Below are 71,851 nucleotides of genomic sequence, written 5' to 3'. Positions count from 1 at the left end.
CCATCAAGACAAGTCAAAGTCAACTCATTCAATTCAAAAACCAAGTCAAACACTCACATCCCTCATTATGGACGGGATTGCAATTATTTTGGTTGGCTTTCCATGTTCTTAACCTTTTCATTTGCTTGTCTTTTCATTTCTCGTAAGTTATGTCTTTTCATTTACAAGTCTTTTCATTTCTTGTAAGTTACAAGTCTTTTCATTTGCTTAAGACTTTTCATATGGCTTGCTAGGATGGCTATATATAGCCTTGAGATGTCTTGTTGTAACACAATTTGAAGTTGAATGAAAAGTGAGTTTTCTCATTAGCTTGGTTGAGAGATTTACCTCCCATTTCTTGTGCAATTTCTTGTGTCTTTAGAATTTCCATGTTAGGATCATTCAAGCGGTGTTGATCATACCTCTTGTGGAGTGATTCGAATCACGAGTTTAGAAACAAGTTTTCTCTACTCTTGATATTGATCATCAAGGTAATCCGTTCTAAAACTTTTCCTTGGGTTGATTCCATACTTGTTTTCGGGGTTTTTGGGATTGAGTTCTATGGGTCTTGTTCGTTAGCAAGGTTCTTAGATCCAACTCTCAAGGGTTTCTTAACATTTTGGTATCAGAGCATTAGGCTCTTTGATCGGATATATGTTTCCTTGCATTTATCTCTTTGAATTCTGTGTTCCTTGCTTATGTTTTATTATATCTAAGCATATGCATTCTGTCAAAAATTTACAAAAAAAAAAAGTATCAATTCCATTCATCTTTTCCAATTTTCGTCTACTGCATTATTATAGATCTGGATCTTATCTACAAATCTGTCTTGTTTGAAGTCTTCTGATTCGACTTTCTTAGTGGTGAAATTCGTGCACTTTGCTGATTGATTTATAAAAAAAAAAAAACTGAACGTGAAAGCATTTATTGTTAGCATTATTGTGCTTTTGCTGATCCATAACTGAAAAAAAAAAAAGAAAGAAAGAAAGAAGAAAAAAGCATAGAAGACCCCATTTGTCATTACTTCTTTGTGTAGCCTTGCATTGAAATCTCATGCTACTTCCTTGTTGCTTAATTCCCAACCATCTTTATCTTTAACTCTACTTTCGTTTCTTTCTAGCTTCCATTATAATTCTGTCCATTATTTTTTTTTCTTAACTTGTTTCTTTGTTGTTATTCGGGTTACTCCCAAAATCACACTCTTGTTTGAGTTCTTATGTGCTGTCTAAACCACTTGAAATGCACATAGCTTTTTAACTTTGCTAGACTCACTTACCGATTTGTTTGAAGTGCATAAGAGTGTACTAAGTTGTGAGGGAGAGATTGTAAGGGAGCGATACATTATTTTGAGTGTTGAGGGTTAAACACGAGTGAACTTCACTAACGAGTGAATTAGTGAGGGAGTGCTTGTGAGGTCCATTTCTTGTCACTTTATTTTGTTTTTACAGCATGGCTAATCTTGGAGATGAAGGCAATATTTCTGATGCCCGGAGGAGAGAGGCGCTAGAAGGAACTATTGAACGAATGATTCGTAGCATGGAGGCATTGACAGAACGGATAGGAAGGTTGGAGACTCAAAACCAAGCTCAAGGGAGAGTTCCACCACCTCCACCACCACGTGTTATGGATGAGGATGAGTATGAAGGTGATGGATCCGATCATTGGGAGGACGATCAGGCTACAGTTTTAGCAGCTCCAAGAGGGGGTGATAGACACGTTGGTCGTGGCTTAGATCGAGGGAGAGGCCGGGGAAGAGGCTATCATAATTTCCAAAGAGCCCCACGAGCGAATGCTCAAGTTGATCGAAACTTGGGAAACATCAAATTAAAACTTCCGAAGTTCTATGGTAAGACTGATCCAGTAGCGTACATTCAATGGGAGAAAGAAGTGGAGTTCGTGTTTGATTGCCATAATTTCAGTGAAGAAAAGAAGGTATGACTATGTCTTGCTCAATTCAAAGATTATGCAGTAACATGGTGGGACAAATTAATGTCATTTAGGAGACGAAATCTTGAGGCGCGAATCGATTCATGGTATGAGTTCAAGGAGTTGTTGAGGAGGCAATTTGTTCCTAGACATTTCCACAGGGACACAGCGCAAAAGCTTCAAGTGTTGAGACAAGGTAGTAAGTCTGTGGAGGACTATTACAAGGAGATGGATACATTGATGAATCGGCTGGATCTTAAAGAGGACATGGAGAATCTCATGGCACGGTTTCTTAATGGCTTAAACAAGGAGATTGCGGATAAGGTTGATCTACAACCTTACTTTAACATCGAAGAGATGTTGCACCTTGCAATCAAAATTGAGAAGCAGCTCCAAAGGCGATCTCAAAGGTATTCTACTAAGCCCTTTTCCCATTCATCTTCTACATGGAAAACGGATAGTAAGAGTGCTGATTCTAAACTTAGAAATCGAGAGGCATATGAGAAACCAAAAGAAAAGTTTGAGAAAGGAGAGAGTTCCAAGAAGGGGAAAGAGAAAGTTGATGAACCTAATGTGAGAAATCGGGATATTAAATGCTGGAAATGTCAAGGAGTAGAACATTACAGTCGAGACTGCCCTAATAGAAGAACTATGATAATTAGAGAAGGAGAGTTTGTAACAGAAGATGAGAAGGAAGATGAGGTAGAAGAGGACAACAATGGTGAATGTGAGAGTGAGGAGTATAGTGAAGAGGACCCTACACATATGTCCTTAGTCACTAGGAGAGCTCTCAGTACTCAAATTAAGGAGGATGGCCTAGACCAACGAGAGAACTTATTTCACACTAGGTGTCTTGTCCAAACTGTGCCTTGTAGTGTGATTATTGATAGTGGTAGTTGTACCAACGTTGTAAGTTCTATTCTGGTCAAGAGGCTTAACTTAGAGACAAAACCACATCCTAGACCATATAAACTTCAAAGGTTGAGTGATTGTGGGGAGGTAAAGGTGAGTAGACAAGCTCTTGTTTCTTTTGCTATTGGAAAATATGTTGATGATGTTTTGTGTGATGTTGTACCTATGCATGCCGGAGATATATTGTTGGGTAGACCTTGGCAATTTGACCGTCGGGTAATGTATGATGGGTATGCCAATCGCTATTCTTTTACTCATCATGGAAGAAAAACTACTCTTGTACCTTTGTCACCAAAAGATGTGCATGTTGATCAATGCAAACTTGAAAAGAAGAGGCAAGAGGCTGATGCAAAAGCAAAAAGTGAAAAAGAAACAAAAGAAAATGAGTTGAGAGAAAAAAAGAGTTTGAGTGAAAAGCAAGGGAGTAGCAATCAGCCTAGTGGGAAAAATGAGAGAAAAGCCAAAACGGTGAGCTTGTATGCTAGTTCAAGTGAGGTTAGGAATGTTTTAATGGCGAAACGGACTGTTCTTGTACTTTTGTACAAAGGGTCTTGTTTTCTTACTAACGAGCTTAACACCTCCTTGCCTAGTATTTTAGTTTCTCTTTTACAGGAATTTGAGGACTTGTTTCCCGAGGAGATGCCCAAGGAATTGCCACCACTTCGTGGCATCGAGCATAAGATTGACTTCATTCCAGGTGCTACCATACCTAATCGACCAGCTTATAGGACTAATCCTACTGAAGCCAAAGAAATTCAAAGGCAAGTGGATGAATTGTTAGCTCATGGGTATGTACGCGAAAGCCTTAGTCCTTGTAGTGTGCCTGTTATTTTAGTGCCTAAAAAAGATGGAACTTGGAGAATGTGTGTAGACTGTAGGGCCATTAATAAGATCACTGTTAAATATCGTCATCCTATTCCTAGGTTAGATGATATGTTAGATGAATTGCATGGCTGTAGTCTCTTTACTAAGATTGATTTGAAATCTGGGTATCATCAAATTCGTATGAATGTTGGAGATGAATGGAAAACTGCATTTAAGACCAAATATGGATTGTATGAGTGGCTTGTTATGCCTTTTGGTTTAACTAATGCTCCTAGTACTTTCATGAGGTTGATGAACCATGTATTGCGTGAATATTTGGGAAAATTTGTGGTTGTTTATTTTGATGATATACTTGTGTATTCGAAGTCTTTGGAAGATCATGTAATGCATGTGCGTGCTGTTTTGACTACACTTAGAAACGAGAAATTGTATGCTAACCTAAAGAAATGTAATTTTTGCATGGAAAGGGTTAATTTTCTTGGTTTCATTGTGTCTAGTCGAGGAATTGAGGTGGATAGTGAGAAAGTTAAGGCTATTAGCGAATGGCCAATTCCCACGAATGTTGGGGAGGTTCGAAGTTTTCATGGGCTAGCTAGCTTTTATCGGCGTTTTATTAAGGACTTTAGCACCCTAGCTTCACCTCTAAATGAATTGGTAAAGAAAAATGTTCCTTTTGTTTGGGGTACATCCCAAGAGCATGCTTTTAATGTTTTAAAGGATAAGTTGTGCAATGTGCAAGAAGTTAGAACTATGCACTTCAATTTGGTGCAAGTTATGCATTTTTAAGTGTTTTTATGGCAAGTTAAAGTCCACTTGGTCAAGGTCAAAGTCATCTCCATCAAAACAAGTCAAAGTCAACTCATTCAATTCAAAAACCAAGTCAAACACTCACATCCCTCATTATGGACGGGATTGCAATTATTTTGGTTGGCTTTCCATGTTCTTAACCTTTTCATTTGCTTGTCTTTTCATTTCTCGTAAGTTATGTCTTTTCATTTACAAGTCTTTTCATTTCTTGTAAGTTACAAGTCTTTTCATTTGCTTAAGACTTTTCATATGACTTGCTAGGATGGCTATATATAGCCTTGAGATGTCTTGTTGTAACACAATTTGAAGTTGAATGAAAAGTGAGTTTTCTCATTAGCTTGGTTGAGAGATTTACCTCCCATTTCTTGTGCAATTTCTTGTGTCTTTAGAATTTGCATGTTAGGATCATTCAAGCGGTGTTGATCATACCTCTTGTGGAGTGATTCGAATCACGAGTTTAGAAACAAGTTTTCTCTACTCTTGATATTGATCATCAAGGTAATCCGTTCTAAAACTTTTCCTTGGGTTGATTCCATATTTGTTTTCGGGGTTTTTGGGATTGAGTTCTATGGGTCTTGTTCGTTAGCAAGGTTCTTAGATCCAACTCTCAAGGGTTTCTTAACACATCTTCTAACCTTAGTCTTGGTTGGAATCATTTGGTAAGTTAGTCGTTTTTGTGAATGTTTGCAAGGATTCTAGAAGGACCTCTAGCTTTGTAAACCCGAGCAACCTTGGTGCCTATCAGATAGGACAGGGAGGGAGAGACTTAATTAAAATTAGTCTAACATACATATAATATATATTTTAAGGTTTTTAAGAGAATTTGAAAGATGTCCGTGGTGAAAAAATGATAAAAAAAAATAAAGAATATAAAAGTCTCGCATCGTAAGTTTGGGCTTTTAAAGAGGTTATATTAATGATTGATATTTTTAAAGAAATTTGAAATGAATTGGAAAGAAAAAGATAAAAGCTAACAAATTTGAATCCGTAGTCAAATAAGATGGAGAGAATTGAAGTTTATGAGCTCATTGCCCAATGACGTTTTTTAAATGTCACAAAACCCTTTTGTGATGTTTTTTACGATGTCACCTATACTCCCATCACGAAAGGTCACGAAACATACATGTTTTCATGACGATTTTTAAATGTCGCTAAAAAGGTTTTCGTGACGTTTTGTAGCCGTCATGAATTTCACTTTTCGTGACCTTCTTTTAATGTCACGAAAAAGAATTTATCATGACGAATAAATATTTTGTGACGTTTAAAAAATGTCACGAAAAGTGAAACACGTACCATAAAAATGTCACGAAAAATTGATTTCGTGATAGATAAAAAACGCCATGACATCTATTTTTCGTGACGATTTTTAAACGTCACAATCAATTATTCCGTGATGTTTCAAACGACGTCACAAAAAATCGATTTCGTGACATTTTAAAAACGTCATAAAACTAGATTTCGTGACGATAGGGAAATGTCACAGAAAATGGATTAGATGTTGCTAAAAGATGGCTTTGAGGAATTATTTCGTTGCTAAAAGATCGAGAAAAGCAACTTATTTCATTGTTCATCAACATAGCGAAGACACAAATTTTATATAACAAACTTGAACATTCATGTATATGAACAAATTATGATGCAATATTCTTTACACATTACGAAGTACAAATTACTACCAAGTACAAATACATAATGGAACATATGTCTCACACACTAACTCAACAAAGAAACTCATTCATCAATTTGTTACATTCCTAATTTTGACTTCTTTGAGTTCGTGAAAGACCTAATGAGGAAAACAATACTCATGTTAGATAAATTGTTAAGAAACCCTTGAGAGTTGGATCTAAGAACCTTGCTAACGAAGAAGACCCATAGAACTCAATCCCAAAAACCCCGAAAACAAGTATGGAATCAACCCAAGGAAAAGTTTAAAAACGGATTACCTTGATGATCAATATCAAGAGTAGAGAAAACTCGTTTCTAAACTCGTGATTCAAATCACTCCACAAGAGGTATGATTAACACCGCTTGAATGATCCTAACATGCAAATTCTAAAAACTCAAGAAATTGCACAAGAAATGGGAGATAAAGCTCTCAACCAAGCTAATGAGAAAACTCACTTTTCATTAAACTTAAAATTGTCTTACAACAAGACATCTCAAGGCTATATATAGCCATCCTAGCAAGCCATATGAAAAGTCTTAAGCAAATGAAAAGACTTGTAACTTACAAGAAATGAAAAGACTTGTAAATGAAAAGACATAACTTACGAGAAATGAAAAGACAAGCAAATGAAAAGGTTAAGAACATGGAAAGCCAACCAAAATAATTGCAATCCCGTCCATAATGAGGGATGTGAGTGTTTGACTTGGTTTTTGAATTGAATGAGTTGACTTTGACTTGTCTTGATGGAGTTGACTTTGACCTTGACCAAGTGGACTTTAACTTGCCATAAAAACACTTAAAAATGCATAACTTGCACCAAATTGAAGTGCATAGTTCTAACTTCTTGACATCTTCCTTTATTTCTCTTGTCGAGTTCAAGAACGCTTGGACACGAAGTAGCAAAGCTTGTTGAAGTTTCTTAGCTCTCGATCTTGTAATCGGTCCATGAGGCATAACAAAGGTAGCTCCTTGGTTCATATCATAAATGAATAACCAATAAATAGATAAAGGAATAAAATCATTTCTAAAATAATAAGTTCTATCTATTAAAGGATGCAAAGGGTTGATATGTAACTAGATATTCTACATTGTTAGAAACATCATATTATCCGTTGTTAGAGCAGTGTTTCTTCAAATTCAAATTTTATCAAATTGATAAGAAAAGAAATACCTCAACTTCAAATTTATCTATTGTTTGACAATGTTGCTTCACGAAACCATAACAAAAATGTACCAAATTGTACAAAATTCAAATTTCCTCTACAAAGCTCTCTCTAGATGCAACAACAATGGTCACCTAGCTTCTAAGCACTACGACAATAGCTACTTAGTAATACAAAATGAAAAACCTCACTCACCTTAAGAGAACGAGCTGCTGACAATGCTCTATAAGCTAACATTCTTCTTTTTCTTTTCTACTAAAGAACACCATTGCTGCCACACAAAATATTCCAAAAACCTTTTTTTCGACCTCTGCTTCTTCTTTCGGCACACCCCAAAAATTTTGAAACACTCACCTATATATCAGTGTGAGGCGGCTGGCTTAGGGGAAAGAAAAAACAAAAAATAGGTTTGCGCTTTTGATGTTTGCTTGGCCCAATGACCTTTCCTTTTTATTTTGTTTCAATTCCATATATCCCAGCACTAATAAATGTGGTAATTTAGCTATAGTTACAGCATATAATAATATCGATGTATATTGATTTAAGATTTCAATGCTATAGTATGAATGATGATCACAACAGTTAATAGCTTACCTTTGTTATATTGGAATTAAGATGGAAATGGCCACAACAAGCTCATTAGGATACGGCTTGGCAACATAAAGAAATGTCGCAACTTCTCGTTTCTAATGCCAATCTTGAAATTTTTATTATCGATCCCTGTCATATAATGCAATGATAGGGAAATTACAAAGAGTCATGTTCTTAATAGACTACAATTAGTTGAAAATTAGTAAATCAATAACTTCGTAAAGCTTTTTTATTCATTCAATGTGTACAACTTCATACATATGATGAGTGATATAAAAAAATTTTAGTAAAACGTTGATTAAACATCATGAAGAAAGTATTAAAGGATTCTAAAAAAATTTGACATAAACAATAATATTCAAACAAAATTTGACATAATGCAGTATACCTCATACGCGTTGAGTACGAACCCAATTAAGAACTTCTTCTCTAACAAGATAGATACTTCATAATTATGTGTCTCACCAACTAGTCCTACCAAAAAGTTTAAATATTCATATTAGTCAAATTTTTAGAATTACTACACATTCAAATGAATAACTAAGGAAATAGTTAAGAGGAACTCAGAACACAATTTTTCTGTTCATCATGTGTGAGTTTAAATAAGCATGATAGTATAAGGTAGGAAAAAGTCCAAAAGAAATGCCTAACAAAAGTTGGGCTACTAGTACATGAACCTTGAGCTCAAACGTTATGCAAGCAAAAAATATATTATATGCAAAATAAGTTCATGTTCAATTCAAAAAGATAATTCCTCATATTTTATGCAAAATTTAAGTAGGACCCAACAAACTCAACCCACTCCATTCTCAATATATTTATGTCGTTTTTCATGTATTCACGCGGTTCAAGTTTCATCTATACCCATATAATCGGTAATTAATGAAGTTCGAAAGATTTTGAAGATATACATATGTTTTGACTTTAATTTATCAAAACTTTTTACTTACTACATCTAGGATTGAAGTGCTCTTCTGGTTGACTATGGCCCGCATGAATCGCATCACATAATACCTGTTTATGCAAGGATATGCACAACAGTGTATTTCCGATTGCAGCTCGAACTCGGCCCCCGGACCGATCTGAATACCTGGGGCGGACTTGCACAAAAAGGTGAGCACTCCGACGATTAAGTCAGTACAGGTCGGATTCTTAGTTTATTTCGAGGTCAGAAATCATCGTACCTGATCGTGGAGTGAGGTCCTCTACTTATGGGTGGTAGTCCCGCTAATCTCGCGACGGTTACACCCGGTAATCTCGGGACCGTCGGTTACACCCGATAATCTCGGGACCGTTGGTTACACCCGATAATCACGCCGCTGACAGCAGCTCACATCGGCCCCTACCGAGCTTCCCGGTAGGTCGGACCTTGGCCAGGTTCACCTCGGCCCTCATACTTAGCATCCATCAACGCTAACGGTGGTGATCTCGGCAGTCTGAGCTGGGCATGGCTCATAAGTCATCTTGGAGAACCAATAGGGGTCCTCCACGTGTTCAGGGTATTCTTTCCCCAAACATTGGCCCCCTCTCTGTCTGGTCCGATCTCGACCTGGCAGAGAAGTTCATTCGACTTGCTTTGGACGCGTGGCGATTTCCTATTCGTGGGAAAATATAACCGTTGCGGTAGATTTATCGTCGGAATATTCAAATATTCTGACGCTTCGAATCTTAGGGAGGATCCTAGCCGCTCGTTTGATTACACGTGTACGGTGGGGAAATTTTTCCGACGAGCTATAAATACCCCCAATCCTTCAGGTCATACCTTACGTTCCCTGAATTCTTGGAGTTCGATCTGAAGGTAGCTCGAACCCTTGGTAGGTCGGTCTCTTCCCTCACTTTCTCTTTCGAACGTAGTTGCCATGTCGTCCTCTTTTAGCAACGACTTAGGGTCCGATGAGGATTTAGCTCGTAGGTTAGAGTCCGAGCTCGAGGAGATAGAAAACTTTAGGTTCTCCGATGACGGGGAGGATAGTGATGCCTCCACCTCGGGTCAGGGTTTGGAATACCCTTCTAGGCTACCTGAGCATTACCTCGGATCCCTTTGTAGGGGGTTCGCTATTCCTGAAGACGTCCTCCTTAGGATGCCGGAGGAGGGGGAGAGAGCTGACAATCCTCCGGAGGGATGGGTTACTCTCTACTTCAAAATGTTTGAGTACGGCCTCAGACTTCCCCTTCACCCTTTCGTTCAAGAGTTTCTTTTCCGAACAGGGCTGGCTCCGGCTCAAGTGGCCCCCAATGGGTGGGGTGTCATTTTCGCTTTGGCCATCCTTTTTTGGCTACGAGCCCGGGATAGTGAAGAGGCCGAGCGGTTGGACCTAGACCAGCTCCTCGCGTGCTTCGAAGCGAAAAGGATAGCTAAGAAACCTGGTCGGTTCTATATGTGCGCAAGGAAAGGCGCAGGCGGTATAGTTAAGGGGCCGACCTCCATCAAGGGATGGGTGAGGAAATGGTTTTACGCTTCTGGGGAATGGCTGGCAAAGGACGAGTCAGGTCGTTCCTTCTTTGACGTTCCCACTAGGTTTGGGAACCTAGGTACGGAGTAGTTCTTACTTTTGTGATAACTTCTTTCTTGTTATTCAGGTCTGACTCAAATTTTGTCTTTGTGCAGTTTCAATCCGACCAGTCCCCGAGCTTACGCAAGCCTCCTTCGACACGCTGAAACACTACAAGGAGCGTTTTCTGAGGGGTAGGAAGGTCGGAACCTTGGTGACCGACAAGCTGCTGCTTGAGTCCGGGCTGCTAGACTACAACCCCGCAGTTCGTCCCATTGAATCCTCAAGGCCGAACTCCGAACTTGGTATGCCGAGCTTGCTTCCCTCCTTTTTCCTCTGACCTTGTGCTGACCCCTGTCCTTTATTTTGCAGCCATGGTTTGCGGATTTGCAAGCAACGTGAAGCGCAAGTCCAAGGGCCGAGCCCATGCTCTTGAGGCCGCCTAGAGTTCGAAACCTGCCACTCCCGCTGTGGCAGGACCAGCCTCGGAAGATCCAACCCCAGTGATCCAGCTGGAGTCTTCTGGGGGTCCCTCGAGGGAGAAGCGCCCCAGGGATCAGACCGAGGCGGTGGACGCCTTGCCTTCGGGCGAGGAGGTGAGGGAGGAAGTCCCTCTGAAGCGATGGAAGAAGAAGAAGAAGACAACCTCCCCCTTGGAGGTCGGAGCTCATGGGGTCTTGCCCGGGAGCTACGCAGATCGGGTGGACGATCCCGAGGCCAGGATGGGCGGGACGTCCGACGTGACGGCACGGTTCAGAGTGGAGCCGTCAAGTTATGGGGTGAGGGACCAGGTGTCCCGCATCTCGACCGCAAGTTTGGACCGCTGCCTAAGGAGGGCGTCCAAATTTGTGAGCGACCCAGGGTCCGTTCTGCAGAGGACCATCGACTACGCTGCTGAGGTAAGACTAGTGTCTCCATTTTTGCTTAATTTACCTAACAGGTAGCTCGGTCTAATTCTCTTCTTTGTACCTTTTCTCAGGCGTTCGTTGCTTCCATTCAATCGGCTCTGGCTGTAAAGGCCGAGCTGGATGGGAGGGAAGTTCTGGCAGCGAGGGAGAAAAAAGAGTTCTCCGCTGCCTTGGAGGCTGCTTCCTCCACCATGAAGGATGAGCTACTGAAGGCTCACTCTGAGGTGGAAACTTTGAAGGCCGAGATGGAGACCAAGGCCGAGCTGCTGAAGAAGGAAGAGGACAGACGCAAGGCCCAGCTCCGAGCTGCTCATGCTATCACCAGGGGCTTGGAGAAGGAGAAGTTCCAACTCCTCAAGGAGAAGGACGAGATGCTCCAGGCGCTTGAAGCGAAGGAGGAGGAGCTGAAGCGTGCGACTGCCGAGTTAGAGACGGTGAATGAGCGTCTCAGCAATGGAGTCCTACTGGAGGAATCGTTTAGGCAACATCCTGACTTCGACGGATTTGCCAAAAACTTCTCTGACGCGGGCTTCAAGTTTCTCATGAAGGGCATTGCCTCCGACATGCCTGACCTTCAGATCGATCTCAGTGGTCTGAAGAAGAAGTATGCCGAGCAGTGGGCGTCTGGACTTGGCTGCACCCCTGGCCCCCAAGCGTTGGTGGATAAGTATGTCAGAGATCTGGACTCTGACTACTCCGATCTCGAAGAGGACCAGGTCGGCACCACTCATGAGGGCGCTCCTCAGGCAGGCTCTTAGGCGATCATCCCTCAAGAGGCTTTTCTCTGTCTTTCTTCTCTTCTCTTTTGTTTTTTGCAAGTGTTAGGGCAGAGCTGCAAGGTCTATAAGCCTTGGCTCTGATTTTCATTCAATAAAGAGGCTTCTCATTTGTTTTTACTTTGTTGCCTTCTTTCTTCGGTTTTTCTTCAAATCGAAGCCAATGTCACCTCGCGCCTCGTACCTTTGAGGTCGCGCCATTAACTTAAAATACTTGAAATTTTGAACTCGGATCGCTGTCTAGTATTCAATGCATTGCACCAACTCCTGACTTTTTAACATCACACCTTTAACTTAAAAACGTTAAAAGGCTAAAATCCTAAGTCCATAACTGTTCTTCATATCGCACCTCGTACCCTCAGGTTCAAAGGCTTGATCATTCTGAACTTTCACATCGCCCCCTTGCCTTGAAGGTTTGAATTTTAAGTTCACCAACGGTTTTGGCATCGCACCTCGTACCCTTAGGTTTTGGAGGATTGAATTTTAACCGATTGCTGGAATGTGATCGTGTGGGAGTCCGTGGCCCCCATTTAATTTCTGGTCGAGCTCGGAACCATGAAATTAAATCATCTCATTTATTCCAATCATAATTCTTGTGAAACAGTCTTTACAGATCCATTGAATACCCTTTTGGCATTTCAAGGATAGTAACGCTTCAGGTGCTCGGCGTTCCACGGGTGCGCGAGGACGTCTCCTTTCAGATCGGCCAATACGTACGTCCCAGGTCGGATTATGCCCCTGACCTCAAACGGGCCCTCCCAGGTCGGATCAAGGGCACCCACATGGGTTTGGACCCTCCTTAAGACCAGATGTCCGACCTGAAAGGTCCGAGGTCGAACGCAGGCGTTGTAATGTCTGGCCATTCTGCCCTGATATTCCGCCAGGCGTAGCTGGGCCATTGCTCTTCTTTCTTCCAACAAGTCGAGGTTGAGGAGCAGCTCTTCGCATTTGTCGTAGGCTCGTAATGCTCGACTCTGTCAGATGGCATGCCGATCTCAACCGGGACTACAGCTTCGGAGCCGAAGGCCAGGGAGAACGGGGTCTCACCCGTCGATTCCCTTTGGGTGGTCCGGTACAACCATAGAACCTCTGGTAGCTCCTCGGCCCACCTGCCTTTCTTGGAGTCCAGTCTAAGTTTGATACCTCGCTTGATGATCTTATTGACTGCCTCCACCTGCCCATTTGCTTGGGGATGTGCGGGGGACGAGCTAAGGTGACTTATGCCAAGCTTGCTGCAAAAGTCTTTGAACTTGGCGTTGTCAAACTGCCTCCCATTGTCCGTCACAATGGCCTGCGGTATACCAAAGCGACATATGATATTTGTCCATACCAAGGACGTGACTCTGGATTCCGTTATGTGGGAGAGCGCCTCGGCCTCGGCCCACTTTGTGAAGTAATCCACAGCAACCACAGCAAACTTGGTCTGGCCCTTGCCCAAAGGGAAAGGACCAATGATATCTACCTCCCACTGCGCGAATGGCCACGGGGCCGAGATGGGGGTGAGCAGCTCGGGAGGTTGGTGGATTATGGTTCCGTAGCATTGGCAATTGTCGCAAGTTCTAACGAATTTCTTGGCGTCCTGGCTGAGGGTCGGCCAATAGTATCCTTGTCGGATCACTTTGGCTGACAGCGACCGGGCGCCTGAGTGATTGCCGCACACTCCTTCGTGGATTTCTCTGAGGACGTACAGGCCCTCTTCAGGGGTTAGGCATCTCAATAAAGGCAGGGAAAAGCCGCGTCGGTACAACACTCCATCTCGGACCACGAATCGAGCTGCTCGCCTTGCCAACTTTCTGCGCTCCTTGGGGTCTTGTGGTGAGTTGCCCCTAATGAAGTCCGCAATCGGGTCCATCCATGAGGACTCTGGAGCGCCGATCTCTATCAGATCTGGCTCTGAGATCGAGGGATTATCTAAGATCTCGACGGGGACCGACCTGGCCAGGTCGGTCTCGTACGCCGATGCTAACTTGGCTAAGGCGTCAGCATTAGAATTTTCTGCTCGGGGAACCCGGCGTACTTCGTAAGTTCGAAACTGGGCGAGGTACGATCTGACCTTACCCAAATACCTCTCAATTCGAGAGCCTTTGGCTTGGTACTCTTCCTTGATCTGGCTCACAACCAGCTGGGAGTCGCTGAAGACCTTAACACAAGAGGCCCCCAATGCTCTAGCGATCCGCAGGCCGGCAATAAATGCTTCATACTCAGCCTCGTTGTTAGAAGTCCGGAAGCCGAACCGCAAGGCATACTCAAATCGCTCGCCTCCTGGTCCGAGCAAGAGGACCCCGGCCCCGCACCCCTTCTCATTGGAGGATCCGTCGACATAGACTGTCCACGGTAGGTCGGACTCGCTCAGCTCGGAAGCTAGTGTGAGCTCGGCTATAAAATCTGCCACTGCTTGTCCTTTCAACGCAGTTCTGGGTTCGAACTAGATGTCGTACTCACTTAGCTCCATTGCCCACTTCATCAGGCGTCCAAAAGCTTCTGGCTTATGGAAGATGTTTTTTAGTGGCAGGTTAGTGAGCACCACCACAATATGGGCTTGGAAGTATGGTCTAAGCCGTCGGGCCGAGGTGACTAGAGCAAGAGCCAACTTTTCCATTTGAGGGTATCTGGTCTCGGCTTCGGTCATAGCCTTGCTTGTGTAGTAGACCAGGTTTTGCCGCGCTTCCTCTTGCCTGATTAGGGCCAAGCTGACGGCGCTGTCAGACACTGCCAAGTACAACTGGAGCTTGTCCCCTGGCATGGGCTTGGCGAGCAAAGGTGCCGAACCGAGGTAGCTTTTCAACTGCTGAAATGCTTGCTCGCACTCCGCTGTCCATTCAAACGGCCCTTTCCTCCGTAGGACATTGAAGAAAGGAAGGCACTTATCTGTCGATCTGGAGACAAACCGGTTCAGGGCCGCAATCCTGCCATTGAGGCACTGAAGCTGTTTCAGTGTCTTAGGTGCCTCCATCTCGAGCACGGCTTTAATCTTTTCGGGGTTGGCCTCGATTCCCCGGTTGTTCACCATGAAGCCAAGGAATTTTCCCGAAGAGACTCCAAAGGCACATTTAGCTGGGTTGAGCTTCATTTGATATGTCCTCAGAACCTCGAAGGCTTCGGTCAGATCGGAGAGATGCGACTTAGACTGCTTGCTCTTGACAAGCATGTCGTCCACATACACTTCCATATTCCGGCCGATCTGCTTGGCGAACATTTTGTTCACCATTCTCTGGTAGGTCGCTCCTGCATTCTTTAAACTGAAGGGCATGACCTTGTAACAGTACAGACCTTGGTCTGTTATGAATGCGGTATGATCTTGATCTGGGACATGCATCTTGATTTGGTTGTACCCAGAGTAGGCATCCATGAAAGTGAGCAGTTCGTGCCCGGCTGTGGCATCCACGAGCTGATCGATCCTCGGCAGTGGGAAGCAATCTTTCGGGCATGCCTTATTTAAGTTCGTAAAATCTACGCACATTCTCCACTTTCCGTTAGATTTTTTAACTAATACAACATTGGAGAGCCACTCGGGATACAAAATTTCTCTTATGTATTTAGCTTTCAAAAGTTTGCTAACTTCCTCAACAATTACATCACTCCGCTCCTTGTTTATAGGTCTTCTTTACACACCTCGCGCCTGGCTGCATGAGCTAACTCCTTTCTTTTATGTCCGGACTGACCCCCGCTTGGCCCTCCGAAAATGGTATTGATGACCGCAGGTCGGTCAGTGCGCCGGGGCGGCGTCCTCGAGCGCTTCCGCTCTTCCTTTTTTTCTGCCGAGCTGGTCCTGGGTTTTCCCACAAATTTCTTGAAGTAGCCATCCTGAATTAGATCTTCAATTTGGCGCTTCAACTCCCAGCAGTCCGACGTGTTATGGCCGTGCTCCCGATGGAAGCGGCAATATTTGTCCTTGCTGCGTCTCTCCGGGGCTCCCCGAAGCTTCTCAGGACGTTTGAGTAGTTTTTCCATTCTAGACTCCTCGATGTTCGTTAGGATCTCGGAAATTGGAATCGTGGTCGGGGTGAAGCGTTCGTAAGGTCGGCTCCTGGTAGGTCCGTTCTCCGCCCTCCGATTCTCAGCTCGGCCGCTGGAAAAGGATCCCTTGTCCTTGGACTTGGGATCTGTCTTTTCTATATCTTTTCCACTTCTGCCTCGGCCGATTTTTCGTTCTGGTCGGCCAGTTTTGGTTCGAAGGAGCTCCTGTCCATCGATGACTTTCTTCGCTTTCTGAAGCACCTCGGCGAAGGTGGCCGGGGCCTCCTCTCCGAGTTTCACCTTGAGGGCCTCGTCGGCTAGACCGGTGAGGAAATAGCACATGGCCGAGTCGTCGGAGCAGTGTGCGACCTTCAACTGCTCCTCCTGGAATCTGGTGACATATTCTCGCAGCGTCTCACCCTCCTTCTGTCTGATGGTGGCGAGATGGGTCGCTGTCTTTTTGTCATAATGCCGAGAAGAGAACAGGGCGAGGAACTCCCTTCTCAGCTGAGAGTAGGTCGAGATCGACCTGGCTGGCAGTCTCCGATACCACAATCGCGCGCTGCCAGTAAGCGCGATCTGAAAGGCGCGACATTTGATTGCGTCTGATGCCGCTTGGAAGTCCATGAGGCCTTCAAAGACCTCAACATAATCCTTGGGGTCTTTCGACCCATCATAAGGTTTCACAGTAGGAGCTTTCAACTTCGGAGGGATCGGTGCTTCCAAAACGTCCGAGGTGAAGGACGATTCTCCCAAGTCGCCATCGTTCAGTGGACCTTCTTTCTGCTCACATTTAGCCTTTAAGGCCTCCACCTGAGCGTCGAGCTGGCCCCTCAGCTGGTCGAACTCCTCCCTGGTAATCATTCCTGCAGGAGTTACTGGGTTGCGAGAGGATTCAGCCTGCTGGTTGGAGCTCCGGTGTGAGCAGGATGGTGACTGTCCTTTTCGGAGGGATGAGTCTCTCTTTCTGTTGAGGTGCTCACGAAGGTCTCCTCTCTGGCGAGTGTGCCCCTCGCTCTCGTCGTCCTCGGGATGTTCCTCCTCGGCTGGATCGAGGTGGGAACCCCTTTGCTCCCGTATGTCAACGCGCGTCACTCGATTTTCAGATCGGGACCTTGCGCCTGCGGCTAGTATCATTTCGTTATACATTTCCTCCATGGACCGCATTTGTGTGCGCATTGCCTCCATTTCTCTCTGGAGTGCATCAAAGTCCTCACTTGCTGGAGCCGGGGCTGGACCCCGGGCGCCCTTCTTAGAGGTGCCACCTCGGCCACGGGTGGCCTTGGATGTCCTCGGGTGCGCAGGCGGTAGAACAGGCGCGGTGATTCGTGCCGACCTGCGGAGGGGTTCTGTTGCCGGGCCGCCGTGGCCTTGCCCCTCTACCACTGCCGCTCCGACCTCCCTCTGGTGGGCATCGCTGGCGGCTAGAGTCCTCCGATCCGCCGTATTGGTTGAGTTTGCTGGTTGAACCATTTTCGCTTGCGTATTGGTTTAAAAGGATTGGGATGACTTAGATTGTCGTCCCCACAGACGGCGCCAAATGTTTATACAAGGATATGCACAACAGTGTATTTCCGATTGCAGCTCGAACTCGGCCCCCGGACCGATCTGAATACCTGGGGCGGACCTGTACAAAAAGGTGAGCACTCCGACGATCAAGTCAGTACAGGTCGGATTCTTAGTTTAGTTCGAGGTCAGAAATCATCGTACCTGATCGTGGAGTGAGGTCCTCTACTTATGGGTGGTAGTCCCGCTAATCTCGCGACGGTTACACCCGGTAATCTCGGGACCGTCGGTTACACCCGATAATCTCGGGACCGTTGGTTACACCCGATAATCACGCCGCTGACAGTAGCTCACATCGGCCCCTACCGAGCTTCCCGGTAGGTCGGACCTTGGCCAGGTTCACCTCGGCCCTCATACTTAGCATCCATCAACGCTAACGGTGGTGATCTCGGCAGTCCGAGCTGGGCATGGCTCATAAGTCATCTTGGAGAACCAATAGGGGTCCTCCACGTGTTCAGAGTATTCTTTCCCCAAACAATACCCACATTCCGTTGATCTTGGTTGTCTTAGGCACTATGTATACAATAAGGCATGAGATTGTAAGTCGATAATAAATACAATGTAGTCGATAATAAATACAACATCAACTACAAATCATTTCATGAGTTCATAAAATCTTTTACCTTTACACATGTCCTTTCTACCTTTATTTTGTTGCATTTATTGAAAGCCCTGGAAGCCGATTGACAATAAATTTATAAACTTACTAATTTTAAGCTTATAATCATTAGGTGACCTTTACATACCGATTAACGACATCCATGATATCATTGTCGAGACGATTTCTCAAAGGATTTATCGATACACCATGCTCTTCGAATAATCAATAACGATCAATATCCAATGAGATATATGAATTAAAATTAAATGAGAAAATAAGTTAAAACAGCAACACTAAGTATAGTAGCTATACAAATGATGAGGACTTACCTACTATTGTATGGAGAAAGAAGCAATTGATCCGATTCCATTGACATAAGTCGTTTTGTCAAAGTTTTCGATCATGACTCTTTCGACAAATTAGACGTCAAGAGTGATCCATCATCTAGAAATTTATACAAATGTGATGCACCTTGCGTCACCAGGTTATTGTATAAGTATCTACAAAACAAAATAAAAGTCAAACATTAGCGATATGACAATTTTATCGTACTGTAGATCTCATTAAAAGTTACGACACTTACATAATCTACGCATCTATGCAAGAATCAGTTATCAGCTTCATATCATAAAAAGTTTGTACGACGTCCGTCCATATCTTACAAATGCGTTTACACCCGAAAACTTCTTCAAGCACTGTCAATTTTATTTCAGACCTACAAATCTTCATTTCACGAAGTAAGCATAGTAAAGCAATTAGAATCGTTCTATCAGATTCGATAAGGTACAGCTCAAGTATTTCTTCTCTAGTTACAACCTTATTAGAGTTGACTTTTTACTACAGAAACATGTGTCAGTAGTCCTGTTTGACCATGTTTTTTACCCCTTTCCCATCATTATTTGTCAAAAAAGACCACATATTCTTAAAGTAGAACATGCATAGATTATTTCTACATAAAAATCAAACTATGATACTTTAGGAAAAATATGAGAAAAATGCAATCAAAGTTAGAAGAAAATAACATAAATATGTTTTTACATAATTGCGCTTGGCTCATTTTTGGAGGACAAAACGGCAAAACGCACGTTTTGATTAATGAAGAGCAAGGAAGAGATTTCCCACATGTTCAAAACCGTGAGTTCAAGTCCAAGTGAGGTAGTTAGGTGAATCTCAACCCATTTGCACCTAAAATGGTGGGGAGTTTCGACCAACCTATGGTGCTATAAAAGGAAGGCATCCCTCCAACAGCAAACCATCCCTTCCAAGCTTCATTTCATCTTCTTTTAGTTGATCAATAGTTGTAGAACACATTTTTAGGGGTTTATGTTCATATTCTAGTTGTTCATTTCTTTGTTTTTCACGCTTTTACCTTTTGTATTGCTTTTAATTCAAGTTCTTACTTTCGTTCTTTGTTCATTCTGTTCTTTTAAAGTTCTTTAACGAGTTTCAACTCCCCTCACAGTTGAGACAGAAGAGGGTCGAGCTAGAACTCATTGTACGGCTTATTTATTCATTTAAATTCAATGAAAAATACTTTCTTTATGTTTTCGTGCATTTACTTTCCTTTAGTTATGTTATAAATTAGTTATCAAACTCTTTGTGGAATGCCTTAGTCAAAATGCTTTGATTTTCAACACGCTCGAGATTTTGGCTAGATTGCGCCTGGCACTTTTTTGGGTTGGTTTCTAAAAACTTCTCTTTACATCTTTTTTCCATTCGACTGGTGGAAACTTGATTTATACACCAAAGCCAAACCTTGGGAAAGGTGAGTTAGGTAAAATAATAGGAAACCAATATGGGATGTGACTTAGACATAAGCGCATAAAACATGGTCCTAGACATAGGTCCTCTAACCCATAGTGCAAGTGAGTTGGTAGATATTCTCTAGGATTGTAATAACACATAGGCATATGATTGTAGGTTACCCTAGCCTCTGCAGCAACCAAAAGCAGTAGTAAAAGAGTAGAACTCGAATCTCAAGAAAAGTCAGGAATTTTGTCTGGTGCAATTTCTCCAACATAGTGTGTTTCCATGATTTGCATCAAGACTAAGGTAGGTGGCAAAGAGGTTGAGTTTTATTAAATTCCTTACTAGTTAAAACCCCAAACGAGAACATTTCATCACATTTTTCTTCCTAAATCACAATTGCATCTTTGAACCATTTCACGACATTACTTGATTTTGAAAAGCAACAAGTCCCTAAGGATTTGACCTTGGATTACTTCCTAGTATTACTTGTGACTGTGTGCGCTTGCACGAGTCTCTAATCTTTTTAAAGGTATAGAAAGTCCCAACAAGTTTTTGGCATCGTTTCTGGGGACTTAACTTTTCAAATCATATTCTTTTTAAGTGAATTGTTTCATGTGTTATTGTTGCATACCTCTGTCATTGGACTTGACTATTATATTTAACCTTTAAGGGAGTTGTGTATGAGCACAGGGTCTGGTTGGTTGACCTTTGATCCAGAGATTGAAAGAATCCTTAAGAGGATAAGCCGTAACCAGAGGTTGAGAAAAGAAAGAGAAACTCAAAAAGAGAAAGAAGTTGAAGAAGAGACGATCGAGATGAATAGAAATCCACAAGATCCTCCACCTCCATAAAATCCACCTGTGAGCGGAGATATGGCAGGTGAAGGAATAGCAAACCGAGCAGGAGAAGTTCCTAATCCGATCCTTCTAGTAGATAACCGAGATGTAGCCATGCAGAACTACGTCACTCATGCGTTCCACAACCTAAATTCAGGGATAAATAATCCTTTACCCCAAGCCGCACAATTCGAGCTTAAGCCAGTCATGTTCCAAATGTTACAGACGATGCGCCAGTTCAGAGGACTGACTAACGAAGATCCTTACTCTCATCTCAAATCTTTTATTGAAATAGCTAATGCATTTCAACTTCCTGGTGTCTCTAAGGATGCACTAAGATTAAAAATGTTTCTTTTTTCTCTCAGGGACGGTGCAAGAACTTGGCTAAACGCGCTAGAACCAATAATTATCAACACGTGGGTAGAACTAACGGAGAAATTTTTGGCAAAGTACCTGTTAAGAAACCCTTGAGAGTTGGATCTAAGAACCTTGCTAACGAACAAGACCCATAGAACTCAATCCCAAAAACCCCGAAAACAAGTATGGAATCAACCCAAGGAAAAGTTTTAGAACGGATTACCTTGATGATCAATATCAAGAGTAGAGAAAACTTGTTTCTAAACTCGTGATTCGAATCACTCCACAAGAGGTATGATCAACACCGCTTGAATGATCCTAACATGCAAATTCTAAAGACACAAGAAATTGCACAAGAAATGGGAGATAAATCTCTCAACCAAGCTAATGAGAAAACTCACTTTTCATTACACTTCAAATTGTGTTACAACAAGACATCTCAAGGCTATATATAGCCATCCTAGCAAGCCATATGAAAAGTCTTAAGCATGAAAAGACTTGTAACTTACAAGAAATGACTTGTAAATGAAAAGACATAAGTTACGAGAAATGAAAAGACAAGCAAATGAAAAGGTTAAGAATATGGAAAGCCAACCAAAATAATTGCAATCCCGTCCATAATGAGGGATGTGAGTGTTTGACTTGGTTTTTGAATTGAATGAGTTGACTTTGACTTGTCCTGATGGAGTTCGCTTTGACCTAGTGCCAATGCATGCTGATAGTGTTTTATTTAGTAGGCAACTAGATTTCAAAGAATTGTTTGATTGTAATACTTCTGCTATTGTAACACCTACTTCTAAGGAAGCATATGATGTGTGTGAGTTAGGGAAAAAGGCGCATGAGGTCGAGACAAAAGCATGTGAATTGTTTGAAAAAGAATCTTGTGTGAGAGAAAAGCATGAGATTAGTCTATGGCCTAAAGAGAAAAATGAGAGAAAAACCAAGAATGAAAGCTTGTTTGAAAAAGTTTGTGATGTCAACTATGTTTTATTTTCAAAACAAAACATTCTTGATCTTTTGTACAAAGGCACTTGTTATCTAACGGGAGAGCTTAAACCATGTTGGTCTAGTGTTTCCCTTGAGTTTTTACAGGAGACTAGAACACTCATTGATTTGAATATGATTGAACCAAAGATTCCTTCCAAAGTATACCATGGCAGTCAACATGTGGTTTACAAGGCTGAAGCATCTTGTGAGAAGCAAAAGTCCAAATTTGCTTCTAAATTCATTCATGGCAAGAAGCATACAATGTTCAAACCGGCTAATTGGGTTTTGAGATCCTATTGGAAGGATAGATTTTCTGATAGAAAGAAGTGGAAGAGGAATCCATGTAGAGATATACATTTGACTTTTGATGATTTTAAGAGTGCTCTACACGGCAAGTTTGATGAAGATTACATATTCAATGCTGCTGATTTCCGTCCATTTGATGTAGGAGATCCTTTAGATTCGAGGACGAATCCTTTTGAAGAAGGGAAGGATGATATGAACCAAAGTATCTTAGTGCTCAAGGATTTAAAGGAAGATGTTGGAGAATCCTATGTCCAAGTTGACAACAAATCGGAGTTGCATTAAATGCACTCTAGTTTCATTTATGGCCAACTCAAGTTGCATTCATGGAAGTCAAAGTTGAACTCAAGATGCATTCATGGAAGTCAAAGTGAACTCAAGATGCATTCATGGAAGTCAAAGTTGAACTCAAGTTGCATTCAATGAACTTAAGTACATCTCAAGCTTCATTTATTGCAAGTCATATATCAATTAATGGAACTACACTTCAAACTACTTCAAGTGAAGCTTCACTTACAATTGGGAGGTTACAAAGACTTTGAAGGGTGACCAAGACTTCAATTCTCGGATTTAAACCTATTTTTATTATATTTTCAGTTTTAAACATTTCATTTATGTGTTTTAAGTTACATTTTAGCTAGTGGATGTTATGGCCATCATGTAATTGGGAGTTACAACCTTTCAAATGCCTTTAGGTTACTTTTAGGGTTGTTTTGGAGGCTATAAATAGCCTAGTTTGTTTCCTTTGAAATAGAGATTTTGATGATTGAATGAAGTTGCTATTTTGCTTCAAAAAGCCTAGAGCTTGTTTTTCTTTGCAATTCTTGAGTGTTAGATTTGCATGCTAGAATCATTCAAGTAGTCTTGATCAAGCTATTTGTGGAGTGGTTCGAATCTTGAGTTTAGAAACAAGTTTTCTCTACTCTTGATATTGATCATCAAGGTAAATCCGTTCTAACTTCTTCCTTGGGTTGACATCATCTCGATTTGGGGGTTTTAGCATTTGTGATCTAGGGGTTTGCATAACCATAAGGGTTCTTAGATCCAATTGGCTATTGTTTTCTTATCAATGTCCCTAGTGAGGCCATGGAGGAATCATCTTCCTCTTCTTCAGGTACGACCCCTTCTTTGTCAAGTTTGAATGTTTCTGACCCAAATTTTGTTGCTACTGCAGAGACTTCAGAGGAGAAAGTGTGCTTGACCGAAGTGGCGAAGAAAACATGAAAGAAGAAAAATGTTGCCCAAATTGCACCTGGCGCAATTTCTAGGTCTAGGAACCGAGCCGTTGTAGCACGTTTGGCTGCACAAAAAGAAGTCGAGTCTGGTCCATCTAAAAAAGCCAAGAGGGCTAGGATGCAAAGAGGGGTAGAAGAGACACTTGAGGAGGCCAATGAAGAGGAGCCCGATTCTACTGAACAAGCACCATTACGATTCAAAAGGGTGAGATTGGAGGTGAGGAGGCCCAATTTCACAGCACGTGATATCCCACTTTAGAGGGGCTTTGATGAAGCCCAAGAGCCCGTGCCGGAATATGTTAGGATGAGGCTTGCAGAGAATGGTTGGGAGATGTTGTTTGCTCCAACTACACGTGTATCGGAGGCCTTGGTAAAAGAGTTTTATGCTGCTATCAATCCCAACCGAGGGGATGTAGTGAGAGTACGGGGTAGTGGTAAAATTCTCACCTTCCATTATTAATACTCACTATGGTTTGTTGGATGTTTTTAATGCCATAAGTAATATAATTTTGGTGCATCCATCGGATGAGCAAGTGGAGGAGGCGCGTAGGCTTATTTGTAGACCACACAAGATTTGGACCGTCTCAACCATGGGGAAGCTTTCCTTAAAGCCCCTTAACATCAATGAGCAAGCGACGATTTGGACGTATGTGGTGAAGAACCGGTTGATCCCCACTTCTCATGATTCCTCCATTAAGCCCAGTAGGGCGATGATGGTGTTCATCTTCATGAAGGGCATTGAGTTCAACTTTGGGGAGCTCATAAGAAACGAGATTCGAAGTTGCTCGGAGAAAATGGTAGGTCCCCTTGTTTTTCCTAGACTAATAATCGAGTTATGTTTGCAGGTGGGAGTGGAGGCTGATGATGCAGATGTCGTGACACCCAATAAGCCGATCACATCTCTAAGGCGGGTTCGGGGATATTCGATTGTTCGAGAGGAAGATTCTCCCATTACCGCTGTGGATCCCGAGACCCAATGAGTGGTGACGAGGGAGCAATATGACGAGCTTAGGCACAAGTATGAGTTTCTTTTGGTTACTCAGCGTGCCACATGTGAGTTCTTCAAGAAGATATATGGCAATGATGCACCTTCATTCCCCGATGAGCTTGCGGCCGACTTACCATCTTCTTCCCGTCTTCCTACCGATTCCACTGACAATGAGTCTTCCGATGATGATTAGGGGAGTATATCTATCTCCTTACTTTGATATTATATATGTTGATCTTGATCTTGTACATTAGGTTAGTTTGCATGTTAGGTTGTTTAGTTTTTGTTTTAGGTTAGTGTTGGGATGTTGTGTTGTTAGGAATGTTTAATAAGTGTGTTTTTGCATATGTTTAAAGTTCAAGCTTACATGCTTTCTTGTTCTAGCTACTAGCTTGTCCTTAGCTTCTTCAATGCATCTTGTCTAAACTATCAACATGTTCATCTTTTTAATGAAATGTTTTCCTTTGTTCTTTGTTTTAGTATCATGTCGATGAGGATTATTAAGGGCATGAATAGGTTAGATTTTCCTCATTTTATGATCAAGCCATGAGTCATTTTTCGTTCTTTGTTTTGGTTATAAAACTGTGTTCTGCTTCTTTTTGTTTTGAAACCTTAACTTTTTCATTGCTTTGGAAGTCCATGTCCTTTTTGTGCCAAAATTTTGCATCTCTCGAAATTTTTTCCCCTAGTAAGGACACTGTTTCCCTTAGGGAGGACAGTGCGTGTCTTTTTATTTTAAGAAAGAAAATGCTTTTTAAATTTCGAAAAAGAGTCAACAAGAAAATGCAATACAAAGAGTCTTATAGAAAAAGAGTCATATGCAAGAAATTTTTCCGAAAGAAAGAGTATGAAGAAGAGTTCAAAAGAAGAAAAACAAGTAAAAAAGAGTCTTGAGAGAAAATAAGAGTGGGGGAAAGAAAAAAAAAATAAGAGTAAGAGAAAGATAAGAGTGGTAAGAAACATGAGAGGAAAGAAAATGCACTTATTTTCGCGAGTCCCACTATAGACATTTATTTATCTTTAATGGGTGGCGTTATCATCTTGGAGGGTAGTAGCCTACATATTAAGGTGACATCGTAAAAACCATTGTCGACATCATTTTATGTCGGGTTGCTACCTGACAAGTTTCTATGAGTGGCTGTGGTTTAAAACCGATGTTAGTGTGTTTAGAACCTTAGGAGCTAGTAGTCGGTCCACTTGATGTTATAACTTTTGAATCAAAACGGAAGTGTGCATATTCCTTGGTTTTGTAAAAAGTTTTGTGTTTTAGAAAAGAACGAAGTTAGAATCATTTTTATTTTCGAAACAAAGGATGGTTTATGGTTTGTTGGCTTGAGAGTAAAGTTAGAACGTTTAGCTTGTGGAGCGTTTCCTGAGACTTATATGATTCGTTTACTTAGAAACTTTGGATTGTTGCTCATTCATATTTCTAGCATGTTGATTGTTTTAGATTTGTTGTTGTTCTTTTTGCTTGAGAATAAGCAAATGGCTAAGTTTTGGGGTGTGTTAGGGTTGACTTTTTACTACAGAAACATGTGTCGGTAGCCCTACTTAACCACGTTTTTTACCCCTTTCCCATCATTATTTGTCAAAAAGGACCACATATTCTTAAAGTAGAACATGCATAGATAATTTCTGCATAAAAGTCAAACTTTGGTACTTTAGGAAAAATATGAGAAAAATGCGGTCAAAGTTAGAAGAAAATAACATAAATATGTTTTTGCATAATTGCGCTTGGCGCATTTTTGGAGGACAAAATGACAAAACGCACGGTTTGATTAATGAAGAGCAAGGAAGACATTTCCCACATGTTCAAAACCGTGAGTTCAAGTCCAAGTGAGGTGGTTAGGTGAATTTCAACCCATTTACACCTAAAATGGTGGGGAGTTTCAACACCTATGGTGCTATAGAAGGAAGTCATCCCTCCAACAGCAAACCATCCCTTCCAAGCTGCATTTCATCTTCTTTTAGTTACTCTCTAGTTGTAGAACACGTTTTTAGGGTTTATGTTCATATTCTAGTTGTTAATTTCTTTGTTTTTCAAGCTTTTACCTTTTGTATTGCTTTTAATTCAAGTTCTTACTTTCGTTCTTTGTTCATTCTGTTCCTTTAAAGTTCTTTAGCGAGTTTCAACTCCCCTCACGCTCGAGATAGAAGAGGGTCAAGCTAGAATTCATTGTACGGCTTATTTATTCATTTAAATTCAATGAAAAATACTTTCTTTATGTTTTCGTGCATTTACTTTCCTCTAATTATGTTATAAATTAGTTATCAACCTCTTTATGGAATGTTTTAGTCAAAATGATTTGATTCTCAACACGTTCGAGATTTTGGCCAGATTGTGCCTGACACTTTTTTGGGTTGGTTTCTAAAAACTTCTCTTTACATCTTTTTTCCATTCTGATAAGCGCCAAGGTTGCTCGGGTTTACAAAGCTAAAGGTCCTTCTAGGATCCTTGCAAACATTCACAAAAACGACTAACTTACCGAATGATTCCAACCAAGAGTAAGGTTAGAAGATGAATCACTCTTAGATTGGACTTAGAATCTACGATGGTCACTCCTAGATCCTAAGACGGCTCACTCCAGAATTAGCTTGATCGAGACTAATCCAATGAATCGGTTTAACATCAAACCTAAAGCAAGATTTGAAAGAAGCAACACCAAAAGTGTTAAGGAACAAAAGTTCTTGAATTTCAATATGTTTAATCTTCCAAAACAAGGTGATTACAAGCCTTTAAATAGGCCAAAGGGTCGTTCAACATGAGGAACACCAAAAGTCTTTCAAATCCTATTTAATGCAAATTGTAGAAAATAAGACATGCAAATTAAAACATGATTGCACATCAAACTAGACAACTAAATGTGAATCCAAAAACGTAGAATTGCTTTAAATTGTCTTGGAAATCACATGTAGGAGGCACTTTACAACACCAGAAGTTAATAGATTGTAGACTACTAATATTACCCTTAAACTTTTAAATAGGCACACTAAACATCATTACACAACTTCTGTAAACTAATATTACTCGTATAAGAACAAAAAGGAAAAATAGAAAGGGGTAGTTGAAGTTGAAGCACTCAAGAACAATGGAGAAGAAACAAAGGCATCAATGTAACAACCCGTATTTTCCAATACAGTCATTCTGACAAAATGCAGAAGCGTAAACAACTAAACGCTAAATTAACGAAAAACCTCTTTATTTAATAAGATACTATGACAAAGGATAAGGACAAGTCCAACTTTGAAACAAAAAAAAAACCTACACTATAATAGAGCCAAAGGATAACTACCAGAACTAACTAAGCTCTCATAGGCTAAAAACAATGGAAAATACTAAAGATTTCAACTCCTAATGCCAGAACGCTATTCCTCAATCACTATCTGAGCAGTCACTTGAATCTTCATCTGAAAACATTTAAAAAACAAAAAAAAAGAGTACAAAAATACTCAATAAGCAATTTCCATATCAAACATTGAAATTCATTTTCCTTTAAAAACATTCGTAAACAAAAATACGAACAAATCAAAACTTTTAAAGTCCTTTAAAATATTTAATACAATTTTCAAAACTTTCAAAATAAACTAGATTTTCGGAAACAAAGTCTTCAAATAAGATAAAATTTCCAGTCAATCAAAACAAACTTTCATTCTTTCAAAACAAACTTTCATTCGATCAAACTTCAAATCCTTCAAAACAAACTTTTTTTCAATCAAAACTTTCAAAGTTCATTCTAAAACACTTAGTACAACTTTCAGACTTTGAAATAACTAAATCATTAAAACATTCAAAACAATCTTACATTCATTCATACTTTCAAAATCAGAGTGGAAAGTTGCATTATTTGGGTAGCCTACAGAACATATGTAGTTACCCGTCGGTAACACCAATCAATCAGAAGCTTCTATCAGAGTCGTCGAATTAATATCGACCAGAACAGAATTGTCGACATAATATCGACCAGAACAAAGTTGTCGAAATAATATCAACCAGAACAGAGTTACTTAAACATAATATCAATTGCCAAATTATTTTTCAAATCCATAATAAAACTTGAATTTCATATACAAGATATCAATTTCAAATCGTCGTATCAAATCCAAAATACATTTTAGTTTTAGAAAAGATATGACAAATCACTTACAATACTTTTCAAAAGTACACGGTAAATCACTTACAATACCTTTTCGAAGGGATATGACAAATTACTTACAATACTTTTTCGAAGGGATATGACAAATTACTTACCTCTTTCAAAAATCCTAGGAATCTAATTTACTTCTTCCTTGGTTGTCAACTTAGAGACCTAGAAACAACCAATATCCAAAATCAATTCTTAAATCCTATCCAAGGATTTAAAATTCAACCAATTACTAATCAATCTTATCTACCCAATTTTCTCATTCAAAACACTTTTTTTATGCAAAATAATTAAGAAGTATGGATTTAGGGCTACAAAACCAATCTGAAAACTAGGTTAAAAAGTCTCTAAATTTAACAATAACAAACTTTAAAATTAGAAGAATCGATATAAATTAATACGGACTAAATTTACAAAAAGTTTCTCAACAAAACAAGTTTAAAAGCCTTATAATCAATTGAAAATTTGGGGATTTTAAATATGAAAAATTTTCTGTTTTATAAAATAAAACTTCCAAGCAATTTCCATAAAACAATTAACAATTTACTAATTTTTATAGAAAAAATCAGATTTGAAAACCATATAGAAAACCTTTAAAACTTGGTAAAAACATATAATTTTTCATGTAAAAATCATAACAATAAACTATAATTTATAAGATACAAATAGGTAAACTTTTTATGCAAAAAGAGTCTCAAAATAGCCCAAAAACAGTCTTATAAACAAAAAGATTCAAACCAAAAATTCTGGAAAATTTTTAGGGTAAAAATTCCTTAAAATCTTTTATTCTAAAAAAACAAAAACCTCAAAACTTTTCTCAATAAACTGAATTAATGAACTACAAATCAAGAAAAATAAAACTAAAACAATGAGGAAGAAAATCTTACCGATCTTTGAGAGAAAATACCAAAACTCTTCTTCTTTTCTTTTCTTTTTCTCTTTGAGAGAAAACTAGGTCTAGCAGTTTAAGAAAAATAAAACGAAGGGTTTAAAGGCTTTTATAACAAACCCTAATGAATCCTTATTTAAAAAGGATAATAAAAAGATAAAGATTTAATAAAACTCTTTCTTTTTTATTTTTTAAATTCTAAGAACAAATTATCTTTTAAAATAATTTTTAAAACAAAAATTTATATTTTTTGAGAAAATAAAGAAAACAACTAAATAAAAATAATAATTTAAATATATATATAATCAATCCCAAATAAGAGTAAGGCGAATTGGACATTTTTTTTCTAATATCTCTTTCTTGTATTGAAATTATTTTCCTTTTATTATCTCTTAATTTTGTGCATTCAAATTATCTATAAAGAGTTCCTTTTTGTGAGCGACAAATTATTGAAAGGTGTAGACTCTTATGGGAGAAAAAAGTTGAGTTCGAGTTGAGGTAATGTGAAGATTTCTCAACCAAAGAGAGAAATTAGAGATTTCAATATTTAAAAGGAGAGTTATTTTGTTATTTCTACGCTAAGTCAATATTTATATTTGTACTAATCTTTGATAAATTTTTAATTCGTATGTCTAATACATTTTTCCTATTACGTTTCTAATTAAGATTATACATGTGTTTTTCTTATGGATAGATAATTGCATTATTCATCTTTATAATACATTTTGCTTGGATTTATCTACTTCCAAGACTTTAGATAGTTAATTTTGGACTATCAAGTTTTCAACTGTGTTTTTCTTCTTCTTGTAAGTTGCTATTTACAAACCTTGTTCTTCAAACTAGTTTACAGTGATTTGGATTGAAAAGGAGTAGCACTGTAGGAGCATTTTGAATGGGTGAGGAAAAAAATAGAGAACAAATGATTTATATTCCACCCAATTGAACTAGCAACATGTTAATTACAAACGGTGTTGGGAAAAAATCTCCTACTTCTAGCGCAGGAATAAGCAGAAAATAACTGAGAAATTTAAATAAAGCAATAAAATAAAGAAATACAAGAATTAACGTGTAAAAACTCCAAACCGGAGAAAAAACCACGGCCCACAAGAGAAAATCCACTATGTGAAAAATTATTATAATCACACAGATTTCTCTTACCGACTCAATTATACAAAGTACTCTTTCAAAGCAAATACTGTTCACTTAACTAGAGCTGGTATACCTCGCTTAAAGTATTTCAATTGGGATGATAAAAACCCAAGCTCATGAGCTCCTTTTATAGTAGTTGGAACACATCTCCTCCTTGTACTTTTCTGATGTGAGACAACTTCTAGCACATGGAAACCATCATTGTATTCTTCCAATGTGGGACAACTTCAATTCCAATATTTTGCCAAAACCAAACAAACGGGAGATCAACAAAACTAAGGGACAATGCCCTGCTTAAATGACCTACCAACAAAGAAACAACTACTTATGGTTTTGGTAAATCATTGAATCTATAAAATAGTCTTATAATTAGTTCAAACTTCCGACAAGTTCAAGGTAGAAAGGAAAATTAAATAACCATGACAACGATGTTAATCCAAGATAAATGTCCACCGATCCTCACGCAACAATATTCTGACGCATATGTGACGATTTACAAACAAAAAGAAATAATATAAAATGACAATACCCGAAGATTGACGAACATAAGCGTTCACCGACAGCGTCTAGTGGCAATGACGCTCAGCAGCGGCGGTGGTGTCCAGCGACGACGACGTTCAGCGGCACTCTCAACACTTTAGCGGCAAGTTTCAGCGACTTCGACTGTATTCCGAGATTCGGCGACGTTTGATCCTGAATGAGATTCAGCGATGTTCGACCCTCAACGACGTCGATCTTCAACAACAGTGTTCGGGACCTCATCGACGACATTCAACAACAGCATTCGCGATGGATTCGATAGATTGGGCAGCGTGGTCTTTCACCATGGAGGGAGGGGAGGCTCTGCTCACAATGGAGAAAGGGAAAAGATATTTAGGGCGAGAAAGGGATAAGGAGATTTAGGGTAAAAAAATAATAAAATTAATGGAAATTTACCCCTTCCTAAATGTTTTTTTTAAATATAATATAAAATAAATTAAAAAATAACATTTGTTTTTAATGGGTACACAATTTACTTAGCGAGAATTTCTACCGCCTAAATTTTAGGTTTTTATGTTTTGTTAGCTTAAATTCCAATAAATTAACTTTAAAAATCTTTAAGTTAATTTCCCTTTTTTCCTCTATTTTTTCTCTATGCTTTGTAATTTACAAATTTCAACAAAAATTTGTATTTTCTTTTTTCTAAGATTTGTAATTTCAAATTGCAATCTTTGGAATTGAAATTGTAAGTATTAATTAATTTTTTTGGATGGAAGAAAAAAATCTATGAACATTTTTGTAATTAAAATATATAGATAAAATGAAAAAGTAAAAAATAAAATTTACAATTGGTTGGGAGTTAATATTTAAATAATATTTTGACTTATATCTATTTATAAAATCTATAAATTTAAGGGTCCATTTGATAATGATTTCTCTTTTTAGTCTTTGCTCTTTTTGTTTTTAAAATCAAAATTTGTATATGTTTAATAACTATTTTTCATTTTATGCTTTTAAAATGTTAAAAAATTGGAAATATATGTTAGAAGGAAAAAATTCTATATAGAGTATAGATGATAATGGTGTAAGGCGAGAGTGAGGATGTTCTCCCTCATTCATGCCCTTGAAAAAAAAAATCGTTAGCACAAATAGAGATATATTTTCTTATTAAAAAACACAGCTCACCATTTCATGACGTTTAAAAAATATCATAGATAATGTCAAATTCGTTAGTTGTCACAAAAATGAGTCCACCTTATTTCTGCACACCCTTTCATTACGTTTTATAAACATCACTAAAAATATAGATTTCCCACTTATGGTGACGTACAAAAAACACCACGAAAAACCTCACCCTTTTATGACGCGTCTTAAGTGTCACGATAAGGTTAGATTTCGAACTCTTCGTGTTGTTTTTTAGACGTTGTGAAAAAAGACAAAAATTTGGTTTTCCTGCCAAAAAACGGGTCTTTTCATTTTGTGACGATTTTAAAACGTCACGGAAAAGTCGGCAATCTGAAGAACTCCATCTTTTCCCGTCAAAAAATGGTCCTCTACATTTCATGACGTTTATTAAACGTCACGAAAAATGTACTTTCGACTTTTTGGTGACGGTTAGAAAAATGTCACGAAAAATAAAAAATCTAGAACACTCCGTCATTTCCGGCAAAAAACGTGCCTCACCTTTGTGACGTTTAAAAAACGTCACGAAAAATCAATTGTTTGCCAAACTTTCGTGACGGTTAAAAAACGTCATGGAAGACCACAAATTCGGAAATCTCTGTTTTTTTCCTCGAAAAACACGTTTTTACCTTTCGTGACGTTTTTATTAAAATTTGAACAGTATATTTACTATTCATGAGCATCACAAAAACCTAAAATTGTAGTAGGGTTGATTTTGAACTTTTTATTTTCAAGAGAATTATAGGTATTAATAGTTTGTATTTTCAATATTATAAGAAAAAAGGTATGAAAAATATATTATTTTATATTTTAAATTTCATTTATAATTAAAAATTAAAATAAATACATAACAATATTATAGTATATATATTATATACAATATGAAAAATATGAGGCCCTCTTAGAACTAGTTATAGCTTAGGTCGATCCAACATCCATTCACCGCATCACCTAACCAGATCCATCTTCCTAGATTTCTTTCTCTCTTGCTTCATCCCTTCAGTCTCCTCTCTTACCATTCGTCGACTCGTCTCCAATCGTCTTCCTTAGTGCATTGTCTTCTTAAGGATTTGCTCGACTTGACCAGAAAATGTAATGTTGGAAAAGATCTAGAATCAAGGAGATATAATTTGCAATAAAAAAAAAAAGAAACAAATGAGTTAGAATGTAGGAGAGATAGTCGGAATATTTTTATTTTAAAAATAAATAACTAAACAGAAAGGATAAAATACTCAAAATCAAAGACAGCTGGAAAAATTAAATGTATATTTATAATTATAAGATTATTTGTCCATTTCTGGATGAGAATGACAAATAGAAACACCTACTCTAAATTCTCTAAGAAAGGGGTAAGAAATATAATCACTATAATAGTTTCATTTAAAAATGATAAATGTTTTGGTTTGAAGCACCAACAATCGATTCGAGTTCAACCTTCAGATGCACCTTGCTCCAAGACTGAGGTGCATCCACCACCTAAATAACACACCAAACTCTTCCCTTCAACTCAAACAAATTCACGCCCAATTGATTACCAATGGTTTCAAATCCCCCTCCCCTTTCGCCAAACTAATCGCCCAATTCTGCGACAAATCTTCCCCCCAAGCCACCGCCCACGCCCATTTGATTTTCAAGCACCATCGCCCAAATCTTTTCCTCTTAAACACTTTCATAAGATCCAGCCCTCCTCAACATTCCATCCCCGTTTTCGCCAAGTGGGCCTCCACCGGCGACTTGGAATTCGACGATTTCACTTTCATTTTCGTGCTTGGAGCTGCCGCGCGAGCCCCATCGTTGGCAGCGTTAATGATCGGTAAGCAAATTCATACTCAGATTTTCAAACGTGGGGTTATTTCAAACATTTGGGTTCAGACTACGGCAATACATTTTTATGCGAGTAACAAAGATGTGAGCAGTGCACGAAAGGTGTTCGATGAAATGTCTGTCAGAAATAGCGTCACCTGGAATGCGATGATTGCTGGATACTGCTCACAAAGTGAAAGGGTTGCTGAGAAATATGCTCGAAATGCGTTGGAATTGTTTCTGGTCATGTTGGTTGATTCAAATTCTGAGGTGAAACCGACGGATACTACAATGGTCTGCCTTCTTTCTGCTGTATCTCAACTGGGTGTGGTTGAAACAGGAGCTTCTGTTCATGCATATATAGAGAAAACAATTCATTCCCCTGAAAGTGATGTGTTTGTAGGCACAGGTCTGGTTGATATGTACTCTAAATGCGGGTGTCTTCACAGTGCTTCATCAGTTTTTAAGCAAATGAAGCAGAGGAACGTCTTAACCTGGACAGCAATGGCGACCGGACTGGCGGTTCATGGGAAGGGGAAAGAATCATTGTTGCTCTTGGATTCGATGGAAGCTCACGGTGTGAAACCGAATGCAGTAACATTCACCAGCCTGCTTTCTGCTTGCTGCCATGGGGGCCTAGTTGAAGAGGGGCTCCATTTGTTTCGTGTCATGGAGAGGAAATTTGGGGCTGTGCCTCATATGCAGCACTATGGTTGCATTGTGGACCTTCTTGGGCGTTCTGGGCACTTGAAAGAAGCATATGAGTTGATAATGGGGATGCCAATGGAGCCTGATGCTGTTCTATGGAGGAGTTTGCTGAGTTCCTGTATGAGTCATGGTGATGTTGAGATGGGAGAGAAGGTGGGTAAGCTCCTTGTGGAGAGACAGAGAGGAAGGCATGGTTTTGAGGAGTGGTGTGTTGGAAGTAGTGAGGACTTTGTAGCTTTGTCAAATGTTTATGCTTCTGCACAAAAGTGGGGGGATGTGGAGGCTGTAAGGGAGGAGATGAGGATCAAAGGGATTGAAAACAAGCCGGGGTATAGTTCACTTCAAACTACTGGTCCTCGAGGATTGGAGGGTTTATAGGTATTACACAATTAGTTTCACTTTTGGAAAGCTGTTAATAATGTTTGGTAATGTCTTTGTTTTGAGTTTTCTGTTTTTAAAATTTATGCTAATTTACTTATATTCAGCTTTCTTTTGCAATCATCATAGTCAAAATTCAAAAGCTTTAACAAAGTTGTTTCACAAACCTGACTTTTGTTTTTTTTATTTTTTATAGTTTGGTTAAGATTTCAAAAGTTTTTCTAAGAAGAGATAGGATAAATAAATAAAAAAAAACTAGTGCCATAATTAGATATTATATACTTCATTTTAACCAATGGAAAACTAAAAATAAAATCGTTATGAAAAAAAACTATATTGAAGTTTGTTATGACTTTTGAAATAGTGAAAAATATTTTTAGTTAATTAAAAACATTTTTTTAATTTTATAGGCTGTTTGGTTTGGTGGTCAAAAGCAACTTTAAAAATTCTAAAAATACTTAAAATAGTTTAAGTTGTTTGTGGAAGAAGGAATTAACTAGAGCTTTAACCTAGGAAACACGGACACTTATTTTTGGGCGAAGTATCTGTGTCGGACACGTGTCCGACACGGATACGCCCGGACACGTGTCAGACACGCCAAAACGCGTGTCTGATTTTTTTTAAAATCAGACACAGCTGGGACACGGCTGGGACACGGCCTGGACACGGCCTTGGAGGTTTTCTGGGCCCAAATAAAAAGGCCCAATGCCCATGAGTAATTTAAAAAAAAAAACAAATAAATGATAAAAACCTAATACCCACCCACCACCACCCCTCCCCCACGAAGCCGACGCCACTTGCACGCGTTCTTTGCCGCCGCCCGCCCTTATTGCCACCACCGACGCCCTTGCCTCTGTTTTTCTTTTTTTTTTCCCTTAGGTAAACTCCTCCGTCTCTGTTTCCTGCCTCTGTTTTTCATTTTTCTTAGGTAAACTCTAATAAAAACAATCCTCTTTTACCTCCCTTCTTTGTTTTGTTACTATATTGGTCTTTTGGAACTTTGTTTTTTAACTTTTGTTGAAGGATGTAATTGACTTCATATTTATGCATTTCAGTGTATTTAGCATTTTTTGTGTTAAATTTACATATATCCTAAAAAATATTAAAAAAATAAACGTATCCCCAACATGTCCGTGTCCTAATTTTTTAGGAATTGACGTATCGCCGTGTCCTATCGTGTCTGTGTCCGTGTCCTGTATCCGTGTCCGTGCTTCTTAGGCTTTAACAGAAAAAGTATTTCACTATTCTCAAAACCATCTCAAATTTACTGAAATTTGAAAGCTGTTCATTTAAAGAATAGGACAAGACCTCTTCCATACACTTGAAACAAGAACAACACTGTTATTGTTGATCTCCCTTTTCTGATGGATCACAGGAGCTTGAACTTCCACGGATTCGTTTCTGAAGATGCTCCAATCTTGCCACTCGCGACAAGGAAGCTGTTCTTGCCGACTTGTTCGGAGACACCATTGTTGTTGCTGGAGAACTCTGCTGAATATTTGAAGAAGAAATGTCGGCAATATGATTGTTAGGTACATCTGTTGATATCTCTGAGGGGCTTCCATCAAAGGAGGATTGCATGCTAATTGAGGAAGCTTCCGACATAGCGTAGAACATAAGTTTTGTACCCGTAATTCGCTTTACGGTTTCCTCAGCCATCTGTACCTGGAAACGTCACCATAGTCATTGTCATATCAAGAGAGATCAAAAGAAGATGAGGCTCTATATTGCTTTCTCAACTGTCTGCAAATCAAAAATCATTCAAGTCACTTACCTTTGCTCTCAAAGTTTCAAGGTCAGCTTTCAGAACTCTATTGTTAACTGCTGCCTCACTGTACTTTTGGCTTATATCACTGAAACGCTTCAGTAGTGCAGAATTTTCAACTCTTAATTCAGCAACCTATCAATAATGAATAATGTCTAGTTTACTCTATATCTGGTAGATAACAGGGCGTGCGCGCCCCTAAGTATAGGGAAGCCAAGCTTTGACTCCCGATTATCAAAAAAAAAATTAAAAAAAAATTACTAGATGTTTAGGTAGACAACAGAAAAGATATATATGCTGAGACAAAGATAGGTTAGAAGTTCACCTGTGTCTCAAGCTCTGTCAAATGTGCTTGCTTTCTCTTTCTTGAGCGTCTAGCTGATTCTCTATTCGAAAGCATTCTGATGAAAACAATTGTGTTAGTATCTGCACAATAATTTTTCTGAAGAATATTAGATTAAATTAGAAATTCTGTTTAAACTTTAAAAAACCTCAATTACGGCCCGAACTCTAAATTATAATCTTATATGGTCCTTGATAATAACACTGTGCACAAATGACGACGTGACTTGTTTATTTGACAAGTATTGACCGGCCAATTTGGCACAATGTTGCAATCATGTGTCCATTTGATATCTCACATCGTTTAGTTTGCAAGGTTAGTAGCAGGGACTACATCAATGACAATTCTATTTTTCAAGACTTATACAAACATTTTAAAGTTTACAGATTAAATAGACACACTATCAAAGTCGGAAACTAAATTTATAATTATAGGGTAACAAAGCCCACAATGTTATAGTTGTTACCTCCTGACACGTTTAGCATATGCAGGATCTGTTTGATCATTCATATCATTTTCTCCTTCAACATCATCTTCTTCGTCGGTCTGCTCTCTGGATGATGATACGTTTTCTGAGTTGACCAGAATCCCAGCCTTTCTTTGCACAGAAGGTGAGCAAGAAATTCCTAGAGGTTCATTAATGTCATTATCTTGTGACCATAATCTGTTCTAACCTCCTGAACTGAAAATAAATAGCTTTGCAACCTTACCATGGGAGATTATTGTTCTAAAACTAGCTGGGACTGTTGATGTTAAGTTTCAGAGGCAATAATTAGTGGAATGTTCAAAAAGTACATTTTAGTGTTGTAAACCATCATGGGATAGTTAGTGATCCATAAGGCCAATGTAAATAGCAAATGACTTAGAGGGAATGAGGCAAACCATGGTGACCACTAATCTAAGATTTAATATGCTACGAGTTACCTTATCAACCAAATGTAGTAGGGTCACACGGTTGGTCCGTGATTAGTCAAGGTACGTACAAACTGATTTGGACACACGGATATCAAGTAAAAATATAAATATAAAGGTTGAATCTCTCCCAAAAGAAAAAGGATTTTGACATCAAAACTTTCATGTCTTCAGCAGTTTTTTTTATTTTTTTATTTTTTTATTTTTTTTATTTTTTTAGTTTTTAAACAAGCGATATGGTCCTTAAATCTTCTAATATGTTATTTTAGTGTCAAAACTTTTAATTATCTTGTTTGACTTTCCAAACTTAACACAAAAAAAAATTATCTTAATCATTATTGTTAGTTAATTTGATTGATTATTATAACAAAAAAAAGAAATATATGCTAAAATCTTAACTATTAAAATAAACAAAGACACTTATTGTTAAGCTTTTATTAAACAGGTTAGGATTAAAGCCATCCTTTAAATAAAATTCAAGGATTAAAATAAAATGTTTGAAAGCTTAACTATTAAACTAAAATAGATATAAAAATTTAGGAACCAGAATGGGATTGAAACCAAGATAAAAATAGTCCAAATTGCTGGTATTTAAAAAAAAAGAAATTGTCACTGTTAAGTAGTGGCTTCTATCTGTTTTGGTTTAATTTAATTCATCTAAGACAATTTAAAGGATTTGAGCATGTCGGTTGGACAAAACACATTATTATTCAAAACGTGATGATTGGATTCCCACCTACAATTACTGAACTTAAGAACAGTATTGCTGTTTTTTTCTTGGTATTTTTAATTCTTGGTGTTCATTTTATTATGTTAATTGATAACTCAAGAAAAATATCCCAAGGATTTTTTATCTGAAATGTTTCGGATGCTTATGAAAGAGGGGCATTCATGATTCAGTACTTAAATTAACTAATTAGAATTCTTTTATTTATTATAATGACTTATTAAATGTGTTTGTTTGTTGTATTATTAATACTTTGATTCAATTTTGTAAAAATACTAACATTGTTTTGTGGTTAAAGTATCTCTAACTCTTCCAATAAAAACTCTTATAACTATAGCAATTGATATAATATTTTAAATTAAAAAAATAAAAAATAAAAATGTAGATAATAATGCTGAAGTGCAAACCTTTTGAAGGGGATTGATATGGCAACTGTGAGGCACTGGCTTGTGATTCATTTTGAATTAAAGTGGAACTTGCACAAGGATCTTGAGCTTTCATAAAAGATCCCTATGCGACATTAATATTGAGAAAAATATAAATTCACTTTAAAAAGTATAATTACTTTATAACTGTGGTCACTAAATTACAGAACAAAAAGATAAATATTACAAAAATATCCTTTCGATAAAATAATCATGAATCTAAAATCTAAAATACGATCGGTAATTACTAATTCTTATGATTACAGTTCATAAATATTTAAATTAATTATCGATTTATGTTAACAAATGATGTTTGTGCAAAAAAATAATAATAATAAATAAATAACCGTAATGATTGCCATTGTTTTTTCAGTATGCCCATTACTTTATTTAGTTTAAAAAAATATATTAGATTTACAATTAGATTTTTAAAATGTTATATTTGTAAGAATATCAAGGAATAATTAGGATAATGTTTAAAAAAAAAATATTTTCTATTATCCAAAAAAAGATTCTGTGTTTTAATCTAAAAGGTCTATTTATCTGTTAAAGTTAATAATTATTTTTAATTATCTGTTAAATTAATAATTATTTTTAATTAAAGAACTTTGGTTGTGTTGGAGGCGAATTTGGACCTGCCACGTGTTGCGATCAAAGAGGTAAGTCGAACTGACGTGTGGATGAGATTAGAATTTTTCCTAAGATTGTTCAGGTCGGCGGTCACGGGCCGATCTGAAAGGGCGAGCCGACCTGAACAATCTTAAGAGTCCGTAAACGTGTTTCTTTCAAACCCGACAACACGCCGTATTTTTAGGGTGTATCAGAGTTCCTGTCGGGCCCAGTTTCTATAAATAGAAACCTTAGCCTTAAATGCAAAGTAGGCAATACTAAATAGACTCGGCAAGTTAGCTTGGACTATAACTGACTTGCTCGTAGGAGTGCTAACTTTGTTTTGCAGGTCTCAAGAGTGTTCTGGGGAGGTGTTGGGCAACTGGCCGTAGTTCATCCCGAACGTTCCGATCTACGTTACATCTGAGCTCATCAATTTCGAGCTCAAACATCTGGCGCCGTCGGTGGGAACGACACATCTAGAAGTCAGTCTCACCTTTTGCAATTTAAGCCAATGGCCCAGACCCGCTCTTAGCAGTCACGGTCTCGACTTTCACCAATTCGTTCACCGATGAGGGATGCTGCCACTTCCCGTGCCCATCCTCGACTCACATACTCTCAGGTGGCCGGGACTCCTGTCATCGAGCGACGACCACAGATGGGGGTGGTCAAGGAAAATGGAGGTCGGCCGGCCACATCCGATCCCATAACAGTCCAGGACTTCCATCTCACCTCAGATCAGTTTCCACCACTACAGCCTCAGAGGAACGGGTTGCCGCTCCGTGCACCTCGTCTCCGTGGTTGGGGGAACACAGGTGCGCGCTCCGGGGCAAGTACCGACGCGGGCGTGGACCCCGTCAAGGTAGCTAACGTGATCGCCGAGCTTACAGAAGTCAAGGCGAGGTTCGAAGCGGTCGAGAGAGGTAGCGGACTGTCCGGCTCTTCCATCTCCAGGGATCCCATCTGAGGAAAAGGGCTGATGCATCCAACCCAGAGAACGGAGTATCAGTTCCGACCTTTCAGGGAAGCCCGAGCTGGAGCACCCTCACGAAGGCCACGACGAGTGGGGACAGGCGGTGCCCAGGGAGCACAGGTATATGACCACCTTCAATAGAACAACCAGGTGGAGGACCAACACCCGAGGGTCCGACCAATTTGGACTCCCCTAGCGTCATTCGGTAGCTACAACGCCCGTCAGGGCCGGGGTGAGGGGCCACCAAGACGACGGGGGGTGGCACCCGAAGATCGGGAGTACCGGATTGACGACGAGGAGGGAAGCTCGGAGGTCGATGATCGAGAGAGGTCCTCCCAGGGTGATCATTCATTTCGGTCCGAAGTGGACCTCCTCCGAGACCAATTTCAGAAAGAGATAGAAGATCTCAAGCGGCAGTGCAGGCCTGTAGATCCGCATCGCGTGGCCGAGCAAGAAGAGCCGCCTTTCTCCCAAGCAATCCTGGATGCACCTATCCCGCCGAGGTTCAAAGCTCCAGTCATGAGCTTCTACGACGGGTCTGGAGATTCGATCTCTTACGTGGAGGTGTTCGAGGGGAAGATGGATTTCCTGGCCACGAGCGACGTCATGAAGTGCCGAGCATTTCAAATAGCTTTGGAAGGCTCGGCAAGGTTGTGGTACCGACAGTTGAAGCCCCGATCCATCGACAGTTATCAATAGTTGAGAAGGTTGTTCATCAACCAGTTCTCGGCTCGGTAGTTGTTGAAGTTGCCGCCCTCTCACCTCGGGACAGTGAAGCAACTAGACGCTGAGTCTCTGACGGAGTACATCGCTCGGTTCATGGATGAGCATGTCAAGGTGGTAAGTTGCACCGACGACATCGCCATGATGTACTTCACAACGGGGTTAAATGACAGAAACCTGACGATCGAGTTCGGAAGTCGTCCGCCGACCTCGCTGAACAAAATGCTCGCCCGAGCTCGGCAGTAAATTGATGGCCTGGAATTGTGGAAGGCCAACGGAGCCAAGCGGAGCAACTGCGGTAAAGATCGGGACCGGAAGTCCCCTCCTCCCAAGAAGCAACGTGTTGATGATCGGAGCTCGTCTCGGCGGGCCGACGACAACAAGAACAGAGGCCGCCGCGATGAGAGAGCCCCTTCAGACCGTCGGGGGCTGAAGGTTGATAGGTTCACTCTGCTGAACGCCTCAATCGCGGAGATCTACGCGACAGCTGAAGATACCGACCTGAAGGCACTTTTTGCAGCCCCAGAAAAGCTTCGCCGCCTCCAGGGAAGCGAGACAAGCGACTCTACTGCCGATTCCACAAGGATCACGGCCACGACACTTCATGTTGTTTCCACCTGAAGGAGCAGGTCGAGGATCTGATCCGGAGGGGTTATCTGAAAAAATACGTCGGCGGACGTGAAAGGGCTGAGCCAGAGAGGTCGGCTCGGGAGGAGAAGCGAGAGAAGTCGCCGCCGCCAGGACGGAAGGAAGATCGTCCCGCCGTTATAAACACCATCCATGGGGGTCCGAGTGGCGGGCAGTCTCGGTAGAAGAGGAAAGCCCTGGCCCGGGAAGTCGCGCACGAAGTCTGCACCTCGTTTCCGAGGGAGCCCGCAGTGCCGATCTTATTCGATGACCAAGATAGCGAAGAAGTGCACATGCCCCATAATGACGCCCTAGTGATCGCCCCACTCATAGATCACGTGAAGGTGAGAAGAGTTCTTATCGACGGTGGAGGGTCGGCCAATATCTTGTCATTCTCGACCTACACGCTCCTGGGGTGGGAGAGGAAGCACTTGAAGCTCAGCCCGACGCCTTTTGTCGGTTTCGCAGGGGAGTCAGTCAGCGCGGAGGGATGTGTCTCGCTCCCTGTTACCATCAGCGAGGGAGATCAACAAGTAACTAAGGTTGCAGAATTTGTTGTGATAGATCGAAGCTCTGCGTACAACGCCATAATCGGTCGACCCTTGATTCATGATCTCAGAGTAGTTCCATCCACTTACCACCAGGTCTTGAAGTACCCCACCTCGGCGGGAATTGCGACATTCTGGGGTGAGCAAAAAACGTCCAGAGAATGCTACGCAGCCGCAATGAAGGGAACAACCACTTGTGCAGTGGTCACAGACGTGACGGGGCCACGTACCGACGAACCAGAGCCGAGCTGCGGTACCCCAGCTGAAGAACTAGAACTTGTTCCCCTACTGGGGCCAGAAAAGTAGGTTAGTGTCGGCAGCAGATTGGGGCCGAGGTAAAAGAAGAGCTCGTCGATTTTCTGAAAGCAAATGCTGACGTGTTCGCCTGGTCCCACGACGACATGTCAGGCATAGATCCAAGTATCATGGTACATAGGCTTAATATAGATCCTAGCTATAGACTTGTGAGGCAAAAGCGTCGACCTGTCGACGCCGAGCGGAGCAATGTAATTTGTAAAGAGGTGGAACAGTTGCTACGAGCTAAATTCATAAGAGAAGTTCATTACCCTGCGTGGCTGTCTAATGTTGTTTTAGTTAAAAATCTAATGGTAAGTGGCGTGTCTGTATTGACTTTACGAGCCTCAATAAGGCGTGTCCGAAAGACAGTTTTCCCCTACCTCAGATAGATCAGCTCGTCGACGCAACGACAGGGCATGAGCTACTCTCTTTCATGGATGCTTACTCCGGGTACAATCAGATTCGGATGCACGCGGCCGACCAAGAGCCCACTGCCTTTGTTACCGACCAAGGGCTGTATTGCTACAACGTCATGCCTTTCGGTCTGAAGAATGCCAAGGCGACCTATCAGCGGATGGTCAACATGATGTTCGCTAGACAAATCGGGCGCAACATGGAGGTGTACGTGGACGACATGTTGGTGAAGAGCAAGCAGACGAGCTCACATTTGGCCAACCTGGCAGAGGCCTTCAGCGTACTTCGGAAGTATCAGATGAAGCTCAACTCGAGCAAGTGCGCCTTTGGGGTATCGTCAGGAAAGTTCCTCGGGTTCATGGTCCACGAACGCGGAATTGAAGCAAATCCGGACAAGATAAGAGCAGTCCTCAAGATGGAGGCACCGAGGAATATTAAGCAGCTACAGAGGTTGAATGGCCGTCTGGCAGCCCTGAATTGCTTCATATCTCGCTCCACTGACAAGTGACACCCCTTCTTCCAAACGCTAAGGAAAAAGGGGCGGTTCGAATGGACCGACGATTGCGAAACAACACTCCAGCAGTTGAAGCAGTACCTCAGCTCGGCTCCGTTGTTGTCCAAGCCGGTGCCTGGCGACGTTCTCTACTTGTACTTGGCTGTGTCGGAAAATTCAGTGAGCTCAGTACTTATCAGGGAGGCAGAAGGGCGACAGAGCCCTGTTTATTACACAAGCAAATCGTTGACCGAGGCCGAGGCTCGTTACCCCTATGTTGAGAAGCTAGCTCTAGCCTTGATAACCTCGACGCGTCGACTACAACCATATTTCCAGGCACATAAGATAATCGTTCCGACAAACTTCCCCTTAAGGCAGATTTTCTACAAGCCCGAAACGTCAGGTCGGCTGATGAAGTGGACCTTAGAGCTTAGTGAGCACGACATTGCCTTCGAGCCCAGAACGACATTGAAAGGTCAGGCAACCACAGACTTCGTCGCTGAGCTGACCCCACCCAGGCAAGGGAGCAATGTCCGTGACCAGTGGACACTCTACGTGAATGGTTCATCCAATGAGAAAGGTTGCGGGGCAGGCATGCTGCTCCTCAGCCCCGGTGGTCTTCGGTTCTAGTACGCACTCCGATTTTGTAACGCCCCGCGTTCTCTGACTCGTTTATTTTAAGAGATAAATAATGTCTTTGGATTTTTCCCTAAGTTGATAACTTTAATTCTTGGATCTTCTAACTTTGAAATTCTAATTTTTGACTAAATTAGAATTAAGTTTAATTTCATTGGATTAAGATAATTTAAGTTCTCGACCTGTGTAGGAGATTTTTTAGTTAAATCTTAAATTCAGGGGTTTTAGGATTTTCCTTCGTAAATTCTACTCTTCTTTGAATTATTATTCTTGGCTATTAGAGTTTAAGTTAACTATTATATTTCGGGTTTCTTGTTTTGGGCCGTTAGAACTATTTGAAAATAGAATTCTAGTTTCCTCTAGCCCATGGGCTTTCCATTAGAGTTGGGAGTTGGGCTTTTCATTTTTTAAAACTAATTAAGAGGATTCTTAAAAAAAAAAAAAAAAAATTAGGATTGTGGGCTTTTTGGTTTAAATGCAAAATAAATAAAATAAACAAAAGAAAACCCTAGTTGGCCCTCTCTTTCCCTCTTCTTCCTCCCTTTTCCTTGTAGCCGCGCCCCCCCCCCCCCCCCCCCCCCCCGATTTCTTCTTCCTCTTCTTCCCCAAATCAGCCGCCAGACCCCGTGGGATTTCTTCTCCGGCGAAGCAGAACACGGCGGCGGCCTAACTCCATGCAGCTCTTCGGTGACTCTCCGTGCAACGTGCGACGTGCAACAATGGCGTTTTCCCTCGTCGGCGGCTCGAGCAGACAGCAACTCCGACGTCGATTGGCGGTGCATCATCGCGAATTTGCAGCAGTGTGACGTCTCCTCCACAATCGCACGACCCACGGCACGATGGCTCTCCGACGACCCTCCACGACCGGCCGACACACTCCACGAACCCGCAACCAGCACGTGAATCAACGCTTCGGTGACCCGTTTTGTGATTCCAAAGCGAGCAAAAGTATTCCGACGCATTTTGGCATTTACCCATACCAAATTGGAGCTCGATTCGTGATACCCATCCTTGTTCGAAGCTAGATTTAAGTTACCCATTACTTTTCGGTATCAAACCAGCAAGCTCGAAGCTTCTCGAACCCGGATTCGGCAGCTCAAGCCTCCTCGGCGTCTACCCATTTCAAACCCAAGAGGTTTTATGGTGAGATAGTAGGTAACGGGTCATCTAAATTTACTTTCGAGGCAAACTAAGTGTTTCTAACATGATTTCTAATCAAGTTTGGTTTGCTTTTGGATTTAGGAACCCTTCGGCGAACTTGGTAGCGCATTAGAACTTTGTAGTAAGTAGTTCTTACTTGGGGGATGTTTGTTGATTGAATATGTATGAATTGTGTGATGCTTTCGGGGTGCTTATTATTTATTAATATGTAAGTTAATTGTGTCTTATGAATATTGGCTAATGGTTGTAAGTAGTTTCTTACTGAAGGAGTTGGTTGTTGTGTGCTGATATGATATGGTTGTTTGCTCGTGTGCCCATGTGTGATATTTGCATGTTGCTTGTCATTGTTAACATTTAGTAAACGTTATTGTTGATAAAACTGTTGATATATCTTGGGAAAATTATGTGGTTGTGTGAATAAGTTGTAGCCAAGTAATCTTGGATGACTATGATTGAATAGTTGTTATGTTCTAATTGGTTTCCATGATGAAATATGTATACCGGTACTATAATCTGTTGTTTCGAAAGCGTATTGAATATTTATGAGAAATCGGTTGTGTTTGATGTATGCTGGGTATTTATCAATTATATTTTGGTTAAGTGGTTGATTGTGCTTTTTCTGTGAACGATGCCTGCTGAAGCAGTTGGATCATGTTGGACTATTTTAGATTGATTGGCTTTTACATATGATCATTTTGGTGTATCGCATATTGGACTGTTATGAGATTGTTAATGCATGAGGCATGGCGTAGTAGCAAGTAGGACTCTTATGAGAATTTTGGGACATAACAAAGTAAGTAGCACGGGGGCGGGTGCGTGCGTTGATGTTTGTTATTTGGTTGCCGATGTGTTTTTTATGATGCTTAATATTGGTAATGATACGTGGTTGTGCAGTGTAACTCTTGTTTATGTTGTTTTGTATGCCTGGTTAGTGTTGAATGTCCGTCGGTGATAATAGTGGGAATTTTGTATTGTTGAACTGCTGAGATCTGTTGTAGAATGATGTATGATTGTAGGGAATGTTCGTTAAGGTGAATTTATTTTGGAAATGTTTGTTGTCTGAATTTGTATGAAGTGTTTGGCGTGTCTCATGAGTTTTATTATATCTAGCAGTGCTTATTGAATATGGACGTTGGATATTAAGTGTTTGGATGAATTGTGTTGGACTCCAATCGTTTGCAATTTGTTGACTATGCTCTGTTATGACTAAACTCACTGTGGCGCTGTTGTTAAGATTTAGTATGTTGTGAAAGCATGTTTGGTTTATTGTTTTGCTATTAGAATGATGTTTATGTTGTGGAAGCATGCTGAATTGTGTTGGTGAGCTGAGAGATGCATTGAAATCATACTAGTGGTGATGTTGTTGATGGGCGTTGTGGTGGTTGGTGCTGTTAGGGAAGTAGTACTGAAATCTTGGTTGGAGGCTAGAAATGTTATGTGGGATTATAAAAGTTATAAAGTGAATGGGTGAGTGTCAGGGCCTCGGGTATAAATGGTCGGGGGCTGATACGTCACTAATTGGGTATCGAGGCCTCGGGTATAAATGGTCGGGGGTCGATACGCCAATATTGGATAAAGATGAGCGTCGGGGCCTCGGGTATAAATGGTCGGGGGTCGATGTGAGGAGTCTTTCGAAAGGAGAACTATTGGGGCTTGGGTATAAATGGTCAAGGGCCAATAGATTGTAAGACATCGAGGCCTTGGGTATAAATGGTCGAGGGTCGATGCAGAGTTCAATGCCTCGGGTATAAATGGTCGAAGGCCGATGCTGTAGGGTCGGGGCTCTGGGTATAAATGGTCAGGGGCCGACTCTGCTCGAAGGAGTTAACTGTGGAAGGCTAAAGTAGCTGTGATAAGCGTTGAGATACTTGAATGTTAGGGAGACTAGAGGTTAGTACTGGTAGTCAATGTGTTCCTGGTTGTGGTTGTCACCGAATTTTATAGAATGTGTCTATGTTTGAATGCATAATGTGTTGAAAAGCATGACAATGAATGTTTCATGATTTGGTGGAGCATGATGTGTGTATGTTGATTCTTTAATAAGCATGACACGTTGTTCCTTGATAAGTATGCTGTTTGTGCGTGACCCTTCAGATAAGGGCTGCTTACTGAGTACTGTGGTTGTACTCATCCCTCTTTTCCCCTCCAGTTTGCAGGTATCGAGCTAGCTTGTGGGATGGTGATGGCGAGGAGGAGGCTTGATTGGAAAGACCATTAGCTATTCTGTGTGCAATTAATTTCTTTTAGTTAGGATAGTTGTGGCTACGTAATCTTGTAGTTGAGTTGTTAGTGGTTGGTTTTTGTTTAGTTTATTGTCTAAAGGATGTTGTAAGGTTGCCGATTCATTGTTCTTTTTAGAGCATTAATTTTGTTGTCTTCCTCAACTACGGGATTGTAACCTACCTAGGATATTTATGAATACATTTGTTTAAGTTGATTGTACTTGAATTAGTTTTTGTTTCATTGCCATTCGAGATGTTAATATTCGTTTAGTGAATGGTTTATAGTTAGGAAAGGTTTTCTGGACGGGTTTGGTTAATGTGAAGTCGGCATTAAATGGTTTATCTGTATAGGAGGCGAGTTTCTCTTAAATCTTTAGTGTTGTTTTTCTAATTGTTCAAGCTCTCGTGAGTGTTAAAATTAGAGTAGCGCAGCGGAAGCGTGGTAGCTTTATTGCTTAGTATTGTTGTGAAGGTACTTCTCTTGTTTATGTGAAAATTTTAGGTAGACTTAGTAACGGTCCCTGTTTGGAAATGGTGAAATTCCTGGGGCGTTACAGGTTCAGTTTCCGAGCTTCCAACAATGAAGCCGAGTACGAGGCATTGATAAATGGACTGAAGGTTGCCAGAGGAATGGGCGTGAGCGACTCTTGATTCTCAGCGATTCCCAACTGATCGTCAATCAAGTTACCGAGGAGTACCAAGTGAAGAATGCTCGTATGGAGAGGTATCTGGCCAAAGCCCGGGGGCTCCTCGCCCAGTTTGAGGGCTATGTGATTCGCAGGTGCCGAGGTCCGAAAACTCCAACACCGACGCATTGGCTCACCTAGCCTCGACATATGAAACCGACCTACCGAGAACGATCCCAGTTGAAATACTCGCCGAGTCGTCCATCGACCAGCCTGAACTAATGGAGATCCAGTCAGCTCAGCCTACATGGATAGACCCGATCAAGAACCTCCTGGTCAGTGGCTCAGTCCCTGCTGACCCGAGCCAGGCCAGAAAGCTCCGACGTCAAGCTGCCCACAACTCGATGTAGGGAGGCAAGCTCTACAAGAGGGGATATTCCCTACCATTACTGCGATGCCTTGACCTAGAGGAGGTGAGGTACATTATGCGCGAGATTCACGAAGGAGTTTGCGGAAACCATGGAGGGGCTCGGTCCATGGCTGCGAAAGTCGTCCGCCAAGGCTACTATTGGCCGACGATTGAACGCGACACCAAGGAGTTTGCCAAAACATGCGACAAATGCCAACGCTTCGCGAGCATTTTGAGACAACCCCGGAAATGCTGATGTCAATCTCAAGCCCTTGGCCTTTCGCTCAGTGGGGGATAGATCTGATCGGCCCACTACCAACGGGGAAGGGGCAGTTGAAGTTCGCCATAGTAGCTGTAGATTATTTCACCAAGTGGGTGGAAGCGGAACCTCTGGCGTCTATTACCGAAGGGAAGGTCGTCAGCTTTGTATGGAAGAGCGTAATATGTCGGTTCGGTATACCGAACGCCATCATCACCGATAATGGAAAACAGTTCGACAGTACCCGATTTAATCAGTTCTGTCAACAGCTCGGCATACGCCACCTCAGCTCGTCTCCGGCCCATCCGCAGTCTAACGGGCAGGTTGAAGCTGTCAACAAGATCATCAAGCGTGGTCTGAAGACAAGGCTGGAATCCCTGAAAGGTCAGTGGGCAGAAGAGCTGTCGGAGGTGTTGTGGTCCTACCGAACTACACCCCGCCGATCTACTGGCGAGACGCCGTACAGCTTAGCTTTCGGGTCGGAGGTCGTCATCCCTGTGGAGGTCGGCATGCCGATGCCCTGAGTTGAGAATTTCGACACATAAACCAACAGTGAAGCTCTCCTTGTGAATCATGACCTACTCGAGGAGAAACGATCTCACTCCCAGCTCAGACTAGCAGAATATCAGAACCGTATGGCTCGGTACTACAACGCCAGAGTGAAAGTCAGAATGTTCAAGCCTGGTGATCTCGTGCTCAAGAAGGTAATGCAGCATGTCGGAGCACTCGAGCCGAACTGGGAAGGTCCGTACAGAGTCTTGGAAATACTCCGACCTGGAGCGTATATGCTATCCGACCTCAACGGGAGACAACTCCCCCACCCATGTAACGCCAAACATTTGCAAGTTTACTATCAATGAGACGTGTGTAATTCGACGTGTAAAATCTCATTAGTTAATGAAAGCCGATCTCCAATGACTTGTGCAATATTTGATTATATTCGTTAGTGTCGTCTACTACTACCGAGCTATGTCAAATAGGGGCCAAGGAAGCCTACGTGGTATGACCTATGCTAAAAAACCTACACTAAGTTGTGTTTTTACAAACATCCAAAGCAATGGTCAACTCGTAGGAACCTAGCTATCCCAAAAAACTTTGTTGAGCACACCGCCGAGCTGAACTGTTCGGCTTGTAAGCCGTTGTGTAGGAAAGAAATTATCAAGACTTGAAAAAGCTCAGATAATGAGATCAAAACTAAAGCTAAAATTTAAGTAAATTTTCTCTTTAAACTTCTCTAAGTATTGGAACTTCGGAAGGAGTAACTCAGGTCTGAATAAAGCTGCGTTTCATTAAAAGAAAAAAGCTTGGTGGGGAGCCGAGGTATATATGCCTCGGCTCAGTACAATGTTTCGATTAATAAAGATGAAGAAAAGAAGCGACAGAAGAAGGAGACGATCTACTCTTGCGGAGGGTCAGCAGGACTGCTAGTGCCTGCGTTGGCGTCAACAACCGCAGTGGCCTCGGCCTCCTTACCGACGTCAGAAGGTCGGTCGGCCCAGATGGACTCGTACTCTTGCTCGACGGCGGCAACGGCCTCCTTCGGACAAACGGCGTCGAGCTTGTTGACGGCGTAGTAGAAGCCCCTGTCCGCTAGATCACGAGCCAGGCCATCGAACTCGGGGAATTCTTTGACTTTCTTCTCCAAGTAGGCCCAGCTCGCCAAATTCTGCCGAGCCTCGTTCCAGCCTTTCTCAGCAATCTCGGCTCGTTGTCTGGCATTCTTCAGGTCAGTACGCGCTTGGGCTATTAGGGCCTTCGACCTATCGGCCTCAGCTTCCTTCTCAGCTCGAGCCTGGCCAACCTCGGCCTTAAGCTCGGCAATCCGCCGCTCGTAGGAGGCATGCGTCTCCTCTTCCTTCATGTCCCACCCTCCGAGCTCCAAGCTCATCATCGATGTTGAGAGGTAGGCATGGTAGTGCAGCTGCAAAGCTCGGGGTCAGATCCAAAGAGATATAAAAAAGAAGAAGGGGAAGGAAAGGAAGAGAAGGCACGAGCTTACCTCTGCAGCAAAAGCTATGGTCTTTCTCACCGCCTCCACAGGGTCCTCAGGCGCCTGAACAGCTCGCTCCACACGGCGGGAGCTGGAGGATCTGACCTTCGTTGCTGCCTCGTGGATGTTGAGACGAGAGAAGGCGAGCTTGAATGGTAGAGGAAGCTCGTTGCACTGCCGCCGACCCTGTTGAGAACCGTCCTCCGAGTCGACCATGATGGGGGGAGGCAGAGATTTGGAGTTAACTTCCTCGGAGGGAAGTGTCTCCCTCACTCTCTTCCTTCGCAGCAGTGGAGTAGCCGACTCCTCGCCACCAACAACGGTCTGCAGAGGCTGAGCCTAAAGGGCCTGAAGTTTGGCCAAGTTCGCCATCCCGGGGGTCGGGACATCGGCACTGCTCATACGATGGCGAGCCTGGGGAGTCGCTTGAGGAATAGACGGGGCCGAAGCTCGCTGTCACTTCGTGCTGCTAAGTGCGAGGAATTTTGAGGCCATCTTTGTAAAAGGGATGAGATCAGTAAACCAACGAGCAAAAAGTGACGAGGTTAGTGACGAACGAGCTAAATGTTTTGGGAGGAAGTTACCTTTAGGGGCTTTCCGCTTCTGTGAGCTGCGTTGTCGAGGTTTGGGGAGCTTCTTAAACTCGTCCGGTTGGTCGTGAGAACTGAGATCGCTGGAGAAGAGGTGGGAGTTCGAGACGAGTGCTTCACCACACAACGCGTACTTTAGGCTTCGACCTTGGGCTCGCCTGATGATCTCCCAAGACTTGTTGTTGATCATCGGAAGGGGGATGGCAGAGCTGCACCATGAGACCTCGTCAGAAGCAAAGACATGGAAATAAGAGACAACATAGATCATACCTAAGACACTCACCTACGTCTCCAAACTCTACTGGGACTTGGCAGGTCGGCTCACCCCCTCCGTCCCTCAGAAGCCACTCGCCAGAGACGAGGAACCAATACTCCTTCCAATTTTTGTTAGAAGATGGGTTCCTAATCAGCTGACCTACGTTCCGCCGAACTGAGAGGTAGTACCGACCCTCTCCCTCGTTAGAGGCTTTGACGGTGTGGGTCACTAAGAGCTGGTCTACCGTGAGCCGATCCTCATCCTCGTCTCGGAGGACCCACCACAAAACGTAGGCTCCGAGCACGGTAGACCACCCATTAGGGGAGAGCTGAGCTGGAGCGAGATTAACGGCGCTAAGGAATCTTTGAATAAAGGGATGAAGTGGAAGCCTAACCCCCCTATTGAACATCTGAGGATAGAAACTGACGAAGCCCGGAGGAGGGTCGTCAAGATGTTCGTCGACGTGGGGCACCCTAAGCTCTATGGAGTTGGGAATGAGGCAGTTTTTGCGAAGCTCGGCTAATCTACCTACCGAGCAGGTTGAGGGAGGTAGCTCGGCCACCGGACCTAGGTCGGGGTTTCCTGAAGCAGATGCTACGTTGGGGATTGCCAAGCTACCCTCGGCACAAGGATTCCCTGAGGTTGTGGTTGGGTTAGGCCCCCCTACAGTATCGGCTGTACTGGACGAGCTGGACGGCTCAGACCGGACAACTCACTGGACGAGCTACTCATCGTCAAACCTGAATGGGAGGGCTTAAAAGAACTATCTAAAGAAAGAAGGAGAGAGTACCTGACTTGGAAACGGCCGAGGTACACGAAAACTCGAGAGTGAAAAGTGAAAAGTGAAAAATGAAAGACTTTCGCCTTTTATAGGACAGCTCGGAAGCGTAAGGGCCGTCCGATCGAGGGGGAATCAACAGACAAGATTTGTCCACGCCAGGCGGTCTCCATGGCGACGTTTGAGTTCTCGAGGCAGGAACTAGGGCTGACGACATTAGTGACGTCACCCACAGACGCGTGGATTCGGCCACCTTTGCTTAGCTCGAACTACTTCGCCGAGCCGACCTACGCCACGCCGAAGTGGAGGCCAATGTTGAAGGCGAATTTGGACCTGCCACGTGTTGCGATCAGAGAGGTAAGTCAAACTGACGTGTGGATGAGATTAGAATTTTTCCTAAGATTGTTCAGGTCGGCGGTCACGGGCCGATCTGAAAGGGCGAGCCGACCTGAACAATCTTAGGAGTCCGTAAACGTGTTTCTTCCGAACCCGACAACACGTCGTATTTTTAGGGTGTGTCAGTGTCGGGCCCAGTTTCTATAAATAGAAACCTTAGCCTTAAATGCAAGGTAGGCAATACTAGATAGACTCGGCAAGTTAGCTCGGACTATAACTGACTTGCTCGTCGAAGTGCTAACTTTGTTTTACAGGTCTCAAGAGTGTTCTGGGGAGGTGTTGGGCAGTTGGCCGTAGTTCATCCCGAACGTTCCGATCTACGTTATCATCAATTTCGAGCTCAAATAGGTTGGAAAAGGAACAAGTGCATAGAAATCTTTAAAGAATGAGAGAGAGAGTAATCAAATGAATTTCATTCTAAGACACAAATTTATAAAACAGTTTGGTTCCAAGATCGGTTTTTCAGTAAACCAAGAAAATGTGTATATATATATACCACACACATCATAGAACGAAGAAACATGAACCACCCATAACCTATATATATATATTGTTAAAAAGCTCAAATAACTTGTTTTGAAGCCGTTTAGTAACCGTTTTCTTTTTTTTCTTCTTTTTTTTTTTTTATTTAGGTTTTTGCAAAACAAACTTGTCTTTTAACCGATTCGATTTTTTGTTATATGTTTTTTTAAAACATTTTTTAAACTTTAAAGTAAATTTTAGAATCTCTTTTGTTTTCTCTTCTAATGCTAAACATTTTTTTAACTAATCTTTTTCTTTAAAATTTTTCCTTCCTTAATTTCTCTCTAAAAAAATATTTCTCTCTCTGTCTAAATTTTCAGCTCTAGTGGTACTTTCATTTTCTCCTAAAATTTCATCTCTATATATTTTTATTTCTATCTTTCTTTTTAACATATAACCCTCATATATGATTTTTGTTTTTTCAAAACAGAAAACATAAAAACCAAAATCTAAAAATATAAATAGTTATGAAATAACTCTTAACCCTTGTTTGTTTTTTTTTATCCAAAATTTTCAATTAAAAATCTGAAGTTTTACCTGAAAAAATAAAATCTAAAAAAGATATTAAATTATATTCTTTTTAGTATATGTGGTGCATTTTATTAGTAAAAAATGATAAAATAATATTTTGATGCATATTTTGTAAAAGATAGAAATAGACAACGAACCCAGTGGAACTATTTGGTTATCTCATCATTATCAATGCTTGTTGCTCATTTCTTATTTTATGATCTTGTTTATTATATTTTTAATTAGAAAAAAACAAAAACGTATTTTGATAATTACTTTTGTTTTCTCAAATTTTAAACAAAAAAAAACCAGAATTTTACTCGAAAAACAACTTTGTAGGAACAAAAATTCAATATTATTACGTTATTTTAATATTAAAAATATTTATTAAATTATACATTTTATAACCAAAAAAATATTTCGTTTATATTTTTTAAATACCTGAAACACAAACAAGAATATCATTTTTCCTTTTTCTAAAAATTCTTAAAAAAAAAATTTAGATGAGAAACGAAAAGTAGTAAATCGACGAAATGAATCCGCCGAAAATCGGCTTCCAAATTTCTAATCAACCAACCAGGAAGTAAACATTATCCCTCTGTTTGGAAGCTGAGAAAACGAAAGAAAAGACGAGGCGTTCGTATTTTCTCAAAAAGAAAATAAAATTAGAGAAAGTAAAATCTTACTCGACACAAGGCCACAGCCGCACAGGCCAGAGTGAGCTTGCTTTTCAGAAATGCCTGATAGTCCCCGGAATCCGCCTGAATCCGCGGCGGTCCTAGATTAACCGATTCCGCGCCGGTGCTTTTCTTCGTCGTCGATTTCGTTTTCTTTTCTTTGTTAACTTCGCCATTGCGGTTGCAATCGCGATCGTTCGAATTACTCTGTTCCTGTGAAATCTGCCTTGCATTTTCTCGGAATTCATTAGCATCGACGCTGTTTATGCAAGGATATGCACAACAGTGTATTTCAGATTGCAGCTCGAACTCGGCCTCCGGACCGATCTGAATACTTGGGCGGACCTGCACAAAAAGGTGAGCACTCCGACGATCAAGTCAGTATAGGTCGGATTCCCAGTTTAGTTCGAGGTCAGAAATCATCGTACCTGATCGTGGAGTGAGGTCCTCTACTTATGGGCGGTAGTCCCGCTAATCTCGCGACGGTTACACCCGGTAATCTCGGGACCGTCGGTTACACCCGGTAATCTCGGGACCGACGGTTACACCCGATAATCACGCCGCTGACAGTAGCTCACATCGGCCCCTACCGAGCTTCCCGGTAGGTTGGACCTCGGCCAGGTTCACCTCGGCCCTCATACTTAGCATCTGTCAACGCTAGTGGTGGTAATCTCGGCGGTCTGAGCTGGGCATGACTCATGAGTCATCTTGAAGCACCAATAGGGGTCCTCCACGTGTCCAGGGTATTCTCTTCCCCAAACATTGGCCCCCTCTCTGTCTGGTCCGATCTCGACCTGGCAGAGAAGTTCATTCGACTTGCTTTGGACGCGTGGCGACTTCCTATTCGTGGGAAAATATAACCGTTGCGGTAGATTTATCGTCGGAATATTCAAATATTCCGACGCTTCGGATCTTAGGGAGGATCCTAGCCGCTCGTTGATTACACGTGTACGGTGGGGAAATTTTTCCGATGAGCTATAAATACCCCCAATCCTTCAGGTCATACCTTACGTTCCCTGAATTCTTGGAGTTCGATCTGAAGGTAGCTCGAACCCTTGGTAGGTCGGTCTCTTCCCTCACTTTCTCTTTCGAACGTAGTTGCCATGTCGTCCTCTTTTAGCAGCAACTTAGGATCCGATGAGGATTTAGCTCGTAGGTTAGAGTCCGAGCTCGAGGAGATAGAAAACATTAGGTTCTCCGATGACGGGGAGGATAGTGATGCCTCCACCTCGGGTCAGGGTTTGGAATACCCTTCTAGGATACCTGAGCACTACCTCGGATCCCTTCGTAGGGGGTTTGCTATCCCTGAGAACACCCTCCTTAGGATTCCGGAGGAGGGGGAGAGAGCTGACAATCCTCCAGAGGGATGGGTCACTCTCTACTTCAAAATGTTTGAGTACGGCCTCAGACTTCCCCTTCACCCTTTCGTCCAAGAGTTTCTTTTCCGAACTGGGCTGGCTCCGGCTCAAGTGGCCCCCAATGGGTGGGGTGTCATTTTCGCTTTGGCCATCCTTTTTTGGCTACGAGCTCGGGATAGTGAAGAGGCCGAGCTGTTAGACGTAGACCAGCTCCTCGCGTGCTTCGAAGCGAAAAGGATAGCTAAAAAGCCTGGTCGGTTCTATATGTGCGCAAGGAAAGGCGCAGGCGGTATAGTTAAGGGGCCGACCTCCATCAAGGGATGGGTGAGGAAGTGGTTCTACGCTTCTGAGGAATGGCTTGCAAAGGACGAGTCAGGTCGTTCCTTCTTTGACGTTCCCACTAGGTTTGGGAACCTAGGTACGGAGTAGTTCTTACTTCTTGTGATAACTTTCTTTCTTGTTATTCAGGTCTGACTCAAATTTTGTCTTTGTGCAGTTTCAATCCGACCAGTCCCCGAGCTTACGCAAGCCTCCTTCGACACGCTGAAATATTACAAGGAGCGTTTTTCGAGGGGTAGGAAGGTCGGAACCTTGGTGACTGACAAGCTGCTGCTTGAGTCCGGGCTGCTAGATTACAACCCCGCAGTTCGTCCAATTGAATCCTCAAGGCCAAACTCCGAACTTGGTATGCCGAGCTTGCTTCCCTCATTTTTCCTCTAACCTTGTGTTGACCCCTGTTTTTATTTTGCAGCCATGGTTTGCGGATTTGCAAGCAACGTGAAGCGCAAGTCCAAGGGCCGAGCCCATGCTCTTGAGGCCGCCCAGAGTTCGAAACTTGCCACCCCTGCTGTGGTAGGGCCAGCCTCGGAAGATCCAGCCCAGTGATCGAGCTGGAGTCTTCTGGGGGTTCTTCGAGGTAGAAGCGCCCCAGGGATCAGACCGAGGCGGTGGACGTCTCGCCCTTGGGCGAAGAGGTGAGGGAGGAAGTCCCTCTGAAGCGAAGGAGGAAGAAGAAGAAGACCACCTCCCCCTTGGAGGTCGGAGCTCGTGGGTTCTTGCCTGCGAGCTTCACAGATCGGGTGGACGATCCTGAGGCCAGGATGGGCGGGACGTCCGATGTGACGGCACAGTTCAGAGTTGAGCCGTCAAGTTCTGGAGTGAGGGACCAGGTGTCCCGCATCTCGGCCGCAAGTTTGGACCGCTGCCTAAGGAGGGCGTCCAAATTTGTAAGTGACCCAGGGTCCGTTCTGCAGAGGACCATCGACTACGCCGCTGAGGTAAGATTGGTGTTTTTGCTCAATTTACCTAACAGGTAGCTCGGTCTAACTTCTTATTTGTACCTTTTCTCAGGCGTTCGTTGCTTCTATTCAATCGGCTCTGGCCGTGAAGGCCGAGCTGGATGGGAGGGAAGTTCTGGCAGCGAGGGAGAAAGAGGAGTTCTTTGCTGCCTTGGAGGCTGCTTCCTCCGCCATGAAGGATGAGCTGCTGAAGGCTCACTCCGAGGTGGAAATTTTGAAGGCCGAAGTGGAGACCAAGGCCGAGCTGCTGAAGAAGGAAGAAGACAGACGCAAGGCCCAGCTCCGAGCTGCCCATGCTATCACCAAGGGCTTGGAGAAGGAGAAGTTCCAACTCCTCAAGAAGAAGGACGACATGCTCCAGGCGCTTGAAGCGAAGGAGGAGGAGCTGAAGCATGCGACTGCCGAGCTGGAGACGGTGAAGGAGCGTCTCAGCAATGGAGCCCGATTGGAGGAATCGTTTAGGCAACATCCTGACTTCGATGGATTTGCCAAAGACTTCTCTGACGCGGGCTTCAAGTTTCTCATGAAGGGCATTGCTTCCGACATGCCTGACCTTCAAATCGATCTCGGTGGTCTGAAGAAGAGGTATGCTGAGCAGTGGGCGTCTGGGCCTTGCGGCACCCCTGGCCCCCAAGCGTTGGTGGATAAGTACGTCAGAGATCTGGACTCTGACTACTCCGACCTCGAAGAGGATCAGGTCGGCACCACTCAAGAGGGCGCTCCTCAAGCAGGCTCTTAGGCGACCACCCTTCAAGAGGCTTTTCGCTGTCTTTCTTCTCTTCTCTTTTGTTTTTTGTTTGTAAGTGTCAGGGCAGAGCTGCAAGGTCTATAAGCCTTGGCTCTGCTCTCCATTCAATAAAGAAGCTTCCATTTGTTTTTACTTTGTTGTTGGCAACATCTATCCTTTCTTTGCTTTTTCTTTGAACTGCAGCCAATGTCACCTCGCACCTCTTACTTTTGAGGTCGCGCCTTCAATTAAAATAATTTGAAAGTTTGAATTTGAATCTCTGTCTAGCATTCAATGCATTGCACCAACTCTGGATTTTTTAACATCGCACCCTTAACTTAAAAACATTAAAAGGCTAAAATCCTAAGTCCGTAGCTATTCTTCATATCGTACATCGTACCCTCAGGTTTAGAGGCTTGATCATTTTGAACTTTTCACATCGTCCCTTTACCTTGAAGGTTTGAATTTTAAGTTCATCAGTGGTTTTGGCATCGCACCTCGTACCCTTAGGTTTTGGAGGATTGAATTTTAACCGACTGCTGGAATGTGATCGCGTGGGAGTCCGTGGCCCCCATTTAATTTCTGGTCGAACTCGGAATCATGAAATTAAATCATCACATTTATTCCGATCATAATTCTTTTGAAACAGTTTTTACAGATCCATTGAAAATCCTTTTGGCATTTCAAGGATAATAACGCTTCAGGTGCTCCGCGTTCCACGGGTGCGCGAGGGCGTCTCCTTTCAGATCGGCCAATACGTACGTCTCAGGTCGGACTATGCCCTTGACCTCAAACGGGCCCTCCCAGGTCGGATCAAGGGCACCCACATGGGTTTGGACCCTCCTTAAGACCAGATGTCCGACCTGAAAGGTCCGAGGTCGAACGCGGGCGTTGTAATGTCTGGCCAGTCTGTCCTGATATTCCGCCAGGCGTAGCTGGGCCATTGCTCTTCTTTCTTCCAACAAGTCGAGGTTGAGGAGCAGCTCTTCCTCATTTGCCGTAGGCTCGTAATGCTCTACTCTGTCAGATGGCATGCCGATCTCAACCGGGACTACAGCTTCGGAGCCGAAGGCCAGGGAGAACGGGGTCTCACCCGTCGATTCTCTTTGGGTGGTCTGGTACGACCATAGAACCTGTGGTAGCTCCTCGGCCCACCTGCCTTTCTTGAAGTCCAGTCTAAGTTTGATGCCTCGCTTGATGATCTTGTTGACTGCCTCCACCTGCCCATTTGCTTGCGGATGTGCGGGGGACAAGCTAAGGTGACTTATGCCAAGCTTGCTGCAAAAGTCTTTGAACTTGGCGTTGTCAAACTGCTTCCCATTGTCTGTCACAATGGCCTGCGGTATACCAAAGCGACATATGATATTTGTCCATACGAAGGACGTGACTCTGGATTCCGTTATGTGGGAGAGCGCCTCGGCCTCGGCCCACTTTGTGAAGTAATCCACAGCAACCACAGCGAACTTGGTCTGGCCCTTGCCCAAAGGGAAAGGACTAATGATATCTACCCCCACTGCGCGAATGGCCACGGGGCCGAGATGGGGGTGAGCAGCTCGGGAGGTTGGTGGATTATGGTTCCGTAGCATTGGCAATTGTCGCAAGTTCTAACTAACTTCTTGGCGTCCTGGCTGAGGGTCGGCCAATAGTATCCTTGTCGGATCACTTTGGCTGACAGCGACCGGGCGCCTGAGTGATTGCCGCACACTCCTTCGTGGATTTCTCTGAGGACGTACAGGCCCTCTTCAGGGGTTAGGCATCTCAATAGAGGCAGGGAAAAGCCGCGTCGGTACAATGCTCCACCTCGGACCACGAACCGAGCTGCTCGCCTTGCCAACTTTCTGCGCTCCTTGGGGTCTTGTGGTGAGTTGCCGCTAATGAAGTCCGCAATCGGGTCCATCCATGAGGACTCTGGAGCGCCGATCTCCATCAGATCTGGCTCTGAGATCGAGGGATTATCTAAGATCTCGACGGGGACCGACCTGGCCAGGTCGGTCTCGTACGCCGATGCTAACTTGGTCAAGGCGTCAGCATTAGAACTTTCTGCTCGGGGAACCCGGATTACTTCGTAAGTTCGAAACTGGGCGAGGTACGATCTGACCTTGCCCAAATACTTCTCCATTCGGGAGTCTTTGGCTTCGTACTCTTCCTTGATCTGGCCCACAACCAGCTGGGAGTCGCTGAAGACCTTAACACAAGATGCCCCCAATGCTCTAGCGATTCGCAGGCCGGCAATAAATGCTTCATACTCAGCCTCGTTGTTAGAAGTCCGGAAGCCGAACCGCAAGGCAGACTCAAATCGCTCGCCTCCTGGTCCGATCAAGAGGACCCCGGCCCCGCACCCCTTCTCGTTGGAGGATCCGTCGACCTAGATTGTCCACGGTAGGTCGGACTCGCTCAGCTCGGAAGGTGGTGTGAGCTCGGCTATGAAATCTGTCGCTGCTTGTCTTTTCAACGCAGTTCTGGGTTCGAACTGGATGTCGTACTCACTTAGCTCCATTGCCCACTTCATCAGGCGTCCAGAAGCTTCTGCCTTATGGAAGATGTTTTTTAGGGGCAAGTTAGTGAGCACCACCACAGTATGGGCTTGGAAGTATGGTCTAAGCCGTCGGGCCGAGGTGACTAAAGCAAGAGCCAACTTTTCCATTTGAGGGTATCTGGTCTCGGCTTCGGTCATAGCCTTGCTTGTGTAGTAGACCGGGTTTTGCCGCGCTTCCTTTTGCCTGATTAGGGCCGAGCTAACGGTGCTGTCAGACACTGCTAAGTACAATTGGAGCTTGTCCCCCGGCATGGGCTTGGCGAGCAAAGGTGCCGAACAGAGGTAGCTTTTCAACTGCTGAAATGCTTGCTCGCACTCCGCTGTCCATTCAAACGGCCCTTTCCTCCGTAGGACTTTGAAGAAAGGAAGGCACTTATCTGTCGATCTTGAAACAAACCGGTTCAGGGCCGCAATCCTGCCATTGAGGCACTGAAGCTGCTTCAGCGTCTTAGGTGCCTCCATCTCGAGCACGGCTTTAATCTTTTCGGGGTTGGCCTCGATTCCCCGGTTGTTCACCATGAAGCCAAGGAATTTTCCCGAAGAGACTCCAAAGGCACATTTAGCTGGGTTGAGCTTCATTTGATATGTCCTCAGAACCTCGAAGGCTTCAGTCAGATCGGAGAGATGCGACTTAGACTGCTTGCTCTTGACAAGCATGTCGTCCACATACATTTCCATATTCCGGTCGATCTGCTTGGCAAACATTTTGTTCACCATTCTCTGGTAGGTCGCTCCTGCGTTCTTTAACCCGAAGGGCATGACCTTGTAACAGTACAGACCTTGGTCTGTTATGAATGCGGTATGACCTTGATCTGGGACATGCATCTTGATTTGGTTGTACCCAGAGTAGGCGTCCATGAAGGTGAGCAGTTCGTGCCCGGCTGTGGCGTCCACGAGCTGATCAATCCTCGGCAGTGGGAAGCAATCTTTCGGGCATGCCTTATTTAAGTTCGTAAAATCTATGCACATTCTCCACTTTCCGTTAGATTTTTTAACTAATACAACATTGGAGAGCCACTCGAGATACGAAATTTCTCTTATGTATTCAGCTTTCAAAAGTTTGCTAACTTCCTCAACAATTACATCACTCCGCTCCTTGTTTATAGGTCTTCTTTTTTGCTTTACAGGTCGGAATGACGGATCTATGCTGAGGCGATGCGTCATAATTTTCGGGTCAATGCCAGGCATGTCCTCATGGGACCACGCAAAGACATCCGAGTTGGATCTGAGGAAGTGGATTAGCTCTTCTCTATCGGTGGCCCCCAGCTTGGTTCCTATGCTTACTTGCTTCTCGGGACTAAGCAGAGGAACAAGCTCGAGCTCCTCAGTGGGTGCGGCAAACTCCCTCCTCGACAGGTCGGCCTTGAACTCGAGCGTCCCATCCCTACTTGTGAGAGTTTCAAGGGCGCAGACCGATGAGCCTTTGAGTGCGGAGGCATAGCACTCCCTTGAAGCGGTCTGTTCTCCTCGGACCGTGCCCACGCCATTGGGGGTGGAATACTTCAAAACTTGATGAAGTGTCGAGGGAATGGCCCGAAATGAGTGGATGATGGGTCTCCCAAAGATGGCGTTATAGGCCGATCTACCGTCAATCACCACGAACTCAGCCATTTGGGTGACCCGAGTTTGGTCCTGCCCAAGCGTGACCGGCAAGTCGATGCAACCCTCTGGGATGACCGATTCTCCAGAGAACCCAACCAGCGGTGTCGGGCTTTTCTTCAATTGCGACCTCGTCCATCCCAGGGCGAGGTAGGTCGGTAAGGACAGGATGTTAGCAGATGCGCCTCCGTCTACCAGCACCCTCCTGACCACCACATGATCAATCAAGGGAGCGATCACAAGTGCATCATTGTGGGGCAGGTGGACCTCCTTCAAGTCTGCACCGTCGAAGGTGATTGAGCAGGTCGGCCTCTGCTCCCTGATGATGCACACCTCGCGCCTGGCTGCACGAGCTAACTCCTTTCTTTTATGTCCAGACTGACCCCCGCTTGGCCCTCCGAAAATGGTATTGATGACCGCAGGTCGGTCAGTGCGCCGGGGCGGCATCCTCGAACGCTTCCGCTCTTCCTTTTTCTCTGCCGAGCTGGTCCTGGGCTTTCCCACAAATTTCTTGAAGTAGCCATCTTGAATTAGATCCTCAATTTGGCGCTTCAACTCCCAGCAGTCCGACGTGTTATGGCCGTGCTCCCGATTGAAGCGGCAATACTTGTCCTTGCTGCGCCTCTCCGGGGCTCCCGAAGCTTCTCAGGACGTTTGAGTACTTTTCCATTCCAGACTCCTCGATGTTCGTTAGGATCTCGGAAATTGGAATCGTGGTCGGGGTGAAGCGTTCGTAAGGTCGGCTCCTGGTAGGTCCGTTCTCCGCCCTCCGATACTCAGCTCGGCCGCTGGAAAAGGATCCCTTGTCCTTGGACTTGGGATCTGCCTTTTCTATATCTTTTCCACTTCTGCCCCGGCCGATCTTTCGTTCTGGTCGGTCGGTTTTGGTTCGGAGGAGCTCCTGTCCATCGATGACTTTCTTCGCCTTCTGAAGCACCTCGGCGAAGGTGGCTGGGGCCTCCTCTCCAAGTTTCACCGTGAGGGCCTCGTCGGCTAGACCGGTGAGAAAATAGCACATGGCCGAGTCATCGGAGCAGTGTGCGACCTTCAACTGCTCCTCCTGGAATTTGGTGACATATTCTCGCAGCGTCTCACCCTCCTTCTGTCTGATGGTGGCGAGATGGGTCGCTGTCTTTTTGTCATAATTCCGAGAAGAGAACTGGGCGAGGAACTCCCTTCTCAGCTGAGAGTAGGTCGAGATCGACCTGGCTGGCAGTCTCCGATACCACAATCGCGCGCTGCCAGTAAGCGCGATCTGAAAAGGCGCGGCATTTGATTGCGTCTGATGCCGCTTGGAAATCCATGAGCCCTTCAAAGACCTCAACATAATCCTTGGGGTCTTTCGACCCATCATAAGGTTTCACGGTAGGAGCTTTGAACTTCGGAGGGATCGGTGCTTCCAAAACGTCCGAGGTGAAGGGCGATTCTCCCAAGTCGTCATCGTTCAGTGAACCTTCTTTCTGCTCACATTTGGCCTGAGCGTCGAGCTGGCCCCTCAGCTGGTCGAACTCCTCCCTTGTAATCACTCCTGCAGGAGTTACTGGGTTGCGAGAGGATTCAGCCTGCTGGTTGGAGCTCCTGTGTGAGCGGGATGGTGACTGTCCTTTTCGGAGAGATGAGCCTCTCTTTCTGTTGAGGTGTTCACGGAGGTCTCCTCTCGGGCGAGTGTGTCCCTCGCTCTCGTTGTCTTCGGGATGTTCCTCCACGACTGGGCCGAGGTGGGAACCCCTTTGCTCGAGTATGCCAACGCGCGTCACTCGGTTCTCAGATCGGGACCCTACGCCTGCAGCTAATATCATTTCGTTATACATTTCCTCCATGGACCGCATTTTCGTGCGCATTGCCTCCATTTCTCTCTGGAGTGCGTCCAAGTTCTCACTTGTCGTGGCCGGGGCTGGACCCCGGGCGCCCTTCTTAGAGGTTCCACCTCGGCCACGGGTGGCCTTAGATGTCCTTGGGGGGTGCGCAGGTGGTAGGACAGGCGCGGTGATTCGTGCCGACCTGCGGAGGGGTTCTGTTGCTAGGCCGTCGTGACCTTGCCCCTCTACCACTGCTGCTTCGACCTCCCTCTGGTGGGCATCGCTGGCAGCTAGAGTCCTTCGATCTGCCGTATTGGTCGAGTTTGCTGGTTGAACCATTTTCGCTCGCGTATTGGTTTAAAAGGATTGTGATGACTTAGATTGTCGTCCCCACAGACGGCGCCAAATGTTTATGCAAGGATATGCAAAACAGTGTATTTCAGATTGCAGCTCGAACTCGGCCTCCGGACCGATCTGAATACTTGGGCGGACCTGCACAAAAAGGTGAGCACTCCGACGATCAAGTCAGTATAGGTCGGATTCCCAGTTTAGTTCGAGGTCAGAAATCATCGTACCTGATCGTGGAGTGAGGTCCTCTACTTATGGGTGGTAGTCCCACTAATCTCGCGATGGTTACACCCGGTAATCTCGGGACCGTCGGTTACACCCGGTAATCTCGGGACCGACGGTTACACCCGATAATCACGCCGCTGACAGTAGCTCACATCGGCCCCTATCGAGCGTCCCGGTAGGTCGGACCTCGGCCAGGTTCACCTCGGCCCTCATACTTAGCATCTGTCAACGCTAGTGGTGGTGATCTCGGCGGTCCGAGCTCGGCATGACTCATGAGTCATCATGGAGCACCAATAGGGGTCCTCCACGTGTCCAGGGTATTCTCTTCCCCAAACAGACGCCGTGCAATCGATCGTCGGCCGGAGGCCGAGGCGGAGAAGCCGAGGAATCAGATACGGAGGCTTCCTGAAGGAATCTCCTGAAGGACCACTCGGATGTGCTTCAGTTCAATTTCGACGATTCTTCCGCCGCAGTAAGTACTGCACGCGGCGGCGAGGACCAGAACTGATCGGAGATTCCTTCGACAGAGAATACTCTATCCATGATCTGAATCTTTTCACCTCACCCTTTTTTGGTTTGAGCTACACACCTATAACCTCCCCTATTGTTTCTCTACCGGACGTTTGGTTTCAGTTTTATCTCCCTTTTCCTTCTTTCAAAATTTATTTCTTTCCTTTTTATGTGACTTCTTTTTTTATTTAAATTTTAAATATAATCCTTGAATTAAATCCAATAGTGGCTAAATTTTTAAAAATATCTAATAAATCAAAATTTAACTTTCTGTCTAGATTTTAAAAATATATAATAAATTACAAATCTATAATAAATTACTAATCTTATTTGATAATCATTTTGTTTTTAATTTTCTATGGTCCGTTTAAAAAAAGAGTTATTTGATAACAATTTAATTTTTTGATTTTTATTTTTTGAAAAACCATTTTTAAATTCTATGTACTTCAAAAACAAAAATATTAGTTTTGTTTTTCAAAATCTGATTTTTTTATTGTAATACTCAAATTTTTTTTCTTTCTCATATTTATCTCTAAAAAATTTCTCTCTCACTTTAAATTTTGTTTCTTTCTAAATTTCTCTCTACAAAATTTATTTTACCATCTCTAAAATTTTTATATTTTGAATATTTATTATTATTTATCTCTCTCTTCAAATTTTTCATCTTTATATATTTTTATTTTATATTATTTCTTAAGAAATGAGTTTCATTTCTCTCTCTAAAAATTTAATATTTTTCTTAGTTTTTTTTATCTTTACTTCCTAATCTATTTTTTCTTCTGATATCTTCTTTTCTCATTCAATTTTCTTTATTTTTCTTTAACGGTAACTTTTATTTCTGTATTATTTATTGTAAAAGCCCAGATTTATGGCACGGTCCACGAAGTAACGGTCCTATATAGTTTACTGAACCCTCCCGTTTAAAGTGATGAAATGTAATGTTCCTCTAATGCAACATAAAAAAAATGGAGATACACAATTCTAGAATAACTAGGAGATAAACCCCCGCCTCAGTGGTCAGGTCTCCAATCAATAATATAATAATTTTGACTCGTAATCCCGACACGACAGAAATTAAAAAAAAAACAGAAACAAATACCCATAAAGCAATAAGAGAAGGCGTCATTGGCGTTAGCCCAATGTCTAATTCCCCTTTTTATTTCATAGTGGTGGAATCTTAACGATGTCTGCATTGCACGACATTATTCCCTAACCTAACCGACACAGCTAGTGGTCCATTCTCTAGTCTAACCGACACAGCTAGTGATCCCGTCTCAGTCAAACCTCCTCCACGTCATCACCACGGCCGGCTCGGTTCACACCTGAAACAATAAGGTAGAGGGGGGGTGAGTACATAATTACTCCGTAAGTAGCCCACCCTAACTAGACATCACAACATGCTCGTCAACACAACCACATCAAAGACAATAGCAGAACAAACAGATAGGCAACACGAGACAATAACAATGAATTAACAATACATACAAGCAACCCAACGCCTAGACTCCCGGGACCCCCACACTATGTTTGTAACGCCCCGGGTCCCTCAGGTTAGTTAGTCTCGAATCAGGAGATTTTTTTTATTTAATATTAAATTGATTGTTAATTAAATTTATCTATATTTATCGGGCTCTAAAAATCCAATTAAATTAATATTTACAAAACTTTGTATGTTGGGTCTTGTTTTAAGGGGAATGGACTCCTTCTTCTTTGGGCTTGGATGGTTGGGCCTTCATTGAGGAAAAATTGGTTTTAAAACAAAACAAAAGAAAAAAAAAAAAAAAAATAAAAAAATAAAGAAAACCCTATCTTTCTTCTTCTTTCTTCCACCCAGCCGCCCCCCCCCCCCCCCGATTGTTCTTCTTCATCTTCCCAACCCAGCCGCCCCCCTTGTTCTCGTTTTCCGGCAAGTCCGAACGGCCGTGCGATATCGACGTGAGCGACCCGACGGCGGCGGCGGCGTAGCAGCTCCACGAACAGCAACCCCTCGGCGGCGGCAAACTGCAGAAACCCAACTCTCTTCTCCAGCGGCGCACGCGAACTCCGGCTACGGCGGCGGCGGCGTAGCAGCTCCACGAACAGCGACCCCTCGGCGGCGACGAACTGCAGAAACCCAATCGCGACGGTCAACAAGCAGCGAGGCCTTCAGGCGGCGATCGACGGCGCGAACGCGCGGGTTCTTCCGGCGATACCCAGCAGCGGCGCGTTTTCCCGACGTCCCGGCGATCTGCAGCAGCGGCGGCACGTTCCCCGACGGTCTACAACGAACCAGCATCGCTCCTCCTCGCGGCGGCGCACGACGAACGGGTTGTTACAGCGGCGAACCAGCGGAATCGGTGCGTTACAGCAGTGTTTAGGACGTTTGGCGGTGACCCACATTCGTTCGAAGCTCGATTTAGGCTACCCACACCTTGGCGAGCTAGATCTAGGTGACCCACACCTATACGAAGCCGGTTTTGGTGGTAATGTGTCATTCGAACCCTTTTAGAGTTGAATTTCGGAGGCTAAATAGGGTGCGTAATGTGCTGTATTTTCTGTTTTGGTGTGCTTAGGTTTAAAGTCGGCGCAACACTTAAGGACGCGGTTATGTGTAAGTAGACAAGGGGCGTGTGCGTGTGTTAATGTATGCTCGATGGTCTCTAACGTGCTGATTTTTGTGATATTTAATGCTAATTTTGTGATGTCATTGTGCTAAATAATTTTCGTTGTGGTAGTCGGTATACTTGGAATGGTGTTGGGTATTTGTCGATGAAAAATGGTGAGTTTTCTGCTTTGTTAAACTGTGAGTACTGCTGTGGTAATGTTTGTTGCCTGGATATGTATGTTTTGTTCGGCGTGTTTAGTGAGCTATTAGTCTTAGTAATACTTGTTAAATACTGATGTTGGATATTGAGCATGATTGGGTTATCATTTCGTTATTGGAAAGTTGATAAAGTTGTGAAAGCATGCTGAACTGTACTTGTGAGTTGAAAGATGCAGGGTTAGTGGTAAAAGAAAGTATACAGTAAGACTCTGGTGAAAGTTGGATTTTTTTTTTTGAAGGAATGAAAGAGTGGGTGTCAGGGCCTGGGGTATAAATGGTCGGGGGCTGATACGCCACTAGTGGAGTGAAGGAGTGAGTGTCAGGGCCTCGGGTATAAATGGTCGAGGGTCGATACGAGGAGTCCTTTGGAGGAAAGACTATTGGGGCCTTGGGTATAAATGGTTGGGTAGTTAATGTGACCTAGAGGTGTGCAGAAAATTCTGGGTCGTTAAAATTGGTATCAGAGCGGAGTTGTTCCTGTAGACTGTCCTAGAATCTAGGTTGTCGTTGTACGGTCCTTGTCAGTCTCCTCGTCATCACCAGGTACGTTTCCGAGTTCTGGATGTTCGATCATGAATGTCTTACATTGCTTATGATTGAGATATTATTATTGACTGATATTAGATAGGTCGATGTGTTTATTTGGTTCATTATGTAGACTTGGCTTGAATTTTGCACTTGTGTTGTGCCCCGGTTAGTGCGTTAATGACCTTGGTGCTCTGTTCTCTGTTCCTTTAGACAATGGCTTTTCTACGGAATACGAGAGCTCACAACTACGAGGATCCGAATCCTAGGGGTGAGGAAGCAGCGGATCCAAATGTTCCCCCGGCAGTTCTTGGAGGGGTAGCACCCCCGGTCCCGCAGGCAGCACCTCAGGGAGTTCCCCAGGTGAATCCCCAGGTGGCGTTACTAGCTGAGGCATTGCAAGTATTGCTGGATAATGCGAATGGAGCCGGTGGAGCTCAGGCGCAGCAGCCTCGCCGGGCACAGATTCAACAAGAGGAGGTCCAGTTTATCAGGGATTTCAAACGCTTCGGACCACCCGTTTTCAACGGGGTGAGTGAGAGGCCTACTGCGGCCGAGGAATGGGTCAGGGAGTTGGAAGCCCTTTATGTGTATTTGGGATGCTCCGACGAATTCAAGGTCTGGGGAGCAGTGTTTATGCTTCGGGGAGAAGCAGTAAACTGGTGGGAGTCTGTGGCGGCAGCGGAGGATCACGCCAACGCACCCGTCACATGGGCGAGGTTTAAGGACCTACTCTATGAGTACTATTTCCCCGTGACTGTCAGAAATGAAAAACGGGCAGAGTTTCTCCGTCTTACTCAAGGGAGCCTAACTGTGGCCCAATACGAGAGGAAGTTCACTGAGCTGTCCCGTTTTGGAATGCAATATATTCCTACTGAACAATTAAAGATTGACAAGTTCATTGACAGTTTGCGTAGGGAGATCAAGGGGCTACTTGTTCTCAAGGAGCCAACTACTTATGCAGCAGCAGTCAGGTGTGCGTTGGTTATGGACAAATGTCTCGAGGAGCCTCAGTCTCAGCAGGTGATGGGCTCCAGCTCGGGGGTCAAGAGGAAATTTGCATCGTTCTCCTCCAGTCAACCCTCGAGAGGACACCAGCAGCTTGTGCAAAGGCAGACTGTTTCTCCGGTGTGCCCCTCTTGTAAGAAGAGCCATGCTGGGCCGTGTTGGGTGGGAAAGAGAATATGTTACAGGTGTCAGAAGGACATTTCGCAAGGGAGTGTCCGATGACCGGCTCGAATACCCAAGCTTTAGGCCAGAGGATCCCTGCGACGGCGGCAACTTAAGGTGGAACTCATAGGGCGCGCGTCTTCGCTCTTACCAGGGGGGATGTTGAGCATGCCGAGGCGGTGGTCACAGGTACCTTCTCTTTGCGAGTCTTGAGCTGTGTGTATATGCTTGTGTTTTTATTGCATGCGTGTTACTTTTGCAGGGACGGTTTTAGTACTCAGTATGCCTGCTTACGCTTTATTTGACTCGGGGTCTAGTCATTCTTTCATTGCTTCTACCTTTGTTCGACATGCGGACCTAGAGCTAGAATCGTTAGGCTTTTTATTGTCGGTATCCACACCGTCAAGATCTGTGTTGGTCACTAGTCAAGTAGTGAAAGGAGGCCAACTCTCTTTCGATGGTCAGACCATGGAGGTGAAGTTAATCCAACTGGATATGCAGGATTTCGATGTGATACTAGGCATGGATTGGTTAGCTGCTAACCGGGCTAATATCGATTGCTCGAAGAAGGAAGTTAGCTTTCGCTTGCCTTCGGACAAAACTATACCTTTAAAGGAGTCAAGGCCGGGGTCCTGAGGGTGGTGTCGGCATTGAAGGCCAGCCATCTTCTCCAGCGTGGTGCCTGGGCCTATTTGGCTATTGTTGTGGATGCAAGGAAGGTTGTGCCGAGCATTGAGGCGATTCGTGTGGTTAATGAGTTCACTGACGTGTTCCCTGAGGACCTCCCCGGTTTGCCTCCGTCCCGCGAAGTGGACTTTTGTATAGAGTTGCTGCCAGGGACGGCTCCCATCTCAAAAGCACCCTATCGAATGGCTCCGGCAGAGTTCAAAGAGCTGAAGCTACAGTTGGAAGAATTACTCGACAAGGGTTTCATCCGCCCAAGCGTATCCCCTTGGGGTGCGCCCGTGCTCTTTGTTAAGAAGAAAGACTGTTCTATGCGACTTTGTATAGATTACAGGGAACTAAACAAAGTTACGGTTAAGAATAAGTATCCCCTACCACGCATTGATGACCTTTTTGATCAGCTTCAGGGGGCGAAGGTGTTCTCGAAGATAGACTTGCGTTTGGGGTACCACCAGTTAAGGCTAAAGGAGGCCGACATCTCGAAGACAGCGTTCAGAACAAGGTATGGGCACTATGAGTTCGTTGTGATGTCTTTTGGACTCACAAATGCTCCGGCAGCCTTTATGGATCTAATGAATCGGGTCTTTAAGGAGTATTTAGATTCTTTTGTCATTGTGTTCATCGATGACATCCTGATATACTCCAAGACTGAGCAGTGTCACGAGGAACATCTCAGACAGGTTTTGACTACATTACGGGGAAATAAGTTGTATGCAAAGTTTTCGAAGTGTGAGTTCTGGCTGGACAAGGTGGCTTTCCTAGGACACATAGTCACCAGGAAGGGTATTGCAGTAGACCCTGCCAAGGTAGAGGCTGTTAGCAATTGGCGAAGACCTAGTTCCGTTACAGAGATTCGTAGTTTCCTCGGTTTGGCTGGTTATTACAGAAAGTTCATCCAGAATTTCTCTCGGATAGCGGCACAGTTGACGCAATTGACTCGTAAGAATGCTACCTTCACTTGAAGTAACGAGTGTGAGGAGACTTTCCAAGAACTGAAGAAGCGTTTGGTGTCTGCACCGGTGT

At 43.1% G+C, this 71,851-nt stretch overlaps 2 protein-coding genes, 1 long non-coding RNA gene and 1 pseudogene across 3 annotated transcripts; 2 read left to right on the top strand and 2 right to left on the bottom strand.

The window, feature by feature from the left end:
- Positions 1 to 33,855: 33,855 nt before the first annotated feature.
- On the top strand, positions 33,856 to 38,260 carry MEF20 (mitochondrial editing factor 20). The gene is made up of 3 exons (XM_022303510.2): positions 33,856 to 35,358; positions 36,734 to 37,153; positions 37,958 to 38,260. The coding sequence occupies exon 1, from the start codon at positions 33,910 to 33,912 to the stop codon at positions 35,356 to 35,358; it is 1,449 nt and encodes a 482-aa protein (XP_022159202.1). The 5' UTR covers positions 33,856 to 33,909; the 3' UTR covers positions 36,734 to 37,153; positions 37,958 to 38,260.
- LOC148210829 (light-inducible protein CPRF2 pseudogene) lies at positions 36,700 to 37,017 on the bottom strand (annotated as a pseudogene).
- LOC111025617 (light-inducible protein CPRF2-like) lies at positions 37,109 to 38,281 on the bottom strand. Its single transcript, XM_088125207.1, has 4 exons — positions 38,262 to 38,281; positions 37,933 to 38,130; positions 37,449 to 37,524; positions 37,109 to 37,258 (listed from the first exon to the last, which is right to left on the bottom strand). Exons 1-4 carry the CDS (start codon positions 38,279 to 38,281, stop codon positions 37,109 to 37,111), a joined length of 444 nt encoding a protein of 147 aa, XP_087981333.1.
- A 7,133-nt stretch (positions 38,282 to 45,414) lies between these two features.
- Positions 45,415 to 48,395, top strand: LOC148210828 (uncharacterized). Its single transcript, XR_015791431.1, has 2 exons — positions 45,415 to 46,132; positions 48,161 to 48,395. It is a non-coding gene; the product is annotated as an uncharacterized LOC148210828 (long non-coding RNA).
- Positions 48,396 to 71,851: the final 23,456 nt, after the last annotated feature.

Source organism: Momordica charantia (assembly GCF_013281855.1).
Source record: "Momordica charantia cultivar OHB3-1 chromosome 6 unlocalized genomic scaffold, Mcharantia_2.0 BLBB01000006.1, whole genome shotgun sequence".
Taxonomy (NCBI): domain Eukaryota; kingdom Viridiplantae; phylum Streptophyta; class Magnoliopsida; order Cucurbitales; family Cucurbitaceae; genus Momordica; species Momordica charantia.
This window is presented reverse-complemented; position numbering and strand designations above follow the sequence as displayed.

Bases quoted from the DNA above. Each gene is read 5' to 3' on its own strand.
- MEF20 (XM_022303510.2), top strand. From the start codon at position 33,910: ATGCACCTTGCTCCAAGACTGAGGTGCATCCACCACCTAAATAACACA.
- LOC111025617 (XM_088125207.1), bottom strand. From the start codon at position 38,281: ATGGTTTACAACACTAAAAT. The intron at 38,131-38,261 runs GTACTTTTTGAA...AGGTTAGAACAG, and splicing joins ATGGTTTACAACACTAAAAT to ATTATGGTCACAAGATAATG. The intron at 37,525-37,932 runs GTAACAACTATA...TGTTTTCATCAG, and splicing joins TATGCTAAACGTGTCAGGAG to AATGCTTTCGAATAGAGAAT.